The 66211-nt window shown below is 46.4% G+C and overlaps 6 protein-coding genes across 11 annotated transcripts in view; all 6 read right to left on the bottom strand.

Annotated features, from left to right (window-relative positions):
* Positions 1-7019: 7019 nt before the first annotated feature.
* On the bottom strand, positions 7020-11289 carry LOC125333991 (serine protease inhibitor Kazal-type 6-like). Its single transcript, XM_048320330.1, has 4 exons — positions 11133-11289; positions 9021-9052; positions 7936-8048; positions 7020-7180 (listed from the first exon to the last, which is right to left on the bottom strand). The coding sequence occupies exons 1-4, from the start codon at positions 11188-11190 to the stop codon at positions 7135-7137; spliced, it is 249 nt and encodes an 82-aa protein (XP_048176287.1). The 5' UTR covers positions 11191-11289; the 3' UTR covers positions 7020-7134.
* A 3104-nt stretch (positions 11290-14393) lies between these two features.
* On the bottom strand, positions 14394-18575 carry LOC125333511 (double-headed protease inhibitor, submandibular gland-like). Its single transcript, XM_048319410.1, has 8 exons — positions 18448-18575; positions 17946-17968; positions 17291-17418; positions 16990-17035; positions 15967-16094; positions 15785-15833; positions 15055-15176; positions 14394-14571 (listed from the first exon to the last, which is right to left on the bottom strand). Exons 1-8 carry the CDS (start codon positions 18503-18505, stop codon positions 14526-14528), a joined length of 600 nt encoding a protein of 199 aa, XP_048175367.1. The 5' UTR covers positions 18506-18575; the 3' UTR covers positions 14394-14525.
* A 5574-nt stretch (positions 18576-24149) lies between these two features.
* On the bottom strand, positions 24150-26287 carry LOC125333757 (ovomucoid-like). The gene is made up of 4 exons (XM_048319960.1): positions 26157-26287; positions 25318-25340; positions 24768-24892; positions 24150-24335 (listed from the first exon to the last, which is right to left on the bottom strand). Exons 1-4 carry the CDS (start codon positions 26209-26211, stop codon positions 24290-24292), a joined length of 249 nt encoding a protein of 82 aa, XP_048175917.1. The 5' UTR covers positions 26212-26287; the 3' UTR covers positions 24150-24289.
* A 1665-nt stretch (positions 26288-27952) lies between these two features.
* LOC125333792 (ovomucoid-like) lies at positions 27953-40778 on the bottom strand. Of its 2 annotated transcripts, none has more exons than XM_048320023.1 (9): positions 40503-40778; positions 33118-33242; positions 32204-32223; positions 31284-31420; positions 30716-30773; positions 30306-30442; positions 29719-29779; positions 28620-28729; positions 27953-28134 (listed from the first exon to the last, which is right to left on the bottom strand). In XM_048320023.1, exons 2-9 carry the CDS (start codon positions 33170-33172, stop codon positions 28089-28091), a joined length of 624 nt encoding a protein of 207 aa, XP_048175980.1. In that variant the 5' UTR covers positions 33173-33242; positions 40503-40778; the 3' UTR covers positions 27953-28088. The 2 variants fall into 2 exon arrangements, with proteins under 2 accessions (XP_048175980.1, XP_048175979.1); XM_048320022.1 differs by lacking the exon at positions 40503-40778 and adding an exon at positions 37714-37795.
* Positions 40779-45328: 4550 nt separating this feature from the next.
* LOC125333789 (ovoinhibitor-like) lies at positions 45329-56161 on the bottom strand. 2 transcript variants are annotated; one of them, XM_048320016.1, is made up of 16 exons: positions 56046-56161; positions 55249-55268; positions 54304-54440; positions 54061-54121; positions 53440-53573; positions 52941-52998; positions 51812-51948; positions 51349-51409; positions 50452-50588; positions 49944-50004; positions 48432-48565; positions 48293-48353; positions 46859-46995; positions 46450-46510; positions 45975-46090; positions 45329-45516 (listed from the first exon to the last, which is right to left on the bottom strand). In XM_048320016.1, the coding sequence occupies exons 1-16, from the start codon at positions 56098-56100 to the stop codon at positions 45471-45473; spliced, it is 1416 nt and encodes a 471-aa protein (XP_048175973.1). In that variant the 5' UTR covers positions 56101-56161; the 3' UTR covers positions 45329-45470. The 2 variants fall into 2 exon arrangements, with proteins under 2 accessions (XP_048175973.1, XP_048175974.1); XM_048320017.1 differs by lacking the exons at positions 50452-50588; positions 51349-51409.
* A 5829-nt stretch (positions 56162-61990) lies between these two features.
* Positions 61991-66211, bottom strand: part of LOC125333790 (serine protease inhibitor Kazal-type 5-like) — a 16028-nt gene continuing 11807 nt past the window's right edge. The window contains exons 11-14 of one of the 4 annotated variants that reach the window (XM_048320019.1): positions 66116-66211; positions 65686-65749; positions 62644-62696; positions 61991-62229 (exon numbers count right to left, since the gene is read on the bottom strand). The exon at positions 66116-66211 is cut by the window's right edge and continues 32 nt beyond it. In XM_048320019.1, the coding sequence (XP_048175976.1) occupies positions 62691-62696; positions 65686-65749; positions 66116-66211 (166 nt within the window). In that variant the 3' untranslated portion in view covers positions 61991-62229; positions 62644-62690. The remainder of the gene's footprint in view (positions 62230-62643; positions 62697-65685; positions 65750-66115) is intronic. The other 3 variants (XM_048320018.1, XM_048320021.1, XM_048320020.1) reach the window with 3 other exon arrangements.

Below are 66211 nucleotides of genomic sequence, written 5' to 3'. Positions count from 1 at the left end.
AGCACTGTTCTAAGGTCTGGAAGGAAACCAGACAGGAGCTTTTCAGCTAAAGCTCCTGCCAGAGCCAATTAGGAGGTGATGGCTGGATTGCAGCAGCTTTACAGGGGCAGGAGACAGCACGGAGTGACCTGATCTCACCTGGCAGGCACAGCACGGGCAGGGTGTCCTGCAGCCAGTGTCAAACACTCCCCAGCCCTACAAGGACCTAGCAGCAGGTGTGCTCACCGAAACCATTCCTAATCCCTGGATCAGTGCTGCTTCCCTGTTCCTAAATCACAATGAGACACGGGTACAACAGGATTTTCTCAAGACAGCACAGGTGTGCCTCAACATCAACATGGCAAGGCTGGCAGGGAATCTGCAGGTGCTGCCCTCCTGCCTCCCCCCAGCCCCTGGGCTGAGAGCTCCATACCCACCCTGTGTCCCAAAGCAGAGTACCCTGGACACCCCCCTCCCCCCACAGCCACCCCCTCTCTGCTTTCATCCCCACACCTCATGTCAGAGACCTTCTATTGCTGGAGAAAAGCCACAGCCACAGAACCACTCAGGCTGATCCTAAGGGAAGTTTTTGCTCATTTTGATTCCCAGGCTCAGTGCTGAGTGCACTCAGCTTGGCCTACCCATGACACAGAAAATTCAAGAAACCCCTTTGGGGCCAGCACTGCCCGTGAGGGCAGAAAGAGCCTCCCACTGCCCCAAGAGCCCAGTTTTCCTGCTTGCTGGCACAGCTCTACCATGAGGCTGCTCCTTTACCCCAGACATCCTCCCGTTGATCCTGTACCAGTCCCCAACCCGCACATTCTCTCATTATTCTAAACATTAATCCCCACAGGGAAAGTGTGGTTCTCATATTTCCATCACCTTGCCAGCATCCACGAAGCAACAAAGCCATGGCACAGCAGGGAAGCTCGGGTGCATTTCACTTCATCCTCATGAACAAAGCATTCTCATGAACAAAGCACCATCAGCCAAGGCCCATCCATTTGCTAAGGGCAGGGGTTAAGGCTCAGCTCTAATTACACCTTGTCCTCCTCCTGTCTCAACAGCGTGGAGCTGCTTTCCAGGGGAGGTGAGGTTTGACTGGGCAAAGCTGAGTATTTGACCAGCACACCCTGGCACAACTGGAGTAGCTGGAGGAGAAGAGCCCTGTGAAAGCAGGAGTAAGGGATGTTATCAGAGCTTGGCAAGGAGGATCATAGAGCTGTCTCAATATCTGACATCTGCCAGACTCCTGGAGCTACCAGTGCAACATTTGCAGGATGTGTCCCAGGACTAATCAGAGCTGCAAACAAAACAGGGCCTGGGGTTTAGTCCACTGGAATTGTTTGCCCCCTACCATACAACATTAGGCTGATTTTTCAAACAAGTTTGCTTTTCTGTCCCCGAGTTTTCTCAGCCTTCTTCTTGAATCATGATTTGACCTCATATTAGAACGGCTTAAACTATATAAACGCAAATACAAATATATACATCTATTTCAGGAGGTAGCAGTTTAGGTCTAACCTAATGACCGCAGCCCAGGAACTGCGGTTTTACGAGGAAAAAAAAAAAAAAACAAAACAACCCAACATTTCACGGATCACAGCCTGGTGCTAAAACTACACTGAAGAGAGGCGATAAAAGCTCCCGGTCTGTGGCAGCATCCAGTGTCCATCGGCAGTACTGCACCCTGCCCACGCCAAGGCCTGGACCATTCCAAGGGATTGTGCAGGACCTGGAAATGCTGGCGAGGCACAGCAGCAAAGAGCAGCACCCCCTCCGTAGCAGAAGGTCCTCTGAGACCCTGCTGGGGTGCAGGGGTTGCATGGATGCTGCGGCTGCGCCGTCCCGCAGCTGTTGGATACAGGAGCAGCCGCTGGCTGTGTCTCCTTTCTCGGGGGGGGGAAATCTTTGACAGAGGCAGAGTCCAAGCCTCAGATGAGTTCAGTGACAAGTGCAGCAAATGCGTCATGCTCTGAGTCCCAGCGCTGATGTTAAGTCTCAGTATTTGCACCTGGCCGAGTAACCAAAAAGCATTCCCCAAATCACAGAGATACAAAGCCAACTCACCCCAGCTGCATTTCTCTGGCCCCATACTTCTTCCTCCAGGGTCTGCAGGAGAGATGAGCAATGCCCTGTGGGAAGAGAAGGGACTGAGTTCTCTCGGGCCAAGAAAGTCATCACCTTTTACCCGTTATATGAAGGAGACTGCACCCTGTGCCTGAGCTTTTTGATGGCAGGTGATGGATCCTGCCCGAGCAGAGCCCTAGGAACACTAAAATTGCATTTTGCTCATTTTCGCAGGGCTGACTTTCTCCCAAAGGTCGGCACAAAGAGACGGCTTTAGGGCTCCTCTCCAAAACGAGCCAACCCAGCAGGACCAGAGCCCGGTCCCAGCTCCCGGCGGTCACCAGAGGGAGCCCAGTGCCCGGGAACGGCGCATCCTCCGGGCAGGGACGGCCCTGCGGGGACAGGGCAGGGGCGCAGGTGACTTCTGCAGCCTCTCCTGCCTCCTTTCTAATGGGTCATCACCACAATCAGACAAAATCGGAGCCCCCGCTGGCCTGGTGTAACTGTGCATAAGGATTTAGGAGATGTTGAGAAACAGAGGATGCGTTTACATCAGCTCCCGGGCAATAATGGCTTTATCACAGGTGACTCCCCAAAATCACCCTGCCAAAGAAAGGCACCTCATTCCTTGGGAAAGCCAGCCCCTGCTACGACAGCAACATTTCTGTTCACTCTCGATTAACTCAGCAATTTTTGCTTCAAAAGGGGAAGGGCATCCCTCTGGCCCGGCAGAAGCTCGGTTTTGACCTTATCCTTCAACTCCTGATTGAAGCTCTGCTGTCTCCAGAATCCTGAGGAGCTGACCTTCCTGAAGTCCTTGTCCCTCACTGCCCCGTGAGTGACAAAGGCAAAGAGGTGCCTTGAAGCACCACCTCATTTGGAGATTTGAAACAAGCAGCTCTTCCTGTGGCACCTGCATTTCTGTAGGGGTAAATCTTATTCCTCCCCCATCTTCCTTTCTGTATTGGGGCAATCCTCGTCTTCCACATTTTCTAAGCCTTTCACATCATTTTTAGAGTTTCTTATAAGACACCTACACCAGGCACAATTACTGCAGCTGCTTCTGTGAGAAGCTCCTAAACTACACTGTTTATTTCAGGGGAAAAAAACAAACAACCCACCCACAAAAGCAAGCAATAAACCAACAAAACCCCCACCAACTCCCAAAAAAACAAACACCAACACTGACACCACTAAGCAAACTCCTCACCTTCTCTTTGCTCTATAGTCCATGAAAACAGATAAATCCTTCCCCTGGGCTCCTATTTAAGCCCTTCAGCTGTGACAGGGATGGAGGGAACTGTTGGCTGATTCCCAACATCTGGGAGCCCTTTCACCCCAGGGCAGGCTCAGCTGTTCTCTAATCCATCAGGGACCCAATACACTCTGACATCCTCCTGCTGCTCCCCGCAAATGTCACCATCTACATCTTTTCAGTGCCCTGAAACACTCCTACAGCTCTGCCCCCTGCTCCCTGAGCAATCCTTCTCCCTGTCCCCATGGCTCAGAATCCCCTCCACTATTAATTTTTGGGCCCCTCCCCAAAATAAGAAAGGCATTGGAAAATTGAAGTGATAAACCACCAAGAGAGTTGGGGGCTGGAGCATTTGCTAAGTGAGAGGAGGTAGAGCCTGGTGAGAAGATGATTTCAGGGGGACATAAGAGCAATGACCAGTTAAAAAGCAGTTCCTGAGCAGATGGATTCAAACTCTTCATGGTGGTACACGGTTTAGAGATGAGACAGTTGAAAGAAAAGACGTTGAAATTGGATAAAAGGGAAAATTTCTTCACCAGAGTGACAGCCAGACCCTGGGACAGACAGCCCAAGGAGGTTGCACATCCACCTTTGTGGGCTTTCAGTGCTAAATTGGGTAAAGCCCTGAGCAAGCTGATAAGATCTCAACACTAACCCTGCCATGAGCAAGAGGTTGGACCAAAGTCCCTTCCAAGCTGATCCAGCCTGCTTCCCTTGAGGAAAAGAGGGTGAACCGGAATGATAACTAAGTCCGGAGCTTCCTCCCCAGCTGGGTTGTGGGAACCCTGCAGTCAGCACCACCACCCTTGGATCATCCCATGGCAGCTTGAAAAGCCTTGTCAAATGCTGCGAATGTCAAGGGAAAAAAGTAGGGCAAAGGATTCAAGTGAGTTTCGACAGTGACACGTGCCTGTGCTGGGGGAGGAGGAGGAAGCAGTTGAGCTCACAAGTTAAATGGGCCAAGAGCCTGGACACAGTAAAGGATCAGCTGCATCACCAACAGAGTGAAGCTGTGAGAGGGAAATAACATCCTTCCCTTGCCATGGGCATGGCTTGGTCACAGGCAGGTGCTCAGCTGTGAGCAATTGCTTCCTTGCAGTCAGACCATGCACAGATTTAATCCTTACTGTTTTTTAACTGGTGTGGGACTGAGTGAGATGTGGGGAGCACCTGGCCCTCATTCATGGGGCAGCTCCCACCCCAGCCTCTGCCCCTTCCTCCCCAGGGAGAGAAAGAGCTGTGAAGATGCTCGTCTTATCTGAGATCTCAGATGTATCATGACTCACTCACCTTTCAAAGCTGTCAAAAAAACCCCAAAACTCAACAAAACAACCCAAACCCAACACAACTTAAAAGGTTTAGGAAGAAAATCAAGCAAAAACAGTGGCTGAAGGTTTGATTTCTGTTTTGGTGTGTGTTTCTGGAGAGGCAGCCAGACACAGATGGGAGCTCAGGCCGGACAGCCTGTGGCCACTGCTGCCCTGTCCCAGGGATCCATCAGCCCCACTGGGAAGGTGAATCCAGCATTCCAAAACCAAGAGTGAGCAGACCTGGCACCAGCAAAGCATCCCTTTCGTCCCAGTTAACTGGAGCCATGTGCCTGCTCAGCTGGAAGGATGGATCACAAGAGTGGCTTTTGCTGGAGCGCTGCCTCTCTTGGCCTCTCCTGGGGACAACATTTTGGGAAGTTTTCCCAAGTGAGGGAAATAATTTCCTCAAAGCATATTACTCCCACTCTCCACTTCCCTGGCACAGGTGGAGGAGATAGTAGTCAGGTCTGTGAGGTATGGAGTGGTTTTATTTGCTGTTTTCTCTGACAAGCAAAATACAGAATGGTTATTAAACAGTGAACTTCTGCAAGTTCTGTTCTCTTGTGATCTGTCCTTGTTATCTCAGCCTCCAGATTAAAAAGGATTAGACATGGCAATATGCTGTGAGAATTTTGGAGTCACTGAGGGCCATCTCAGGCTTAAAGATGCCTCATTGCCCTTCTCTCATTAAAATGTTGTTTTCCATCTTAAAAATGGCGTCCTTTTGCTCCTGTCCTCTGAACATGGTTCTGGTCCAGAGCCACACAATGTAACAGGATTATCACAGGACAACTAAGGTAGGAGAAGTCGTGGAGGTCATCCTGCTCCAAGCTGGAGGATTGATGAGGAAAGGCACTTTCCCAAGGTGTTCTTCATGACCACTTGTGCATCTTGCTCCCTTCAATCCCACCCATGCTCTGGGAGTCCTGCTGTCGAGTTTAGTAACATAACACCTGAATTTAAAACCAACCAAGGCCACTGAGAGGCTTGGCCTGCTTCAAATAAGAGGTGGCAGATTTTGCAGGAATCCTGTAGGCTGGGATGGGAAAAACATCAGGATCAAAGGCAGCTGGTCCGAGAGAAGCTCCAAACCAGCTCCAACACAAAGCTTTGCCTGTGCAGCTCAACCACTGGCTGCCTGCCTGGGAAGTTACCAAATGACAAAGGATTTGCCAGAATTGGGTTATGTGGATTACCAGAGGAGAAGCTGGTATTAGGTGTGCTGAGGCCTCTCTTTTTAGGCATTGTGCCCCAGCTGAGTTCAAAGCGGGGATTGTGGCAGGAGAGGCAAACACTCAAACTCTGTCCAAACAAGGTCCAGAGGTTTAGGTGCTCAGCATTTAGGTGCTTGCAAAAGATGTTGACCCCTGAGGCTCGTGATAAAATCTAAAGCTCCCTTTTAAAGTTAAGTGTTTAACATGAAGGAGCTGCTGTCCCATTGCTCTACCACCAATGTTTTAACAAGAGGATGCCACAAGTATTTCCCTGTGACAGTTTTGCATAGTGAAAGGGGAGAGACTGTAAAATTACTTTTCTTGTGTTTGCACAAAGATGGATTTGTCAGCCAGAGTGAAGAAGAGAGAAGGCAGCAGTGTGAAAAGTGAAGAAAGGAATAAAGCCTATGTGTATTAAAAATTGTAAATAAATGCAAACGTGTGTGCCTGGGAAATCGAGGTCTGTGTATGATTCAGAGAGAATTTATCCTAGAGAAGGGGAGAGTAAGCCCACAGCTCTTCTGCTCCCTTTTTTTTTTTTTTTAATTATTGACAATTTATACAATCTGGCACTCTTCTAAATATAATTTTATTAGCATGAGAAGCCACTTGGCAGCAGGAAACTAATGCTGGTGAGTTCACAGTTTTCAAGACAAAGCGTTCTCTTAGAGAGAAGAAGGAAAAAGCCTTGCAGCTTCTGCCTAAAACCAGCCTCCACCTGCCATCTTCTGGGCGCAGGCTTAAATGGAGCAATATTCCCTACCCTCAGCTTGCTTGTCTCTGCTTTCCAAAGGAGATGAGGCATCTGCAATCATGCTGTTCATCAGCTCTCCCGTCACCCTCCCACAATAACCCCTGAGAGAGAAGGAACACGGCTATGGAGGTTGGGAAGGGAACCGAGGCTCCCGCTGTCACCCACCCCCTGGGATGGGCAGAGTCAGGCAGGAGCCCACGAGCAGGAGCAGTTTTTGGCTGCCCAGCATGTGCCAATTTGCCAGGCAGGATGGGACAGAGGAGCTGTGACTGGTAGGGACGGGAGGACACAGCCCACAGGAGCCGTGGGAATCGCCTTTCTTCCCAGGAGGAGGGTGATGCAACAGCACAAGAGAGCAAAGCCATGCATCAGGCTCCAGCACGGCTGGATCAAAGCGTTTTTCTGGGTATTACAGAAAAAAGAATCCAGCCAAGGAATCGTGCTGAGTTTTATTTTATTGAGCAGAGACAGCAGAGGGAGGACGGGCTGCTCCCGTGTCCGTGGCCGCTGCCGACGGCGGCTCAGCTCCTGCTGCTCGGTCACAGGGAGGACTCAGCATTTCCCCAGGTGCTTCAATCTTATTTTCCCTCCACTTCTCCTGTAAGAGGAGGGAGACAGACTTAGACCAAGCAGCAAATGACAGACACAGCAGTGTGGGACAGAGCCCATCCATCCCAACGGGCCTGACTCAGGCCGGTGTACGTCCCTGGTACCTCACATGGAACCTCCAACCATTTTCTCTTCTCCTCATTCTTCTCTGATTCCCCCTAGGATAAGGCAGCCTTGGCTGCACACTAAATGTAAGGATTGCTAAGGCAAAAATGTTTTGCAAGCGCATTTCACCCATCAGGGATGGCTCCTATTGCATCTCCTTTAAAAGGTGACAGAGCTCAGGGAAAGGAGAGACATCCTGTTCTTCCTCTGAGATCTTGTGTCTTGTTCCACAAAGCTCATTCAGACTTTTCAGGAATAACTTGGCATGGCTCAGCTCCCACATTCCTCCAGGCACTTCTCAGTACCCAGGAGTGTGGGCAGTGAGAGCTGCAGCCTGTGGCACACAGTGGGAATTGTGCATCAATTTAGTGTGTGAGGAAGGTACAGGCAGGATGCACTTGCCTCCCAGGCCCTGTGCTGCCTCTCAGCATGGCAACCAGCAGCCTGCAACGCCCAGAAAAGAGTTAAAATTAACTCGTAGTCACACAGCTCTGCCCCAAGGAGGGAACATTCCGCTTGGCACGGTTCAGAGGCTGGCCCAAACAGCCCTGGATACAGGGCCTCCCCTCCATGAAGAACATCATTAGATCCGTGAAAATGAAGGCAAACCTTGCTATTTCAATCCCCTGTGTCACTTACAGCACGGCCTTGCAGAAGGCACACTTGTTCCCGTACGTGACGCCATCCGTGCCGCAGTGAGGGTTGGACTCCCTCGTGCAGTACACGCTTCTGTTTACGAACTCTCTACAAATCTGCACAAGGAATAATAAAAAAACCCCAACTTTTCAGGATCCCCATATTCTTTGTTTCACTTTCCAGATTGGACACAAGGTCATTAATGTAATGCTTCTTCCAACAAGTGCTGACACTGCCTATTTTCTGACAGAAAAAGCCCTCTCAAAAATGAGCAGAAGCAGCGTTTCAGGGGAATTTTGGCCCCGTGTTTGAGGAGGGAAATTGTAGTCACCTGGGAGAAGTCCTGATCTCCCAACAACAGGAGTGGATTAGCCTAGGCATGCACGAGAAGAGTCAGCACTGATGCTCTGTCAGGCACTTGGAGCTGAGCTACCTCCCTGCTGCATGACTTCAAGCGTGTTGCGAAACCCTGCACTCAGCGTGGCGCTTGCTGAGCTCCAGCTTTCCCAGAGGAAGGAGGGGAAAACCATAGGGGAATTCCCTGGAGAATGAAAAATGATGCCCAGGAAGTGTACATGTATTTTGTCGCTCTACAAGTCCCAGTGATGAACTAAATTTGGGGGAATAGAACACTAAATAACACATTTGCTTTATGAGAAGATTGGACAAGTGAAGCCGAGTCAAAAGTGGTGCAGCACATAAACACCCCATGTGCAAGCACCCCAGGCCTAACCACGGGAAGCATTTGCTTAACCAAAAATCTGTTTCCCTGCTCTACTTGCTAACGTGGCCACACATAACAACCCCCAGGTAGCAGTGAACTCCCCAGCACTGGGAATCCTTGGAAGGACCCACCTGCTCCCAGCAGACATTAAAAACTCTTTACCCAGCACCAAGATTTTGGTTATAAAAACATTCCTCCAAAGTGAAGTGCCATGACTGGATGTGGCACTCAGTGCTATGGTTTAGTTGACAAGGTGGTGATCAGTCAAAGGTCGGACTTGATGATCTTGGAGGTCTTTTCCAACAGTAATGGTTCCGTGATTCTATTAAATGCAGATTCAGCAAGCAGAAACAGCAGCACTAACCTCTTCGATCTCTTGACCTGCTACATCTGGAACTAAAACAAAAAAACAAATAAAAACTAGACAGATTTTACATGTCAGCATTACTTTCTGATAAAGTCTGAGCTACATTCACAAACCCTTTATGCAAACCACACTGAAACATACTCTAAATTTTTCCTACTCTGTCACCCCTCGCAGGAGAAGAGGGGGCAGGAAATACTTTATCTGAATTGCTTTTCAGTATTTTCCTATTTTGAAAAATGCTACTAAAATACCATGTAATCATTCATTCAGCTGCTAACTACACCTCAGACACATAACCCAATCTGCTGGAAGGCAGCCACTCCCGGGGAAGAAAGCTGCCATATCGGATGTGGAACTGTGCTCCCAGAGATTTTAAACCTATATTGGCTTTTAAGGCATTTAGGCTCCTGCACCTCTGAACAATGGAAGTGGCTGGTGCTGCTGACAGTAGTGGACCACAGAGAAGGAAATCCCATGCTTGAGTTCACACCCATGCTCAGCACAGCCCAGAGACCCACCCAGGACAGGCTCAGCCCGGGTGAGATACAAAGAGACGTCATGGGGTGATAGAGAGCAGAACAGACAGCGCCAGTCAGAACCAGCACAAAAATCCCCTCTGTAGCCACAGGCTCTGGGCCTGGAGCGAACCAGTCCGTGCTCTTCATGTTTCTTCCCAGCAAAGCCAGCAGGCAGGCGTGTAGGTTGAGTCAGAGCTGTGAAACGGGGCGACCCTGTCATGTCTCTAAGGGGGAGCCTGGCACTCCAGGGTGGGTTGAATGCAGATTTGCAGAATCTGGGTCACAGCAGTGTGGGACAAACACGCAGCACTTGCGAGGCTGCACCTGCTGGTCAGCGGGGTCACTGCCAGCCGTGGTTCTGCTCAGGTGGCTCTGGGCAGGAGGTGGAAGGACCTTGTCCCACACTCATCCCTCCCCAGTGGAAATCCCACCCAACCCTCAGTCAGCTCAATCCTCATCCATCAACCCTTCCTACTTCTTTTGCTACTTCTGTTGTCCTTTGGTGTGTTTTCCTGGTGCTGGCACATTTATCCTGTCCTCAGGTTTGGCTAGGCTGCCTTAATGATGAAGGTACTGGTATGGCTATCTGCATATTATTTACAAAACAGCTCATTAAATATTTTTTATAAATATTACATGCAGCTACAGAGAATTTGTGATGACGCCTCTTGACAACTGTTTATTTTGAAGGAGATCACAGAGTTTGCTGCTATTCTGCCTGGCCTTGGAAGGAAGCATCAGCCTTCTGATGGAACCCAGTCCCAATTAAGACTCAATTAGAGACAGATGAATATTTCATAATGAATAATGTGTACAAAGCAATTCACCTCTTCTCCGTGCACAGCTTGCCATTTTCTCAAGTGACTTCTTTATTCAAATTATTCACAGAAAAACAAGTATAAATAATTCTTGTTCCACATATTCTTCAATAATTGTTGCCACACACCTTGCAGAGCTGGGTCAGCTGGACTCAAGAAAGTGATAACACTGACATGCTCTATAGGTTCAAAAATCATCACTCAGCTTCCCCACATCATCACAGAGATGTGTAAATCTCCAGATAAACAGTTGCTGGATCCTTTTAATTCGCCCTCTTTGTTCTGACTCCTTGAGGACATTTGAATTTAATTTTCAAGCTTTTCTCTGCAACATCAACGAAAGCTGAAACTTTCATCTAATTATGTCTCCACATCTCCAAGGAAAACACCAAATACCAAGATGCTCAGGATCAAAACAAGAGCAGATGACCCGGAGGTGAGTGAGTTTCTTCTCTAACTGGTTCAGCACAACTCTCCAGTGAACATTTGTACCAAAAATTCCTAATTACACTCTGCTTTTGTATATTTGCTGAAGAAATGCTCAAAATTTGCTCGCTCTGTCTCCCAGTGACACCTCCACTGCTTTATCCACTGCAGAGACACACGAGGAGCGGAAATATGTCACATGAGTGAGTAAGTCCTGCAGATATTTTCTACCTGCTCAGCTTTATCTTCAAGCCTGTCAGCCGGTGATCAAGACTCTCCAAAATCTGTTGTCAGGAGAGGTTTTGGTGTTTGTTTTTCTTTTCTAGGCTAGGGAAAAGATCACTTACCCAGGAAGAAAGAGAGCAGCAGGAGGCTGAGAAGCACTAAGGCACCTGTAGCCCTCATGCTGCAAGGAGCTCTTTAGTCCAAGCCAAGGTCGAAGCAGGAGGTGTTGTCTCAGTCCCAGAGCCCACAGAGTGCACACAGAGCTGCCCTTCTGTGTATTTATGTGCCTGGCCGTAGCTGTCCTCATTCCCCACCTTAATTGTGAGAACTTCTCCACTTGATTTCTAAAGCCATTATTGGTCTTGGCCGGTTTATGGTGCTTTAAGGAATGCTGCCCTGTCCACATCAAACCTAGAAAGGGATAATTATATGAGTGATAGACATGCTTGTAATATAATTAATTTTTTTTTTTTTTTAAATAGTCACAGGATTCTCACAAGGCTGAATTTTCAAAGCAGTGATTCATCAGGGAAGCTGGTAATTTTCATTCTCTGGGTCCTCTCTGAATGCCAGCACCGAGGCTCTGAGTGCAGCGTGATGACACTCACTAGACGTTACGAAATAAATCCCAGCATGAGAATGTGTTGTCTGTGAAACCAATTAAACGTTGTTCCCTGGCTATTTTTGAGGATGGTTCTAAATTTGTGGAGTTGGGGTGGAGAAGCGCTGGGCTGTGACATGCTCTCTCTGCTGTGTGCACAGTCCCAGATAGGACTGCTGAGTCTCCTCCCTGAACTATTTAAACTCTAGCTGTCAATGTTTTCCCAGTTCTTCACATTCACAAACATATGTTAGGGCTCTGCTCCCGCCGCAAGTGGCAGTGAAGGGAATTTGATGGGAAATTGGCAGATCCAAGCTCTATTTCCAGCTGAGGCTGTGCAAGGATTTGTGTTCAGCTGCACCATTCGCCAAACACCTCTCCAGACAAGAATAAGCTTGAATTTTAGTATGTTTTCATAAGGAGACAAGGCTTAAGAGAGGAATGTGTGTAGATATATCTGGGTTTTAGTTCTCCCAGTGAATTTGGAATACACAACTAGTTCCAGCCAAATTTTACACAGGAGTGGAAAAAAAAAAATTAAAATAACCATCACATTTTTATACATTTTTCTAGCAACAGAGAAAAGATTCTACCAGCATCCCCAGCCAACAAGGGAGAGAGCTCCTGCAGCAGAGCAATGCTACGGGTGCTCTACATCTGGGGAAGCATTTCAGTTTGCAGCTTGCCAGACATCTTAAAATCCACACAGTGGCAGAGAAACCGTGACTGACAGGCGAATCCTGGGCTGTCTATTAAGGGTGATCTCACGACGCAGCCTCTCATGTAATTTAGTTATCAAACCCATCAGCCACAGCGCCATTCCCAGCCACGCTCAGTTCTGCCACTCGCAGCACTCCTTGTTTGCCTTTTCTGGTTTCAGACGTCACCGCTCACGACCACAGCCTCGATGCCTCAGTCCCTTATCTGCCCCAACGTTTCGGTTCCTGCAGCTCAACTGGCTGGCTCCAGCCTCACCAAACACCAGGCAGGGAGCAACCCCTTACGGGCTGAGCAGAGGGCAAGGCTAAATTACCAACCAGGTGATTATTGTTATTGCCCATTTGCACTTCTTTATGACACCTGAACAGTCGACTTGGTGGCAAAGGTGGGAGAATTCCATCCCCCTGATAGAAGAAGGGCACCTGGACGTTGTTGTGCAGCCTAAGGGGTGGCTGGGCAGAGTCTTAACCTGTGCTGGGCCATCTTTAGACTTAAATGCTACAAACCTTTCCATCTTCTAAGAGTCCTTGCTAGAGACTTATGAGGCAGGTGGGACACAGCCGCATAATCACCATTTGCCCCCCATTTTGCTGCAGGTGAGCAGCTCTTCTTTGGGCTTTTCCAAAGCCTTCTGAGCTCCTCAGGCATGAGCTACTGCTGCAGAGGAGGCTCACCAGAAGACCTTGCCATCAAAGACAATTTTCTGCTATGGCCAGAACTCCACTAGTCTGTGGCCACTCTATAAAACTCTTGTCCAACAAGAAATTATAGCCAAACACATTCACTGGCTACTTTTACTGTTCCATAACTATTTTTTCAGTCACACAAGCAGGTAACTAGTGAGGACTCTCATGACACTCCAATTTGTCTTTTCTTAGGAGCAGGCACAAAGGTATGATGTGATTTATATTACCTGTACTAGCACCAAAAAAACCCCCTGAAAATAAGGATTTTCATCCCTCTTCCTATGACAAAGCACTGCTCTCTGTGCTGGGGAAAGACAAGCCTCTTATCTTCTGGTGGGAAGCACCTATAAAATCCTTGGTCAAGAAATTATCTACTTCAGGAAACAAGACCAAAAGAAGTGTCTTGAAAGTCACAGGATTTTGTCCTAAATATCAGCCTTAGCAGCAGGTGTTCTTTTACATAACAAGAGAATGGGAGGTGGAGAAAGGATGAGGAAGGGAGTGTGTGAGCCATGGCATTTAGGACTTTTTTTGCTTGTGCTGTTTGCATATTAACTCCTTGACTCACCCAAAAAGATGGCACATCATCATGAGCAGTCATATATGTCATTGTTCCTGCAGTGCATGCTTCAGGCTCCCACAAAGATGTTATCTTCACACCTTTTTTCCTAAGATAGGAAGCATGTTTGAGCTGCCAGAATATCTTCCGGCCCTTCTTTCCTGGAGTTAGAAAACCCAAGGCCTTTTCCTGAAGGGTTCTCTGCCTTACTTCTGCCTCAAATACCCCCAGTACAGCTTTTCAGATCTCTTCCCCAAGAAGCTGAAAGCCTGAGCCCAGTCTAATTTCTCCTCAGGTTCTCATTAGGCTCATTACAGCCTTGCACAGCTTGCTGCAATTTTCTGCTGATGGGCACAGTCTCGATGGACACACCCTTCAAGGAAGCAGCAGTTCCTAATTTTCTTCCCTATGAGATACCTCCTCCCTTTGCCATAAGCCTCCTTTTTATAACGCACCACCAGACCTTCCCCTTGCCCAGGTGTGACCAGCTAGAGATGATCAGAGCCACCCTTCACACTTCCCCAGGCCAAGGTCCCTAAAAGGTCCAGTTCCTCCAAGTTCCAGTGCTGTGACAAAGACAAATCCATTTACACTCTGCAAGACTTCAAAATTAGGACAGTTGCACTATTTTATAGCATTTTCTGATGGTTGGCTACAGAATGACATTCTCTCGTGAGGGCTTGGGCTGGTGTTTTTCTCTTCATTGTGGTTTATTTCACCACTTCTCCTGCCTGACAAATAAGTATCCAAAAGCCTGAAGACCATTACCCCTGCCTGGAAAACAAAACCAAAATCAAAAACCATTCCATGACAAAGATTGTGGCTGCATTTAATTTATTGATCAATCAAAGCAGAGACTGATGCATAACAATTGAAGGAGCAAGGAAGAGCATGTTTGATTGAAGAATTTGTGAGGGAAATGCCATGTTGAAGGGTCCAGCTCCAGCGCTTAGCATTCACCCAGGTGCCTGAAGAACAGAGCTCCAGCGCTGCGTCTGAAGAGAGAGAGGGAGACCAAAATTAGAGACATGGATCTCATTTTTATAGCCTAACTTCACCCAAATAAGCCAAGTGCCCTTGTGCTCTCCAAGCCATAAAGTACTCCACTTAATGTTCCACCTCTTTTCAGATTCCCTGAGTGACACGCTTTCATACATTGAAGAGATTTGGGACAAACCCCATAATTTTGGACACCTCCTACGGTCACACTTTCAATCACCCTGACAGGGAGGCAGTCAGCAATGCTATGAGCCTGCAAGCGGGGATCTGCTTTTAATTGCAAGGGGAGGAGGAGAAGACTCACTCAGGCTTAAGATCTGCAGCGCCTGGGGGGTGGCAGAGGAGTGAGCTTTGGGGAGAGGAACATGGGGTAGGGATGGGAGCTAACAGGAGCTCTGGGCTTCCACACCAGTTGCCACAGCTGCATGTGAGCTCCAGCTCCTCTGGTCTCATGGCCACGCAGTGAGCTCTGTACTTACGAGACAGCGTTGCAGAACTGGCACTTGTTTCCGTAAGTTCTGCTGTCGGAGCCGCAGATGGGGTTGTACTCGGAGGTGCAGATGAGGTTGCTGCCCTTCTGCTGGTTGCAGTCAATCGTTTGCTAACAGAGCAAAAATAGGGTTTAAAGCTTTTCTTCCCTGTAGTTTCCTACGTAAGTGCTTTATGTTTATTTAATATTTGTGATATGGCAAAGCACAAAAGCACTTTTCGGGAGCAGGGCGCTGTTGCTCCAGCAATTCTGCAGACTCAGAGAATGTGCTTGCCTGGAACAGCCTGAAGTAGGGACATGGCAGAGGCAAAAAAAAAAATCTAATAAATTTTATTATAAGTAGTGAAATTGCCATGCAAGCAAAGGCAAGTAGACAGAAAGGGGGTGGTCACAAGCCCCAGTGCACTAAGTTCTCCCACCTAGGGAATCACTGCTGCTAATAGTGCTCCTGCATCAATGATGCTGCATCCCTTGCTCATTCAGCTTCACAGCGAATGAAGGTCTCAGCACCCTCTGCCTGCTGTTCCCAGGTCAGAGAGGGGACCAGATACATGAGCCATGGATTTGGTTCCATACTCGTTGACCCTGGCATAACTGTTTTCCTCCAGTCCTATTTCCAGGCCAAATGCACCAGGACAGTGCAGGCGTTTCTATTATTTAGTCATGAACTTGTGTTGCAAAATGTAACAGCAGTTAAGAGTGCAGATCTCTGGCTTTACCTGTGTGTAGCACTGTCCGTAGTTCTGCAGGTCCACTTCCAGGCCGCTCCTTTGGGGGGAAAATGAGAATGCATGAGCACAGTGCAGCTGCTTCGTGAGCCAAACTGCCCCGTTATGCTCCAAATACCAAAAAGAGCAATACTGATCCAGAAAGCCTCCCCTGACCCAGGCCCTTCACTTACGCCACAGCATTACAGAACTGGCACTTGTTCCTGTAGGTGATGCTGTTGGTGCCGCAGATGGGGGAGTACTCCATGGTGCAGGGGATATTGTAACCACTGCCAGGCTTCAGGAAACCGGTACAGTCAACCTGAAACAGACACAGAGCAGCATTTGAATCTCTGCTCCCCTTTGCATCACCCCTATGTAATGGAGTGTGGTGCAAGAGACATCTCCCCCTCTTCCCAGAGCTGCAAGATGAAAGGGGCTTCCAGCCACAGTGTGGTGGGTTTGGGGGAGAACAGATAAATCCTGCCTGTGGGTACAGCATCAACATCTGTCCTGAGGTGGGCTTCATCCCTGTCATCTTCGGGATTTTCCCCCTGAATGACACCGTGAAGGATCTTTGCCTAAAATACCTTATGCAGCAGCAACTTCTGCTGTGAGGTGCCAGCACCTTTCAAAAATGGAGTTCACACTCGGCTCGCTGCTCCTGCAATTACTCTGAGTGTATTGAAATGGAAGTTGTTGTATTATGTGAAATCGCACAGTCAGAGTGTTTCTTTACTCTAAACTAAAAATAGACATTATTTGCCACTTCATGGTAGCTCCATATATTGATACTAACTTTAACTTAACTTCATGATGAGCATTCTGATAGAATCAGTGTTTTCTGTTACAAAATTATAATTTTGTTGAAATCCAAACTTCTTCTGGGAATTTCTTAGCTACAACAAGCCTCTAAGTCTAAATCTAAAGAGAAGTGTTTTCATAACACTGAACGAAACACTCTTGAAATCAAAAGTTTCCATTCTAAAGCCTGGTGTTATACAGAAGATATTTTGCATTTTAAAACTCGCTGATTTTAGCAGTTCAAACAAAATGCAAATTAAATTCCTGCAAATCTGAAATTCTTCATTTTCACTCCACTTCTGAGAGTTAGCAATTATGTGGGTTCAGTACAGAACGAATCCTAGGCAAGGTTTGTGTCTGGCTATCCCCCACCACTGCTCAGATCAGCAGAAGGAACCGATCTCTGACCGTACCCTAACGCATCTTCCGTCGTGTTTCTTGTCAAGAGCACGGTTGCGGCTAGAGGGAGAGAGGGAGAAGGAAAGCAAGGATTAATCTTTTCATGCCATGTAGTCATCTCAATCATTAAGTCTCTCCACCCGTAAAACCCCAGTAATTAATCAGATTCTGGAGCTTTGACACAGAAAATCCCGGGCATTAGGGAAGACAGAAACTTAAGAAAAATCTAGTCCGCCCCATGATTAGTCACAACCCCAAGGGCTTCTGCCTGCTGCTTGAACTGGCACTGTGGTGATTAGGGGACCTTCTACTCACAGGAAGTCCTTGCAGAGGGAGCACTCGTTGGGGTAGGTGCGGCCGTTGGTGCCACAGACCGGGTCGTAGTTGCGGGGACAGGCGATGTTCATGGTTTTTCCAGACAGCAGGTATGCGCCGCAGGAGGCCTGGGAAACAGGACTCGGAATGTCTCCAAACAGAGAGAAGGGTGTTCTTGCCCTAATCATGTTTTTGCTGCACTGGGAGGCTGCTCTGAGGAATCTCTATGGCTTTTCCATGGCGGAGAAAAAACATGTTGTGTTTCTTACAGCATACGAAAGCACCTCTCTGCTGTTAAGGCTTAAAGTACTTTTGGCAAGAATTACAGGCAAAAATGATCATTCCTTGGGGAATCAAGACAGGGAAGATATTTAGGCAGATATTCAAAAGTCATATAGATTTTCTGCTGGCACTCTGTGCCGTGCTGACTCGCACTCTACATTATTAATCGCTGTCTTTTTAATCATCACCGTGCTAAATTATCTCTCTCTGACAAAGGTATTTTCTTATGTTGGGGAAAAGAGGTGCACTTAGGGGCACTTCTTTGTTATTCATCCTTTTTTTTTTCCCTCAAGCCTTCCTTGGAATATGAGTATGAATTATTCATCTAGACTTAGAAATCAAGACTAAATGACAAAGAAGATCTACTACTCACCCGTCTTTGAGCAACAGCAAGATCTACAATAAAAACAGAAATTATAAAATTATAATTATAAAAATATAAAATTGTGTGATATCCTTCACTGAAATTCCTTTGGAATCATAAATTTCCCTACAGAGTGGCCAAATACACCTTAAGCAATTATCTTCCCAAATGTTTCATCTACTCCAAGTAAATGTGAAGTGAGAAACCAAGATTTTAAAAAAAATCACTTATTTGTGAAACCAGAAATTTTGACTCACTAAGCAAGAAATAGGACCCAAAATTTTATCCTTTTTTAGCACTATAATCCCCACTAAGGCTCAAAAGCTTAAAGCATAGATCCCATGTGTTTATCTGCACACGGGTGAAGTTCATTGAAAAGAGAGCCTGCGTATTCCTAAACCATCACATCCCCAACAGGCTGCACTCTCCTTCAGGATGCCCAGAGGCAGGCAAAGGATCAGGAGGTCTAGACCAGCACAGAATGTTACAAAAATGCCCAAAAATGCCTTACCAGAAAGGCAGCCGAGAAGGACCAGCCCCAGAAGGGCAGCACAGTTGGCCATCTTCATGTCGGCGGTGGTGGTAACGGCTGCTCCGTGTGGGTCGGTTGCCGGAGGGTGGATGGTTCTCAGCCTTCTCCTTCCCCAGTATATATATGCATCTCCTCGACCTTGTGAAGTCATCACCAGGAGGTAATTATTTGCTCTGTAAACTAATAAAATTGTATCGATTACTGAGTTGAGCTCCAAAGAGTACTTGTTTGTTAGAGAGATGCCCAGAAGAATTAAACAAAAATGTGAGCTACACCCAGCTTGTTAACAAAGGCGCCTTGCTGTACAATGAGTGATTTGTACTTTCCAAGCAGGAGCACTGTCTCAATAGTGGATGTTGTGAAATGGCATATGGAAGTTGGGGAAGGGAAAAAAGAGCCCATTTGTTGGAAGTGTTTGATTTGTGCTCACCATATCTAGAGAGGAACTGGGCTAGACAGGAATTGGGCTCCAGGAGAATTTCATGGTACAGCAGAGTTGGGGGACAGCAGCATGGGACAATCTAAGCTTTTACTGACATCAGATCTGGGGTCTGGCAGGCATCAGTGTACTTTAAAGATGCTGAAGCCTCAGTGAATCTCTCCACAATCTTCCTTTTAATTTCCTGGTACACTGGATTTCTCACCAACAGAAAGTCATCTCAGGAGAAAAGCATTACAAAAAACCCCAGAAGTTTATAAGACATTTCTGTGTAGGAGCAAGAGTTATTCATCTGTTGGCAATGAGCATGAGTCTGATTAAGAACTTAGGAGAATAAGTAGCCTTAAATCTGTACTGGGAGAATGTTTCCTATAAGTGGCAAGCAACTGGTATTCTGTGCAGGTGAAATGGGCTTGTTAACACCAAAGGCATTCCAGAAAAAATTCCAGTAACTGCAAACAGAAGGGGAGCTGTTAGGCTTCCCCCTTCTCCCTCAATTATATGGCATTAAATTTAGAGTGTCAGCTGAAAGTCATGTTTTAGGGAAGATAAGTGATAAATAATGTGCTAGGCTCTGCTAAGTGGCTCAACTCTATCGCAGGTGTACGGAAAAACAAATAAGGGATATTGCATAAAATAATAAATTTTTGATTTAAGGTAGTCACGGAAGGAAGTGACGGATGGAACTTGTTTGTGCTTCAGAAGAAGCTTGATTCATACATGTGGCTTAAAGGCAGCCTGAGTTTTAAATAGAAAATCAGAATTGGTTTTCTTATTATCCTGGGAGATGTTCAACACTTGGCACGAGCAGATAAATCACAAAAATGTAGCTGAAAGTGTAAGGGAACTGTAGTCACAGAATGGAGCTTGTGGGATTTGGCCTGTTTGTATCAATGAAATCATTTTCCTGAAAAATAAATGAATAATGCTATTTGGATGTCTTTCACAAATATCACAAGTTGAAGGGTTCCTTTGAAAGTTGTTTCTGTCGCATTCTTAGCATCCTGAGTGAGCTGACTTTCAGATTCCTTGAACTGATTGTGAGCACATTTGGAAAGGAAGCGGTAGTCGTGGAAGCATTAATACTGATTAATCTCCAGAGGCAGGAATGCCAAAGTCTGAAAACAAAGCTTCCTCAGAACTCACACCAGCCACCAGTGGAGGTGGTGCTGGCCAGCCGTGTGGCTGGGGTGGCTCCAGGAGCAGAGTCTGTCTCCTCTTCAGCCCTGCGACCCAAACTCCTCCAAACCCACCTCCAGATCTGAGATCCCCATTAGCAGAAACTGTGCTGCTTCTCCTGTTGTGTTTCCTGCCAGGCTGAAGCCTCCAGGAGTTGTTGTGGCTGGCAGGTGTCTGCCAGGGAGCGGCATCGCTCTCATGTTGGGCCAACACCTGCCCTGTCATTAGGTAGATCCACTGGGAGATCCCCTCTGCCCCACATGCTGCCCCTGAGGGTCTTGGTGGCCATCCAGGACTGCTCCAAAAGCAGCTCTTCTCCCCCAGCAGCCCCTGCCACTTCATGGGGCATCAGGGAGAAAAAGAGATACAGAGAAGGACCCTCGCTGCAGGGTCTGGGAGAAGGGATGGGAGACAAAGAGCAGTATCCAGGGCAGGGCACGAGAGCTGCTGGGACAGGTGTGACAGGGGATTGCACAAGGAGCCCCATTAATAGGAAACAGAGGGAATGGGACAGGAGTAATCACAGGGAAGCAGATGGACTGAAAACAGGCATTAGGAGCAGTGAAAAACAACAGTTCCCACGACAGTGAGCCTTGGGAAATGTCATACACCTGTTGTGAACGGGAAGGGCAAAGTGAGCCCACCTGCCCAAACCCCTCTGTGATGAGTGTGGTGGTGCCAGACTCTTCTCAGTGGTGCCCAGTGACAGCACAAGGAGCAGTGGCCATAAACTAAAACACAAGTTCCACCTCAACATGAGGAGAAACTTCTTTCCATTGAGAGTTGCAGAGACCTGGAACAGCTGCCCAGGGAGGTCATGGAGTCTCCCTGTCTGGAGTCATTCCAAACCCACCTGGCCATGTTCCTGTGTCACCTGCTCCCGGTGTCCCTGCCTTGGCAGGGGGGCTGGACTGGGTGATCTCCACAGATCACTTCCAACCCAAACTATCCCGTGATTCTGAGATTCAGGAGTGTCATGATGGAGGGCTCAGTAAATTGACTTCGGGATTATTTAAATGTTTCTACAGATATGAGATCCATACAAAAGATTAAATAAAATTCCTAAATAAAATGCTTCCTTCTATTTCAGGTGCTTAGAGGGCAAATATTCAGGAAGGTTGTGGCCACATGAATGGGATAAATGTTGGTCATCATATGATGGCTCCTCTCGTATTAAGGTAAATTTCCAATAACTCTGGAAATTCTAGACAGTTCCTAATCCAGCAGTATTTCTTCCCATAGAAGTGATAATTTCCTGGGAAGCTTTTCCTCTGCTCTTGAGACTCCCCATCTCAAGTAAGTCCACAGCCTACCACAACCTAAAAAATTCTTCATTGATGCTCCCTGCATTGGTTTAAAACTTGCCACAGGCTTCCTCTGGCTACAAAGAGCAACGATGCTCTTTTATTATTATATTATTATTAAATAAGAAGGTGGATGTGCGCATGCAAGCCGTGTTGTCATGCCAGCAGCGGTGTCATTGTCCTTGCTCAGGTCTGCTGCTGTCACAGGGTGATGGAGAACAAAGGGGCTCCGTGCTGGAGGAGGAACCGACGCAAACCGCGTTTCTCTGCGGTTCGCTGGGGATGTGGAACAACTGCAGGAGCTTCCAGCCAAGCTGCTGTTCCCAGACCTCTGCACACGGGGGCAGAGCTGGATCTTCTATGAGAACAGAAATTCAATTTACAGCCGGCAAAGCCCCTGCTCTAAGCCCCACTCTCCTATTATTTCTCCTTGTAGTTCAGCTATCTGATTGCTGCCTGCATATCTCGAGTCTTTTAAGCATAGATGATATCGCGGGCAAGGGTGTCTGGAATAATTTGACTGTCTGGGAGCTGCATGCTAACAGCATAAGGCTGAGGATCCCAATCCCTCACTGAATCTCAGCTCTGCCTCACTGCATTAGCTGTGACATAGCCAGCCCCCCAAAACACCTGCAATTAATTCACTTTTCAGATATAATTTTATTTTTCTCCACATCAAGAAAGACCGCAGTAACAAACCATTTATGCTGAATGAAGCCAGAGAGAGAAACTGCATTAACAGAAAGGTCTAGACTGGCCTGAGGTATATTTTGGCCAGCAACAAGTAGAACAATGCACAAAAACAGAAGGAATGATATAAAATAAAGCAGAACAAAATAAGTGTATGTAATGTGTTAATCAGGTTGGGGGGGTAATTGAATGGCATTTCCTAAATCCAAAACATCAGATAATGACATAAAGTGCCGAGGTACTGCTTAAAGAATTGTACCATAAAATACCTTGGCATGCAGACAACGTTTCCTGCCTTGAATTTCCTGGAGGGAGAGTTAGATTAGTAATGGTGAGAGGATTTGTGCTGTTGTGGCAGGATTTTATTGAGAAGCAATAAAAAAAATTATTTCCAACAAGGTGCTCATAAAGGAGAACTCTCCTCCTCTCCATGCTAAGGAGCATCCAGGATGAGCTGCTGGGGTGGGAGGCTGGGGGTTCCGCTAGGGTCCTGCTCTGCCCTTGGTCACTCCTGAGCAATCCTGCTCACTCTGCATCACAGAGGATTTATCATTTCTACTCACAGTTTCCCCCTAATTGCCTGCAGGATTTTCCTGTTTAGCAGACATGCCCCTGGAAGAGGCTCCCTGAGGATCACAGGGATCTCCAGCACAGTCGGGAGCTCTGCCTGTCTCCAAGGCATCGTGGTTCCTGAGGGCTGTCCTCATCCTCTCTGCTGCTGCCCAGGAAAAAAAAAATAACTGCTGGATCTGGCATTCACTTATCCCGACTCCCACACTCAGCAGAGGGGGAGAAGAAGGAGCCTGAATGTGCCCCACACCCCCAGCACCAACTCCCAGAGCCTCAATTTATCCTGGTCCTCAGAAATCACAACTGACACTGAAAAGCCTTCCTGCACACAGACCTCCCTCTCACAGGAGGGGCGTTCCAGCCCCGGGAAGGGACTTGGCACTAAATGGTTGCAGAGAGTCATGTCTTTTGGAAATAAATTGTCTCCTTTTAGAGAGCTGCTCTCTCCAGTCTCTGGGAAGTGACACATTGTCACTTAAGATCATTAACTATTTGACTGTGAGACTGCTGCCTCTACAGCACGCGGCACTGGCAGCGCCTCGCTGTTAATGAATTATAAATTAACACTATGACTCTGAGCCCTTCCTTTCATCAGCCGAGATTTCCAGAGGCCGGAGAATCTCAAAGGATCCTCTACAAGCGACAGTTGACGTAATTACCTTCCACTAGCAGCTAAGTGATGGGTGAGGTGCCCAGACAGGCTGTGGCAGTGATTGTGAGCATGACCTGGACATCAGCTCTGTTAGCACTGGCTGCCCACTGGTTTTCTGCAATGTCCCTCAGCAATGAACCAACGTGGGCAGACAGGGATCTGCCTGCCCAGAGAAAACATCATGTGTCATTTCTTTGGAGAGCAAAGCAGATTGCAAAAGGCCTTCTCTGATCTAGAGGTTGGTTTTCAACGCTGCTTGCGAAGCAGAGGCAGCTTGGAATGTGACCTTCTTCACACATTCTCCTGTAGGTGTAAGAAATTGGGGATAACCCTGGAGACTGAAACAGGGATGAGCAGCTCATGGTGCCAGCAAGACCCCTTCTGTGCAGCAGAACAGCGCCCAGAACACCCCAATTACAACAATCTTGGGACTGTCTCTAATTATGGGAATGTCGAGGTTTGCCCTGGGTCTCTTTGTGCCGCCAGGCTACAAAGAGTAACGCTGGGTGAGGCTGCAGGTGTTTCACAGCAGCAGCTGGGGAGGGAGGCAGTTTCTCTCACCCAGGCAGAGAGTGTCTGTCTGAGATACCCTCAGAGCAGTACACGGACAGGAGCACCTGGATGCACCTCCAGCCCCTGGTTCTCTTTTGGAAAGCTGGATGAAGACAGATGCCCACAAAAGCTGCCCATTGCCTTTGTGGTTGGGGTTGATATTTTTGTAGATCACAGCACTGTTCTCCCTCTCCCTGCAATTTGCCCATTAATTCCCACACCCCGGGATTGTTGCAGTGATATAATCATCCAACATATTAGGTAAAACCAGAATGAGACTAAAGCAAGACATAAATGCTGGGACTTTTTTTTATTAAGCAGAGGTTTCAGGATTGACAAGTTTTTAAGGGTCAGGCCAAGGGTTTAGGAAGTCATCTGCCACGGGGAGCATTGCCAGGGAGGGATCCTCTTTCTCAGCTGAATCCTGCCGAGAACTTAACATGCACTAATGGACCTCAAGCTAAGACCTCCACGGCTTCTCCTGCAGAGAAAGAAATCAGTATGTCAGAGATAGAACATCTGGGCTTTTACTGTTGGTCTGTCCCTCTACAGCACGGAGGGACCTCTAAACTCTATTCCACATATTTCCTTTTATTATTGACATACGAAGACAAGAAAAATTCTTCATTTAAAAGACCAAATAGTCTGTAGGAAACAGACTTTGTTTGCTGGGAGAAAGCTCTTCTTCAAATCACTTAAGAGGGAAATGGAGAACGCTATGTTCTCTCTTTATATCTGAAAGAAAGGAGTTCCCAAAAAACTCCCCCAATAAAAAATTTACCCTCCCCAGTGAGAGAACAATTAAACAAAATACAAGAACTTTACTTCTCCAACCAATCTCCAAGACTGATTAGCCAGTTTAAGCTAAGTTAATTCACCACTTAGTAGGTGAAGAGATTTATTCCATACGTACAGGAATGCATTGCAGAACATGCATTTGTTGGGGTAAGTGACACTATCAGACCCACAGTGCGGGACATACTCCATGGTACAAAAATTCCTGAGTGTCTTCTGGTTCCTGCAGTAGACGGATGCAGCCTGTACTCAAAAAAAAAAGAGCTCTCAACCAAAGCTGGGTGAGAAAGGTGACATTAGGGGGTCCCACACCCCCCCTTGATCTCCCCCCTTACTGTCCACAAGCAGATGCTGAGGAAAAGCCCAGGGACAGGGCAGGATGCAGTGGCGCATTGCCTCCAGCCAAGCAGAGCCTGTGTAACCACTGTAAATGATGCTGCAGGAACTTTGACAACAACTTGGACATGAACTGAATACTGCCCTACTTGTTGAAACTATCACCAGATGAAAACGGCAATTTCACCCGATAATATCTGCGGCAAATATTGCTCAGGCAGCTGGGTGTCTCAGGATTTCGAAAGGCTCGATCACAATGTGATTAGTAAAGATTTATACAGAAACTGCTTTAAGGATAGAAAGGAGGGAGAATAGAAAAATCTCTCCCTTACCTGCAGCGCATCAGTAGCTGGAACTAAAAAAAAAGAAGAAAAAAGGAAATACGTTACAAATGCAATTCATGGATTCTGTTAAAATCTGTGAATGCAAGCCCTGAATACATAACTTCCGACTCCCTGTGTGTTAGCAAATTATTCTTAGACAAAAGAAATTCCAGGCAAAATGTTGTGCCATGCTGTGTGCTGATTCTGTAGCATTTTTTTTTAATGAGACTTACAGTCAAAATGGAAAAAGGTGTGCAAAACGAAAAAGAGAAAAGCATTTTCCATGGTTCAAAAGATGGAGCAGGACATGTACTCAAAGCGAAGTGCATTACTGAGGTAAACAGGGACATAAAGCTGACAAGTACACAGAGGCAGCATCTTACATGCATTGCCACTATTATTCTTAAATACAAAAAGTATTTAGTGAGAGGTGAATTTATAAAGCTTCTACAGCAGTTCAGGCTCTCAAACTGCACCTCGGTTTGGGATGACTACAAGAAATGTTCGTTTTCATTCAGTAAAATTATTTGTGTTTCTGCAACATTTCAGAGGTTAAATACTGGTTGTCTCCGGGTTACACCACGTACATGTCACTTCTTTCATTATGCATAAACTAGAGCTGAGAGTAGAGCTGTTCCCACAGTTGCTCTTACCCACTCAGTTCTGTTGCTAAAATATTACCCCATAAGTGATAGTCTCTGATGTCAAGTCTTTTCAACACTATCTTTCTAGGAGTAAATAAGTCCTTGCAGAATGAAGCTCTTTCCAGTCTGAGGATGTTTTTTTGTGGTTCTGAAGACAGCCAGCGCTTACTCCGAGGCAGAGCAGGAGGCAGCGGAGTCACTCACCTGAGATGCAGAAAAGGGCCAGAGAGAGCAGCAGCAACACCCCCGTGGTCTTCATGGTGGCTGGAGCGGCTGTGAGCAGCAGAGCTTGGCTTTTGCTCAGGAAACATAACCTGTACTCTGTCCTCAGGTGACAACCACACTTATATGTGCGCCCGCTCCACAGGGAGGGTGTGTTTGTGCGTGTTCATATTTGCCTTATCCACCCTTATCCTGCAGCAACATTTCCAGCCTTTTGTCTCCGTGGCAATCTCAATAGAGGTAAGCTGTGCTGTAAGCCAAGAAGGATGTTTCTTCATCAACGGGAGTCACAAGAAGTTTAGATGTGTTAGATACACCCTCTGCGTCGTTATTTTAAGTGAAATATGTGACAGTTTCCTTCTGAAGGACCATGGAAAATTCCTGCAGGCAAAAGAGCGACTGCACAAACTGCTGTCAGGTTTTCTCTGTGTGCACCTATCAGTGCCTATTTTTGTGCAGTGCTTTTTCACGAGAAAAACTTTGAATGAAATGCTTCCATAGCAGAAAGGCCCTCCACTTTGAATGAAATGCTTCCATAGCAGAAAGGCCCTCCTTTTATTTTTGTGCTTCACCCAAGTAAAACATCACTAAGTTGTAGTGAAAGCAGGAAAGCAATGAACCAGGAAGGCAAGCAAGAGGGCATCCCAGACACTGAAAGGAGTCCTTGGAAATGACAAGGGATGGAGAATCTTTTATGGGATTATGCAAAGAAAATTTACAATTTTTATTTCCCCTAAAAGCCATTAGCTTTGCAGTAATAGACTTTTAGTATGATGATGACAGAATGATTTGAGACCCTAGTGTGGATCCTAGAAAAGTTGAACCCAATCTGGAAATCACTGCTTCATCCATCTACCCATCTCTACATCAATTCTTTGTTTTACCACCAAAGCATTGCTTTTTGGGACAACCTCCATCAAGGAGAATGGGCACCCCTCTCCCTTTGATTCCCAGAAGAAATGCATGTGGGAGATATTACATTTTAGAAGGGATAAGCCCAATTTATTTATGCTTCTCTTGTGTGGATCAAAAAAACCCCCATTTCAATACTCAAACAGAAGACAAAAGCCAAATAAATTTCATGCACAATACTCCAATGACAGGTCACACTCTCAAGAAACAGAAGGATGCTTTGTCCTTGGATTTTGAAACACTGCTGAAATACTCCTTGGGCTGGCAAAGAGCATTGTGTAATTGAAGACTGAGAGAACACAAGTAGGCAGGAGTAGGCACCACACCTAGGAAGGCATTTATCTAAAAACACTTGAAGGGTGTTAAAGGACGACTCCAAGATGAGAAAAATCTGGTAATAAGTCAGTTGGAGGACTTAGACAAATAGACAGGGACAATGCACATATTTGAGAAATATGGGGTTTGCCAGCTGAGTGCCCTTGAGAGAGCAACACTTCAGGTGAGGACAGAGCCGGGCACCAGCTCTGGGCACCGACACCAAGGTGTGACCAGGTCTTGCTGACAAGGAAAATGCACCAGGAATACCTTAGGAGAGACCCTCCTGTGTCACCAGTTCTGCCCTCTACAATGTCAAACATTTGAAGGGTCTGAGCACTAGTGCAGGGCCACTGTCATTTATGTGCAAAGACACACAGCTCTGGGGTTTGAGCATCTGTATTTAATTTTTCTGCCTTTTGAGAGGGAGGGAAGCAAGACGTTGTTCTATCCCAGAGCTTTGAGCACGTAACCTATTCTGCCTGGCATCATCATTCAACAAATCACAAGAAAATGTTTCATGAGACAACACATGAAAGAAGACAGGGAAATGTTGCTGATTTAGTTTATTGAGAAAGAAAATCAGGAGTGAGCTGAGTTCCCCAGAGGGTGAGATGAACTGAGGTGAGATCTTTAGCTGGGATTTGCCAGTGGGGATACTGTGGTGAATCCTCTCGGCACTGATACTCAGCATCTTCCAAAATGGCTTAAAGTGATAGTCCCATTGCTGTCCCTGAAAGCAAGGAGAGGAAAGAATGAATTAAACTCAGAGTCCTGCCTGCTACAATTTGTCTTTTTGATGGCTCCTAGAGAGGGTGTCAGATGGGATCCTGCCCCAGAGCCAAGGAACTTGCAGACTCATAATCCCATTTGCTCTTTGATTATTAAGAGATGAGTGAAACAATTTAACCCATTCTTAAGATTGAAAATATCTGTGGCGAAACTATAGCGGACTTTCAAAAGTCATTTCCTTTGCAACACGCAAGAAAAATTCCATTAAGGTTAAATGATCTTTGAACCATTCACACTAACAAAGCAGCCATAGATCTTTTTATGATCTAATTAAAAAAATAAATGAATGGCACAGTGGCTGGCATTCCCTCCTAAAATGCAAATCCCTAATCAACAGTGTCCAGCAAACAAAAAAGCAGCAACTGTGCAAACTTGTGCCCACAGGAGGCAAATGATAACACAAATGTCACCCAAATTTGTACATACACGACTGCGTTGCAGAAGTTACACTTATTGCTGTATGTTTTGTTGTCAGAGCCACAGAGAGGCATGTAGTCAAGTGTGCAGACAGGTCTGGGGTAGTCACTGCAGTCAACCTGCAAAGAGTAAACAAAAATGAAAGAGTCTGATGTGAAGGAGTCAGTAGCACAAGGGCTTGAACCCTGAGCTAGAGCTGCAGTGCTAATGATACCAATCTTACTGAAAGTAATTAACTTCCTTGCACATCTGATATAAACTGAGGTGCCAGTTTCTCCTGTGCCAGGAGAATTTAATAATATAAAAATAGATCATAATTTCCTGTTTGAAGAGATGTATATCATAACCCAGTCACAGCATTTCCAAGCAGCAGCAGTTCACTCGGTGAAGGTGCCGTGCTCTGTGTTCCTAAACTGGCCAGGAAATTAAATGGGAAAACACTGGTATCTGGAGAAATGTAGCGCTGATCCTCTATAAGGGTCCAGTATCCCTCCTGGAGTCTTAAAACTGGAAGATCAGCATGTAGCTAGATACTGCAAGAGTTAGATTCTGTTTCCTGGAGCAATGGGTGCTGTGCTTGTGGAGGAGCATTGTAGGGCAAAAAATGTGTCTGGGTGCTGGAAGAGGCTGAGCAATCTCAAGGCTTACTGGCTACACAGAAATCACACCTAGCTGAGGTCCTCCACCTGAAAACAGCTGGAGGCTGGAAGAGTAGAAATCACTCTTCTCTACATTCTCTACTCTCACCCTCTCCCACACAATGCTCACAGCCCCTGCCAACAGCAGGCTCTGCACCAAGTTGTCACGGGCGTGATGGACCATTGGCCTTACCCCAAAAGCCATTCTCTGCTCTTATTCTGCCCTGGTGGATTATTTCTGCTACTCTTTTACTGAGCCTTTCCTGAGCAGGCACCTGCTCCTTTCCTGGCATTCGCATGAGTAACATTTATTACGTGTAGAGAAAGCAAAATCCGCCCTGTGCTGCAGCACAGCAGCTGCTTCACTTCTGCAGAACGCTGCGGGTCTGGGGGCTGCTGCAGACACTGGCAGTGCTTCCCCTGACAGCAGCAGGACCAAAACCCAGCCCCTGATCACTCAATTCACTTACTGTAACAATTTCCTTCTTACATTCACCATCACTCTTCTTGCCAACACTGCTTCCAGCCTCTCTGGGAAGGGAAGAGACCTGCATTAGGGAGCTCTACAAGCAACCTGTTCTGCTGGAACCCCATCACCCAGGAATGCTGAGCATCCCTCAGCCTGTATGGGATACAGGAGACATTCAGCTTAGGTTGTATCCACATGGCTCCAGGCACCAGCTCAGGTGGTGTCACTGCCTGCCAGAGCGCTGTTTTATAGCAAGATGTGAGGGACAGGGGTCAGGGTGGATGAGGAGACAGGCTGTGTGACAATGTCAATGTCCCTTAGGTTAGCTGTTGTCCTCTGCATGGCAGCATCTGCCACACAGACCCTTTTAACTCAGCTGAGAGAAGCATCCTGCCCTGTGTGAGATCCCCACCCAGCCCTCTACTTCTCTGTCTAGATCAAAGGCATGGCTTTCCTTCTAATCACAGAGGAAAACAAGGTTTAGTCAGGAGGAAAAGTGGAGGGTCAAAGTCCAAGCACCTCACAGACAAGGTCTCAAAAGAGCAGTTCCAGGAGCACTGACCCCTGGTCCCTGCGCTCAGTACTCACATGTTCCGGGCACAGAGACGGCACTCGTTGTCGTAGGTGACCCAGTCGGTCCCACAGACAGGGCTGAGGTCTTTGTTGCAGAGCAGCACCACTTTGCCCTCCTCACTGGTCGTGTTGGGGTACCTGCTGCAGTCCACCTGGTGAGGGAACAAACAAAGCACTGGTGAAGGCCTTGCTTACAGCACATGAGTAGGTCTGGTGAGTGTGTCTGCCTGGCCATGCAGGACACCACCACAGCAGGAAAAAAGCTTTTCTGTGAGTAACCATGATGACAGATCACTTGGAGATGACCTGTGTGAGATTCTGACAGCTCATCTGTACTCTTGTTTAGGGTTTGAATTATTTCAATAAGCACCTTTGGCCACTCAGAAGCAGGACACACCCCTTGTTTTGCCCTTGGTTTAACTTACAGGGGCAGCTTCCTTGCATTCTCCATCGTGGTCTTTGCTGACATTGGTTCCATATTCTCTGCAGAGGCAAAGACAAATGTTAGGAAGTTCAGCAAAGATACCTTGCTACATCGAATGGTGCTAGAATCAATACGAGGGGAAACTGGCTCTTTCTCAGTCAGGCTTTTTTATACATCTATTTGAGAAGGTAGCGCCACCCTCTCTAACCAGCTGAGTGGCTGGAGGGATGTAAAACCCTGGTAAGCTTTAGAACCATTTCGGGCAGCTCTGAGCAGAGCATCTCCATCCTTTTGCTGTGATGAGATGTGCTCTCAGAGCCATCACCTGGCTGATCCTTGAGCAGAAAGGAGGCTGATCCTTGAAAGAAAAGCTGAATAAATTACACAAGCAAAAGAAAGACACGGTGTCTAAAGCGCTGCCTGAGCGCTGTGCTGTGATACCCAAGCTCATTTTGAAGGAATTGACACAGGTGACATGTGACAGATCACTGATTGGTGAGCAGTGGTGCTGCCAGGAGCTCTGAGCTGTGCTGCCTGAGGTCCCCATGCAGTCCCCATGCAGCACTCACACGTTGTAGGCACAGAGCAGGCACTCGTTGCTGTAGGTGACTCCATCAGAACCGCAGATGGGGCTGACGGCCTCGCTGCAGACCAGCACCTCTTTGCCCTCCTCATTTGTGGTGTTGGGATATGTACTGCAGTCCACCTGCCACAGGAATCACAGCAACAGGGTGAGAAGACCTGTTACGTTCACAACTCTCATTCTGCGTGGGACACCGGCCAGGTACAACCAGTTCTCACTGCCACAGCACAGGCTTCTGCTGTGGGTCCATCTGGTAACTGGTGAATCCTTCCTCCAGAGATGTCCACACACAGCAGAAGAGGAGGAGGAAGAGAGAGCCTTAACCACACAGCCCCTCAGATGGGGTAATTCAGTGGGGCTCTCTCGTGCTCTCTTGGCATCATTTTATAAAGACTCTCCATTGGTCCCTAGTTCTTCTATTCTTGTGGCCCCTCCAGTGCACTTCTGGTTTTACTTTTTCATTTTTAATACACTGATCACGTTTTTTTCAGAGGACCAAGACTAACCACCCGGTGTGTGGAAGCTGGAGCAGCTCATGGTATTTTAGTCTTTCAGTAGGTTGCCCTTAGGTAGGCTCTGATAGCACAGCCTATTGCTATAGTTTAGAACCAGTTATATATTTCCAGCTTAAAGCTTAGACCAATTAAAGTTGCTGAAAAATTAATTAATCCAAAAACTTTGTATCACTACTGCTAAAACATTATTAACATACAGCATAGATGTAGAGCCAAGAGCAGTATAATTTAGTGTTTTACACTGTAGAATCTGATTACAGTTACATGAGTGTCACACTTAGGTGAAAAACAGCTGAGCATCTACAGGCTGGAGGTTTTTCCCATTCCTTTGGTTATGTCTTTACCAGGCCACATACTTGAAAAAAGCAACAGAAAGAAATCTTCCACTCACCTCGATCCCAAAGGCAGTATCTGGAAAAGAAAAGAGAGGCAGAAAGTATGAGCCAAACCCAATATAACAAGACCTCAATTAAAGCTGGAAATATGGATGTAAAATTCCTGTGCGCAGGACCAAGATGAATGATTTCCAGTGATTGTTTTTTCAACTAAATAAACTGTGTAAGGGTTTTTTTTTTCTCTGTGTTGATAAGTATATCAGCATTGCTTATTGCTGGCTGTGATGAAACACCTTTTTGAATAGCTCTGTTATTTTTATTTTCTGAGATAGGTAGGCTTATTAATTGAAAACAAAAGAGCTTTTTCTTCCTTATCTTCTTACATATCCGTTTTGACCCTAAAGCACTGCTGTTACAAATCTGAAAATACACCTGAATCAACACAGACAAATGCAAATAGTCGCCTACAGGATAAGCAAATACATACAGCATCTGTTGTCAGAAATATGCATTTTAAAGAAGCCGAGTGTGAAAAAAATGTCTTTGGCTTTGTAATTTCATCAGTTGCGAATATGTGGTGAGAACATCAGACTCTGGCTTGTTTTCATCTCTTGCTGTTCCATTAGCAGAAAGAGCATTGCAGGAAATTTGCCAGGGTCTTGCAAAGAATTTGTTTGTGCACTTACAATATTTTCCTTACTAGTTACTGGAGGTCTGACCCCCTTCTTATGGCCTTATTTCAAGTGTTCATCCATTTGCTGTAATGGTACAAGTCTAAGCAGTGTAATGGTGTTAGAACATCAGCATACAAAGTGTAACAGCACGAGTTGCCAGCACAGAACTCCACTTGCTGTCACTTATATTTATGACAAACAATCAATTTTCTCTCTTTGAAGCCTCTGTCTTATCCTTTTAAAAACAGCCAGGACTCAGACACGGAGCCTCTGTGGGCACCTGGAGAGTCACTCACCTGGGATGCAGCAAAGCACCGAGGAGAGGAGCACCAAAAGCCCTGCTGTGGTCATGGTGGAGGTGTCTGGAGTCTGCAGGCTGCCTGCTCCCACACTGCTCACGAGATGGTCCCTGCAGGGCTGGCTGCAAATATATACAAATGCAATGTCTAAACTGTTCAGCTGTAACATAAAACAACCTGCAGAATCTGTCACCAGCACAATGAGGCCGATAATATTTATGGAAGTCTTGACTTTTCAGGTAATGGTCTGCATCTGCTAGGCAATTGATTTTGGCTGGACACCTGGCTAATAGATCAAGACAAGTATCACAAGTTCTGAGTGGTCAAAAGCAAACAAACAGCCTTTTGGACAAAAGAAACCTCTTTGGGATTCTGGTGGAAATGTAAGGAGCACAAAATACTGAGGGGTGTAAACAGCTGATTCTTCATTTGTCTCTTGCAGAGCAACATTGCCCATAATGGAGCAGCTTAGGCAGGGTGCAGAACCATCCTGTCTGCAGGCCAGGCTGAGTCTCTGCTTTCCTTTCTGGTTTTGGGTGGGTTTTCTCCCCAGATTCCCAGATAATCACCTCCGGGTACAAACACAGGTCAGGTGTGGCTTTGCCACCAGCAGCACCAGTTAAGCTTTGTCAGGTAAGTCTGGCAGGACTGTGTCTAACCTGTGAATCCAAAAGTATTTAGCACCAGTTTGATTAAAGCCAAGGCTTCCTGACAGTTTCACTGCCTGGGTATAGAAGGGCTCAGTAGAAGACTTGAAAGCAGGTTAAAAATCTGTCAAATGCCACTAAAAATGTCACTTGAACCTTAGCAACAGGGAGCACTTATTTACAGACGCAGTCCCAGTTAAACACACGGATTCAGAGTGTTCCGCCAAGCCGTCTGAGGAACAAAAGACTCTGAAGGTTTGGGAACCTATTTACATTGCACCAGCTATGCCTGAAAGTACAGTAGGTCCTTTCCTCTCGCAGATATTTTAGAAAATGATACTTAAAATATAGAATCTGTCCCCATTTCCCTGTCTGTCTCACACCACCAGCCTTTGTGCCATCCCCAAATTGCTCCTGCCTAGGAGCAGGTCTGCACCTCTGCTCTTTTAGTAGCTGTAATTTTGCAGGAGTGAGTTCTGCCTGTAACCTGTTTCTCATCCCTTTCACAGGTTCAAAAGGGCAAGAATACTTGGGGGATTTTTGGGGCGTCGTGGGAGCTAAGCATTGTCCTTAGGGTAGACTTCAGAACTGTGGGAGCTGCAGAGCAAAAGGTGCTGCTTTACAGGTGCTGCCTTTAACAAAAAAGGCACCACCCATTAGACAAATGAAATTCATCAGAAATCATCGAAATTCACCTGAAATCATCGAAATTCACCCCAAGCAAATGTGCTGTTGTCTGATCCACCACAGTAGTCTAAAGGGTATATTTTGATCCGTGAATGGATATATTGCATAGTGCATGGACTCACTTCTCCTGGCACCTCCAGAAGGCCACAGCATGGCTGTGTGGGTATGGAGGTCACATTTTTACCTACAAGAGATGAGATTCTTTACAGGGAGAAGCATCGAAATAATTATGCTGCTGTGATTGTTTCTATAAATTACAGGGAGCATGCATGAATATTTCAGACAGATCTGGCACATCTTCAGGATATATTGCCCTGATGTGTCTTGTGAACAGCATTTCTGGAAGCCAGACACTTTTCCCTGAGCATGTGCAGGTGTAATTACTGAAGCTGCTCCCCACATGTCACAGCTGCTGCTTTTGCCTGTGCAGGCTCTGCAGAGTTGGAGGGGGCTACACCTTTCTGGGTTAAATATGAACTTTGCCACTGCCTCCTCCAGCCAAGACCTCTCCAGACCATCCTCACCAGCCTTCCCAGCCCCAACCTGGCATCTTTTGACAGGTTTCCTCCTGCCTGGTGCTACATGCTGCTCCCTGCCCCAGACAGTGATGTCCTTTGGGCAGGACCAACCTCCCCTGATGAGTGGAAAGCACCTTCCCACCAAAGTCTGGCATGTGTTACACCAGAGAAAACTTTTCCACTTCAACTGCTGGGTTCAGCACTGGGTCTGGCACTGGCCCCCAGCAACCCAGATTTTCCCTGACCACCACAATGGCTGTCTGATGTCCAGCAGGTCCATTCCTTCTCTCTCGCACCTACAGACACTTCAGGGAGACTCAAGTCTGCAACAATTAAATGGTGACTGGGGAACACCTGAGCCACTCAGGTACCCCCCAGGCAAGCCACAAAAGTGACACCCAGAAATCCCCAGGTTTCAGACACTTGCACAGCCTCCAGCCATTCAGCACCCACAGCCTCCCCACCCAGGGTTACAGCTCCAGATTATCCTGCCTCTGATAACAGCATGGAAAAATCCCACAGCTGGCTAAGCTCATGCTGTGGGACAGGTTGCTCAGTCCTTAGCTACTTCTGGAAGAACAGTTAGAAAGAGGATTTGGTCTGCAATCCTGCCACTGATCTGCTGTAATCCACTTCATTATGGTCTTTTAATCTGCAAACTCAGATGCAGCATATGGCTAACAACCATTTGGCTAAAGGAAAATCCTCTGTGTGCAGCAGCAGGGCAGAGATCCTACAAGAGAGCTGGAGATGGACTTTGGACAAGAGCTTAGAGTGATAGGACAAGGGGGAATGGAAAGGCTTAAAGCAGAAGGAGGGTAGGTTTAGATTAAATATTAGGGAGAAATTTTTTAGTGTGAGGTCCTGGCACAAATTTCCCAGAGAAGCTGTGGCTGCTCCATCCCTGGAAGTGTCCAAGGCCTGGCTGTACAGTGCCTGGAGCCATAGTGGAAGATGTCTCTGCCTGTGGCAGAGGGGTTGGGCCAAAATGATTTTTAAGGTCTCTTCCAACTCCAAAAATTCTATGATTTTGTAATCTGCAGATAAGCAAAGGCAGTGCCACATCTCAGGGTGCTGCCTGTTACAGTCCTGAGCACCATAAGGTCTGTGTGCTGACACCAGGGCAGGATTTGGCCATGATACAACATCCTCTCTCACTTACTTGTGTAATTTCTTGTTTTACATTTCCCATTACTGGTTTTCCTCAGTATCGATTTCATATTCTCTGGAAGAATCAAAACTGAGGCTGGAAAATTTTCTTAGCAGATATGCTACTTCTCAGCATAAATAACACATTGATAAATGAATGGCAAATCATTTAATACACTTTTCTAAACACTCCTGGGGTTTGTCACATTATTTAATTAACAAATAACTGCTGTTAAACTGGGAAATAACGATTAGTTTTAGCTCTTCCATGAAATGCCTCTAATCACTCCAAAATGCCTGCTAGACACAATTCAGGCTGCAGTTTTCATCTCTGGCTTTCTTTTGGCCACAGTGTGGCCAATAATTATTTGCACTGAGCCACATGCCTGGAGAAACCAATGCAACACAAATGGAAGCTCTGCCTCTTACCCAGTGCCTGAAGGCCTCATTTGAACTGAGCAATAAAGCAAACAAAGCCACTGATATGATTAAAACATCTCAGTATCAAAATGTATCCATGTGTTTATGAACTTATTGAATAGAGCTTGATCCAGGTAATGCCAGTGTTTTCCTGAACTAATAAGAGCGTGTGCAGAACTTTGTACCCTGCAGGTGAAGGCTAACATGGTTTCACATTACTTATGCAATGAATTAAATGTGTTGGCCCCACTACAAGGGCAGATGTTGACACACAGGAGCAAGTCCAGCAGAGGCAGGCAGGCTGCCCAGGGACAGGGCCACAGGGCATTCCAGGAAACCTAGAGGAGCTGGGCTTCTTCACCCTGGAGAATAGATGGCTGCTGGGATCACACTGCTATCTGCAGCTCCTGATGGGGTTAGAGATAAGGGAGAGCCAGAGGCTTCTCTAAGCTGTATGGCAAAAGGATTAAATTCTGTACGGATGTGAGGAGTTGTTCCTTGCCATGATGATGATGATCAAGCGCAGAGAGCAGAGAGGCCATGCATGTCCTTCCTCAGTGCTATTGAAAACCCAGCTGAGAAAGAAAGGCCTTGGGCACTCTGACCTGCCTTTCACTTTGGCCTTCCTTTGAGCAAGGTTTGAGCCAGAGACCTCTGGAGAGCTCTTACAGCCTGAGTTATTTTACTTATATTGTACTTATATAATTCTCTCTCCTATAAGTAGTTGTTATTAATAAAAAGACCACAATATTTCTCTATGGCCCAGGAGAGTCTTCTCAGAATTTTCCTACAGCCATTATACTAAAGGGTCACAAGTAAGCTTTACAAAGAGCTCCCAGAATGTTTTTACAAGGGATGACCAGTACTATGCACAACAGAAAGAGTGGATTGCAATCATTGTTAAAACAAACCCACATGCTAAACCATCCAAATTGTAGGACGTTATTAGCTCTCAATGATATTAAAGCCTCCTCACTTCTGCAGGAGCCCAGCACTTTGCCACCACAACCCTTCCCTAGAGGAGCATCAGCATTCAAATCTCCAGAAAAGTTATCTGCACCACAGAAAATCAGCTGCCAAAACATCATCCACTTCCTGGCTGTGCTGCAGCCTGGACCAGACGTGGGTCTCAGCAGCAGTAGCAGCTCTGAGGACACCCCTCCACTCCTCACCTCCCCAGCTCATGCTGTGCTCCAGCTCTGAGAAGTTTCTGGATGATAAGGACAACAGGTCTGGGCTCCATTGCAGAAGGCAGGAGTTACTCATGAGAAAGCAGGAAAATGCTACAATGAACATCAGAAAAAGGAGGCAGCAAACAACGCAATTTGGCTGGACACTGACCCAGGTTATTGCTCTTTGAAGTGAACGTACTGCAGGGAAGGTGAGCTGGAGGTAACACAGGGGTATTAACCTGCAGCTGATCAGAGGAACAGGAAATCATTGGTTTAATCAGTTTCCCTAACACTTCAGTGATCTCAGCTCTGCATCACTGAGCACTCGTCTCATCTTTGCCACAGCCCAAGCAGGAACGACAAGGAGGTGACTGCTGGGAAGAGGCAGCTGACCCAGGATTGACACCATTCATGGCTGCCTGGCAGGACAAAGTCAGACAACTTCACTGCTAGGGCTGGGAAAGTCTCCTTCAGGAGCTGAGCTCAGGAGAAAAATCTTCCAAAGGTAGAAAAAGAAAAAGATAAAATTCAATAGATTTTTATCTGCAATGAGACATTATTTATAGTTCAACGCACAGTTAAAATAGAACGAATAAGCATGTTCAGCTATGAAAGCAAATTGCTTTGAGGTTATATAAACCAGGGGAATAGCTGAACACATTCGCAAACTACCAGTCATGTAGCAGCACTCACATCACCAGAATAGCACACAGCAGGGGGACTGTGGCTGTGTCCCTCGGATTTCAGGCAGCTCCGTGACCCACCAAGGAGTGGCACTGCCGAGAGAGGCTGAGAGGCAGAAGTAAGATATTTTAACTGACTGACAGGCAGGGCTGGGAAAAGTGATCTGGTGTGGCTGGGATGAGCACTTGCTGCATGTTGAGCAGCACAGAGGAAAGTGAAGGCCTCAAGGAAGATAGTTTGATCCTTGGACAGCTGCATTGCAGAGTTTGTTTACAGAGGCAAAACCATCCCGGATGCGAATGCAGCACAAAATCTGTGGCCAGGCTGGCTGGGGAGCCAGGTTATTGTCTCACATGAAGCACAGGGATCATCTCTTCACAGTGAGCTGCCAAGTCTCATTAATTTATCATAGGGACATGCCTCCAGTGCTCACTCCCCTCGGTTCTGTTCTGTAAGATTGACAGATATGTCTATAGATCACAAAGTGTTCTTGACAAGAGGGTAATTAACCTTCAATGTTTACATCTCCTTCCTCTTGGTAAGTAACACACAATTTGGGGATTCGGGCAGGTCTGGCTGTAAATTAGTTAGTTTCCTTTCATGCTCTTGATCAGAGCCCAGAAGGAGTGGACTTTCCTGAGCTCTACATGGAGCAGTAGGTAACCAAGGAAAAATTTCCTTGGGTAAATGGCCAAAGCCTTGGACTCAGGGCTTTTGGACCAGCACTAGCTCTGCAATCATCCATAAGTCTGTAACTCCACAGCCCTTTGGGTCTGGATCTGGGATTTGCTTCATGCAAGCTGAGGTTCTGCCAACTTGGGGGAGCCAGGGGTGAAGAAGTTTATACACAGATAGTGACATGTAGCAGAGGAATTGTTGTAAAGGGGGGTTTAAGTTAGATAAACATTTCAGAAGTATGTGCCTGTGCACAAATCCCATATTGGAGGAAGCAACCAGGAGTGCCACCGTAACCTGCAGGCATCACTCTGCCCCAAGGAAGATCGGGGTATCACATCCCCATGCAAACCTTTTTTTTCCACGTGACGTCACAGGATGAGGTGATGCAGAACAGAAGCAAGCAGAGCACCAAACAAAACATGCTCCTAGGTCTCACCTTATCAACAAACAAACCAGCAAAAATGCACAGGAAGAGCAATGTTTGGAAAAGACAAGCGAAGGTGCGTGCTTTCCTGTATAGGAATAAAACCAGGAACGCCTGGGATATGGGATGAATGAGGGTTGGGTTTTTAAGAATGATTTTGTAAATAAAACAGCAACAAGAGAGAGGTGCAGTAGGCTAAGAATGAAAATTCCGTGCTCTTCCTGGTGGGAACAGCAGGGAGCAGAGGGCGAGAGGCAGGATATATCATGGTGCTATAGCTTGAACACTTGGCTGGGAGAGGATAGACTGGATGGGAAGAATTTCTATAGCTGAGAGATTATTAGCATCATAACCACTGAACACATCTTCATTATTAACATCAAAAGAAAGGGCAACAATTTCATTTATTCTGCAGAGCTGAGCTTTAATGAGACCACTGGCTGATTCTTTGCATCTGGGCATGGGTGAAGCACAGTTGGTGCTGACAGAAAGGAGCATGATGCCAAATTACAAGATTTTACCGTTTTACAGTAAAAGTGAGGTAGGCAGCAGGAATTCTACCATCTTTGAACTATTGCAGTAGCAAAGGAACCCAGTTATTTACTTATTATGTTATACATGCATGACAACTGCTATATTATACACGATCACAGGACCCCTACGTCCCCTGGTTTGGGCACTGCCCCATTTGCAACCTGACAAAACATTCTTATCTCAGGAGAGCTGAATGCACTGATCTCTGCAAAGGCTTTGTGTGCCTCCTGCCTCCTCTTCTGGTCTTGAAATGGGTTATTCTGCACTTTCCTGCTGCTGTCAGTGGAGGTTGTTTGTGAATGCTTCCATAGCAAAGAAATATTTCTGCTACTTGTCTCATATTTTGCATCATTTTGCCATCCTTCTCTTCCTACTTTGGAATGCAGCCTGTGGAGAACAGCAATATTAGAAAGCCTGTGTTAAATCCCTGCCAAATAAAATATCAACAGAAGGTATATGCATCACTTACGTCCAATCGTGCACTGCCTGCTCAGCATCCGGCTGACACTGGTTGGGATGCTGCCACAGACAGCAATGGCAGTTCAGGCTGCTTCTTCATTTGCCTTCCTTCTTAGTCACTGGGGTGGCTGCTGTTCCCAAGGCCCTGAGTGCCCCATGTTCTCTGAGCAAGGGAAAGTCTGCCATTAGGGACTCAGTGTGACCATTTTCCCAAAGGGACACAAGTGCTGGGAATGTACATAAAAATCCCAACTGATGCAAGTGAAGGAGAGTTCATCTGAGTTAACCACCAACAATGAAGTGGTTTTACTGTCTCTGACTATTATAAACCTATCAGTCAACAAACCTCTGCCATCTGAATGTGCTGCATCATTTGAATTTCCACTCCAGATACTTTCTTCAGCTATTTTATTTTCTCTGCTAAATCTTCATGATTTACCCGCAAGCACAAATAGCAAGTGGAGAGGGAGAAAAGGAGGATAAATTGGAAAAGCACAGGGAGAGGCCAGGGGCTAGGGAACTGTCACTCAGAAAGCATGTTCTTTCCATCAGAATGACACTTTATAGGCACAGATCCCACATTCACTGGTGTAAGTGGAACCATCTGTGCCACAGATCTGCTCCAGCACTTGGTCAGGGGGCCCTGACTGGCCATCCTCAGCAATGGCCCTGGGGCACAGGCTGCAGCCCAGCTTTAAGGGGAACAGCGAGAAAGAGCTCAAAGCAATACATCCAAACATTCCTCATCCTTCAGGGGGCTTGAACAAAATTAATGCTTTACTTCTACGCATGAAAAATAGGCAGGAAGCAGCACACTGTACGAACACTCATTCTTCGCAGTTTCACGTTATGTTTAAAATCATGGGGCCTCACCTCAGCTGGTGAAAATCTGGAAACCCCTCCTGGGCTGTGTGGATGTCTGCCAGCTGGAGACAGGCTCCTTCCACTGCTGCTCTCTGCTTTTTGCCTCTCTACTCGTTGATCCGCGGAGAGCACGCAACCAGAGCCCAGGGCATGGCAAAGAATCAAATAAAACTGTATCAAACATTAAATTACAGCAAGAGAATGAACATGTCTGAGTGTGAACATATTGATGGATCAAATGGGTGCATACCAGGGCTATATATTTCTTTAAACACAGAGGCCCAAGGAAATTTTTTAAGTTCCCAAACTATTTTCTTTGCCAACTGTCAGTTAAATAGGATGGTGCAACTGATACAATAAGTTTGAATAATTATTTCTGGATTATTTTTTTTTTTTTTTGAGGAACATATGGTCATAAAAATGCTTTTAAAATCATTTAAATATTCTTCTGAAATGAATATTTAAAAATCAGTGGGATGAGCCTTGTCACTCTCCAGCATCCTTCAAGAGAGTGACAGAGTGTCTGAGCCCATCCACATGCCTCACTAACAAATCCAGTACATGAAAAAATAGCAAAACCAAGGAAAATTATCAGCAGACATAATTTTGAAAGGCACTGATTTTTTTGATAGTGTTTGAATGAAGTTTAGGTACAGCCACACTCAAGGAAAAGTTGTGGGTTTTTTTTTTTTTTCATGTTGCAGATGGGTGAGTGCTGATAAAAGGTGAAAAAAAATTCCCAGCTCAATATGAAAAGAGTAAGTATTGTTTTCTACATTCCACCTCTCAATCAAAATTTAAATGATTCGCCTCATTCTTCCCCCTCTTTGTGTTGCAAGAAAAATGACTGTAGACTCAGAAAACATTGATAACGCTATAAAGATAAGTCAGACAAACAAGGAAAGAGAGAGGACATATATATTTTTAAAACACTGCCTCTGTGATATGTTCTGGTACATTTACAGGTCACAGATCCTGAGGCTGGATTGTCATCAGTGTGAAACACGTCAAAGTCGGTCCAGCCTTGGCAGCTCTGGCCCCGCTCCTCGGAGCCGAGGGCTGAGCTGTGAGGCAGCGTCTGCAGTGGCACCAGCTGCATTTCAGCACTACATTTGAGATGCCTCGTGTTGCAGCCACAGCAGGCACTGCAAAGTCATTTCTCCCTTGGCTGCATCCTTGACTGAGGATATAAGGCCTCTTCTGTTCATGGCAAGAGTGTAGAAATAAGAGTCCAGTGAAGCAGGACTAAGTCCGTGCTTGCATCTGAGCCTTTCAGTGCCTCTTTCCAGGTTAAGAACCAAGCTTTCATAGCATGACTGCGGAATGGTTTTTGAGGCAAACTTGATGATTTTGTAGCTGCTCAGGCAACTCAAGGTGAGTAAGAAAGCCCCAGGGCTCTGCAGCATCACACACCTGAGCAGGGATGGAGCAGCAGGCTGAGCAGCACCAAAGCAGCTGTCGCCTACACAGAGATGGCTACTGAGGATATTTGCAGTTTGGCAAGCACTGAGCTCATAAGGTGATTGGGGACTCTTCTTGATCAAGGAGGTTGGACTAGATGACCTTCAGTGGTCCCTTCCAACTTTAACTATTCTGTGATCTCTCACTGTTTCCCACCACAGAAACCTCTATCCATCCATGTCTCCAGCCATTCCTCTATTTATGCCCAAGCAGTCACCCAGCTCAGTCCACTGTGCCTTGAAACCACCTTTCAAGCCTCTTATTGGCACTTGAAACCTGGTATTGTTCTACCTCTCTCCTAAGCCATGAAAATTCAATCTTCCCTCTTGAATCTGCTTGTCTTTGCCTGATCATTGCCTCCCCATCACAGAATGGTTTCGTTTGGAGAAGACCTTTAAGATCATCAAGTCCAAACATTACCACTGCCAAGGCCACCACTGAACCATGTCCTGAGGCATCACATCTACATATCTTTTAAATCCCTCTAGGGTCAGTGACTCAACCACTTCCCTAAGCAGCCTCCTCCAGTGCTTGACAACCCTTTCCATGAATAAATTTTTCCTAATAGCTGATCTAAAGCTCCCTTGATGCAACTTGAGGCCATTTCCAACACAAAGCAGAAAGAAATCATCTAAGTAACACACACTCAGTGAGTACCACGGAACAGCTGAAAAACAACTCCAAGGGACAGAAAACCACACTGTCCCTGAGAAGACTGCCCTATTTTTATAGTTATATTGCTTCATAAAACACCCCCTGAGCCTGGGGGATATTTAAACTCCAATGTCAGGATTTTCCCATTTCCTGGCCCAGTTTCAGTGATTTATTCCATTATGTACTCCTGCATGAAACCTACTGGTGAGTGCTGCATGGAAACTTCTGTCCTCTAACCCCTTTGGCTGCTTCCCTGGATGGCTCTGACAATCTCAACTTCGTGCTTCCTTGAATTCTTGTTTGCCTTTGGTGTCATCAGACAATGAGCTCCACACAGGAGGCTTTGGCTGTGCCAAGATAATGCCATTGAGTTGGCTCTTGACAGCTTTACTGCAAAGGCTTGCAAAAGCCAGCAGTCAGAGCACAGCCCAAGTGAAAGGCTGCCAAAGTCCACAAGAAAAAAAATTATTCAGGTCTTATCCCTGAGGATAACCAAGTAACACTTAAACAAGAGTAAAACAGCATGTTCTGCAAAAACACCTGAGCAGAAAGTGGCAAAAAGGTTATATAAACCAAAAGGACGTTTACTTTAGGACACAGACCCAAGGAAAGCACAATAAGCCATTGTTAGTTACAAATCATCTTGAAAATGGACACTAATGGCACAGAGGTACTATGGCCTCATTCCCTGGTACAATACCCCCAATATCTCCAAGTCAGGAACATTTGCCTTCAGCCTATTCTTCTAGCCTGACAATTCAAAGAGTGACTTTCCAAACTGATCCAAATAATTGTGTTATTCTCTGGTGAACTACAATGGGACTTTGAACCAGGGAGGCACTAACTGTAGCCCAGAAGAATCCCTGAAATATTAGACTTGCAATAGCTTTGGTGACCTCGTGTGGAGGTAGTGGCACTGGTACAGCCAACAGATGAAGGGCAGCCCCGAGGTCCCCCTGCCTCCCTGCCATCCTTGCAGACCACCAAAATGACAGTAAATATATCACCAGGTCCTGAGACTTTGGCCTCAAAAAAGTAGGCAAAATGACTCTCAGGCAGAATTGGTTTCCTATGGCTTGTTATATATTTGGTTAAAACTGGTCACAAGTGAACCTCTGCATCTTTTTCCTTCCTGAATGACTTTAGAAAACAGCTCAGTGATGCACCAGGGCTGCTCCCACCTCAGGGGTGATCGCTGCCCACAAGTCCTGGAGATACTCTGTTGCATTAATAAATTAAGATATTGCATGAGTGGACACTTCTGCTGTCTGTGACCCTGAATGGCTGAATGGAGCTCAAGATTCCCCTCCTGTAGTTTACACCATAAAACAGTACTTGACATTGTGGACAAATTCAGTGAAGGCAGACTGGGATCCCCTTTCCTGGCAGCAGCTGCTGTCTCTGCCACAGGCAGTGGGAATGAGGACAGGGCACCTCTTGCCCAGACAGCCAATTTCCCTTTCTAACCCAAACAAAAAAGTGCTCTCCTTGAGAGTAAATCACCACCTACATCCTTGGCATTTCCCCATGGAGGAGGTGGGCCATGCTCTGGAGGTAAATGTCTCCTTGCACTGACTGTAAAGAGGGAGTCTGCGATCAGGTCATACAGAGATATCATGGTCTGATAAGATTAACACTGATAAGAAGACTGAGGGCTAAGGAAAGGAGCTGAGAGCTCCAAGGGGAGCCCACGCCCTCCTCAGTGCAGGGATGGCACTGACACATGGCAGGGAAATTTTATCCGCATTATTGGGTAGTGGAGAACATCAATAGAAAAACAGACATCCCCCACTTGAAGTACCATGACAGGGAGGAGATAGGGCAAAAGGGAAGAGATGTGGCATTGGGACAGAGAAATGTTGCCAAGTCAGTTTATTGAACAAGTGTTTCAGGAGCTAAGGAAACAAGGCAGACTGAAGGGATGTTACTAGGGATGGTCAGCCCATGGGAAGTCACATGGAAGGGAGTTTGTCTTCCTGGGCTGGAGTCCAGAACAGACTTAGCATTCAGTCAAGCTCATGATGTTGAGAGTAGTCCTGCTTTCCCTGGTGAGAAAAGGAGAGAGGAGAATTAGACGTGGCTGACGCCCCTTTCCTCATTTCACTGGCCCGAGCGTTGGCTTAGGGTTGACTGGAGATAAAGAACAGTCTCAAAAACCCAAATACCCCCTTTCATTATCCTCATTTAAGGGAAGATGAATGTTTTCATTCATTTGCTACAATCCAGTTGGTTCAGTGAAGTAATTTCCACACGCCCTTGTGAGCTTGTGGAACAGATTGAGTGCTGGTGAAAATCAATGAAGTACTTCTAAAGTTCACAAACAGGAAGCCAAGTACAGATCACAGAAATGGGCACTTCTCATTTTCCCTTACAATGCAAAAAATCTAGAAATGTCCAGTATGTGCCACAAGCAGTCAGACAAAAAGGAATTATGAGAGAGCCCTGCATTCACAGCAGGCACGGGAGTTGTTCAGGAAAGGAAAGGTTTCACTCTTATACGTACAGGTAGGCGTTGCAGAAAGCACATCTGTTGCTGTAGGTTTTGCCATCAGAGCCACAGTGGGGCATATATTCCAAGGTGCAGATAGGAGAGACTTCTTTGAAATCCTTGCAAAGGGCCTGCACACAGGAAATAGATACGAATCTCTCAGGCAGAGAGCAAACTGTGACCCCCCAGCACAAGGAAAGACACACCACTGAGAAATGAAACTGCCTGTAACATCATCATAACCAAGTGTCCTCCTGATGGCAGATGTGATCTTGTACTGTTCCTGCTCACTGCCACTGTCTTTTCCTGCTTTATTACAGAGCAGTGGGATGCATGTTGGCTGTTTTATGAGCAGTGTGAAATTCCCAAGGGATCTCCTCAGGTGTCAACACCACCATTCCCCAGTTTGTAGCCCAGAGCAGAAGACAGTCCCCCCATGTGCATAACAGACACTGAACTTCACTCTTTATTCCCAACCCTTCCCACTCACTCTTGTAATATCCTCTTCACAACGTCCATTCTTTCTCTTGCCAAGGTTGGTCCGATGCTCCCTGGAGGGAGGAGAGATTGATATTAACCACAACCTTCCCTGTTGCAGCCTCAGATCAAGAGCAAACCTCACTGCCATGGAGTCACAGAGATTTCCAGATCACCCAGCTCAGCACCACCTGCCCAGCACTGACACAAACATGCCCTTAGAGACCAGACACTGTGCCCAGTTGATGCACCTCCTCTGTGGGGTTGAACACCCGTGTCAAACACCAACCAAGGCAAGCAGGAAAACAGGGGCAGACAGACAAAAACCCTGCAGTGCAAGGTTTCAGAGAGAGCCCTTGCAGATTACTTGGCTCCCACAGAGCCAAACTCGGAATCCCCCAGGGAGGAAGATGAGCACTTACAGGTTGTGGGCACACAGGGTGCACTCGCTGGCGTAGGTGACACCGTCGGTGCCGCACACGGGGTCGTAGATCATGGCGCAGGCCATCAGCTCCCCGCCATCCTTCAGCGTGGACGTGGGGTACCGGCTGCAGTTCAGCTGGGGAAATCAAGGACAGCAAAAGCTGTGCCATGGGCTCTACTCCATGCAAGGGAGCCCCAACACAACCCCCCTGCTTATGCCACTGCCTAAATCTGCCTACACCAGACCCTAAAAGGATCTGCCAGATGACAAATTATGGTTATATATTAAGTCTTTCTTCATGGAAAACTAGCAATTTCCTTTCACAGCCTTCCCTGGAGAAGACTGAATCAAGGCTGGAAGGTAGACATTACTCATTGAGCTCTGCATTTATCACGCTGCCCCTATACCTTACTGAACCCACCAGGATATTACAAAAGGCAGCTCAGAAATAATCTGTAAATCAAAACGGCACAATTTATGCACTCCCTCCAAGGGGGCTGACTATGACCAAGGTGTTTTTCATGGCCCACAAGAATGGAGGGGAGATGTGCTGACAGGTCTTTTGTTGCAATGGGACGGTTCCGAGCGTTGAAACCTGCCAGCAGGACTGACAGCAGTGGAAGCTGATTTACGTCAGCTGAGGAGCTGGCCTTGTGTTTTAGCACTCCCAGTTTCTCCAGTGTGAACTCTTCTTTCCTGATTTATGTATCTCACCCAGCCTGAGCACAGAGCGTACTCAGGAAACAAAGGAATGACATTTCATAGTTTGTTTGTATAGAAATGAAATATCTGACTCAGGATGTTGACTCTTTCAAACACATGCTAATGAGGTGGCTTTGTTCTTCTATTCCCCAGTGAGAGTAAATCGTTTAGAGCTGGCCAAATATAGGTAATCTGGTATTTTTACAAGATTCATGTTGGTATATATTAGATTACATTGCATTTACAAAAAAAAAAAAACAACACAAAACAAAAACCAGAGGTGGGTTTGAATCCCTTGATACCTTAGGTATCAGCATTCAAAACACAGGCAACTTTCTATTCTTTGCAGAACATCCTTTTGTAAAACACAAGCATCAAAAAGGCACAGGGTTCCCTGGGCTCTCTGCATCCCCTGCCCATATTGCCAAAACATTCTGCTAAGTTCCTGCAGAGTGCTGTGGGAAAAGGATTCTCTGTGCAAAGCCTTAAACCATTTATTCTGCCTGTCTCATAACTCAATCCTCACCTGTCCTCTCCTCTTTTTTTTTCTGACTGCATGCAGGAAGTGCACAATGTTCCTGCTGATGGGAGGGTGGCATTCACCCACAGAAGGAAGGGCAGCACAAGTGTGACCCCCGTGGAGGCTGCACCACCCAAACCACCCAGCATTTGCTCAGGTTGTGCAGTTGGCACCTCCTAAAACTCTTCTTTTCCTTCAGGTTTCACTTACTTGGTGAGCTTCTTCTATGCACCTTCCATCGTGCTTCTTGGCAACCTGGGTTCCGTATTCCCTGGAAGAGGAAGCAGAGTTAAAAATGCTCAACAAATAACTCTGTGGGGTTCTCAGGGGGGTGACCTGCAGGGCTCACATGTTGTGGGCACACAGGGCACAGTCGTTGCTGTAGGTGACACCGTCTGTCCCGCAGATCTCGCGCAGGATGAAGGGACAGGCTCCGATGGCCTCGCCGGCTTTGGTACCGCTCAGGTACGTGCTGCAGTCAACCTGGGGAGGTAAAACAGCAATGCTGGGTCAGTGTCCCATCTACAGTCTGCCCACTCTGATCCTCTAGATTTTTAAAGGTCTTTGGCAGGGGAAAATCAGAGGGTTTTTAAAGTTTAGACTTGCATTAGAAATTGATTATGTAATTGTGGTTTGGTATTTTCTGCTAGCAGAGGGAAGAAAGGAACAACTGGCAAAAAATATCATTTTCCTAGAGTAGAACATACACAAGTTTTAAATCAGGCATTCATAAAATCATAAAGATTGGAAAAGACCTCTAAAATCATCGAGTCCAACTGTTAACCCAGAACCACCGTGTTCACCACCAAACCATGTCCCCCAAGGGCCACATCCACGTGCCTTTTGAGCACTTCCAAGGAATACTGATTCCACCAATTCTCTGGTCAGACTATTCCAACTACTGACAAGACTTTCACAGAAGATTTTTTTTTTCCTGATGTCTAAACTAAACATCCCCTAACTCAGCCTGAGGAATCTGATTGAAAGTGTGTGACATTAAGTGCAGCTTGAGATAGTTTACTATATCCGAGACTGTTTCAGCATTTCCAAGAGCAGCAAGAACTGTTTCACCAGCTTCTGTTGCAAAAATATTTACAATATATAGAATCTAATAGTTTAAATATTTGAGGATCAATAGACAAACACCTATTGGAAATCAGTCTACATTAGCCAAGCATCACTGACACTTCACTGTCATTTTGCAGTCTCCCCAGTGCAGTGTCTCTTATTATCCATATTTCCCACGTGGTCCAAGAACAAATTAAAGCAAAGACCACATTTTAACAACGTGCCTTTTCTACAAAAAATATATTGAGTCCCTCAGGATGCATGAAATTATTTTTGGTGCTTCAGAGCTGCTCTGCATAAGCAGAATAAATGTGTTAAGATATTATCAGCACATATTGTTACTGTGCAGGATAATAAAGCTATTTCTGTACACATACCTGAGAGCAGATTTGTCCTGGCTGACCAGAGTACAAGGACTTTTTTAACCTGCCTGTCCAGTGCAATGGAAATCCTAGCACTGAATAAATACACAGATATCTGACACAGCCTTCTGCCTCCTCTCCTACTGTGCTAAAATGGGCTTCATGGTTCTTGGGCTGCTTCTGATGATTTCTGTTCAGAGATTGGCAGTACTGGGACATTTTGTTTCTCAAGGCCCAGCCTGTCCCCATCCTCTCTTGCCCTCCTGTACAGCACATTGGCAGCTGTGAGCAGCTGAGGAGAAGTAAAGCATCGGCATGAGCCCTGTGCATCACTCTCCCCCATGCCTGGGTGCACTGAGCTCAGCCAGAGTCTTCCTGGAGGTTGCAGAGAAAGTAGATGGTGCTTATTTTAGAGCAAAAAGAACACTTACAGGAGTTCTTTCTGCCTTGCATCTTCCATCATGGCTTTTCTTAACATCAGTCCCGTGTTGTCTGAAAGGGAGAGGTTGGGGTTAGCATGTTCACCATCTGAGCCCTGGGACTCCCAAATGCAACAGAAAGCAAACCAAACCCAGAGCCAATATATATGATAAAGGAGGCACCTGATTGCCTGATGAACCAGCGCCTCCCCATCATTAGAAAGTGGAATTCTAAGTGGTAACAGACCCATCAGGTCTCCCCAGTGTGTGCTATATAACAGCTCCATTCACTCTTTCCCCTGCCCAAATATTACAGCTCTCACAGAGCGCTCAGACTGAGAGCTGGCTCTCCCACAGCTCCCCCAAGGAGCAAAAAGAGCATCAGGGAACAAAATCCAGGTGACAAGGGCTTCAGGAGGTTGGAAGACGAACACAGATTTGTTAGTACCAAAAGAAAAGCCATCTGGAGCATTACCCCTGGCTTGCCACTCCAGAAGAGAGTCCTGTGTACAAGACTTACACGTTGTGGGCACAGATGCTGCAGTCGTTGTCATAAGTGAACCCATCTGTGCCACACACTGGGAGCAGGATCCTGGGGCAGCGGACCAGGTCTTTGCCACCCTTCACCTTTCTGGCTGGGAATTTACTACAATCGAGCTACAAAAAAGCAGCAGCATCAAACTCGAGGAAGATCTTGTTCTCCAACAAAAAAAATTCCATCATAATCTCCTGCCATGTCTCTAATGCTGGGATGCTGAGACAATACCAGTGCTAGGACTCAGTTCTTGCAAAACCAGGCTGAGTCAGCTCTGCCTGAACCCTCTCACATACAGGGGGAGCTGCACAGCACTACACAGTGTGTGAGGTGCCAAATCCCTGGATTAAGCACCATGGTCAATCCCAACTACAAGATACGTCAGAAAAGAAGAAAAATTTAAAACATAGCCCCTTTTTAATTGTGCAGTGAAAGGACTTGGACTTTGCATTTGAAGGGCATCATCAAAGGAAGATCAAAGCCCAATCTGAACAACTTCCACATTTGTGTGTTAGCATGTCCTACACAGCAGCTCTGGGACTTCTCAGCTGACGCACTCTGATCAAAACTTCAGGTGTGCTCCACATTTCAGAATATGTCTCCACCCCAAAGACTGCCGTAGGTGTGAATTCATCATGAGAGCTCTGTGCATAGCTCTCATCCAACCCATTTGCCAGGGCTCTTGGGCAGGGAGGGCCCAGAGGACACCTGCCTCAGGACAGGTGGGATTTGTAGGCATCCTCAACACAAGGAGCTGACAGGACTTAAAGACATGTGGAGAAAGCCAGGCTTGAGGCCAGCTCATTTTCAGAGTAGATGTCACCTCAGGGAACCCTTCAGTTGATGCAGCTACGAGGAGTAAGCCTTATGTTGAATGCTTACCTCGGCAGTCTTCTGTCTGCACTGTCCACTGTGCCTTTTGCCAACATGGGTCCTTTGCTCCCTGGAACAAAGAAGAGGGAAACAATAAAATAAATGCTTAACCTCTTGGGCACAGTCATGTGCAAAATGAAGCAAACCATGGCTTCAGACTCTATAGAAAGTGTTCAGATTGGCTACTTTACTCATTAAAAAGCTCATCCCATCTTCTCATAACATGCAATTTAAAGCAATATTCTGAATTGTTCCTTCCTCTGCCCAGCCCACAGACTCATCCAAGGAGGTGCCTTATGACTCTTCATGAGCACACAGAAGGCACCAGAAAGAAACTCAAGGTAAATCCAAAACCATCCCATTTCTAAGAGACTTGAAGAAACAGGCAGGAGCAGAAATGCAGCAGGACAGTTCTCAGGAGTGCCCAGCATGGCTGGGCACTCAGAAGGAGCTCTCTGGGTATGGCACTCACACGTTGTGGGCACAGATCGCGCACTCGTTGTCGTATGTGTTGCCATCTGTGCCGCAAACTGGATTCAGGTCCCTTGGACAGGCTACCAACGTTTTGCCGTCTTTAGTGGTTTGTGTTCGGTACCTGGTGCAGTCAACCTGGCAAAATAAGGACAAATAGCTCTGGTGGAGCCCTTGCTATGCAAGAAAAGTTGATTCAAAACCTTTTTGTTCTGTGCCTCAGCCTCCAATGTTTCTGCAACAGGACAAAGGCCTGATACACTGAAGCGAAATTTCCAATCAGAAATGAAATTTCTGAATATTTTCCTACTTCTCCAGGAGTCAAGGAAAAGAACTATTTAGGAGAAGGGAACCTTCAGGCAGAAAAACATGTACAAAATTTTGGGCCTAGTCTCATTTAAAAAAAAAAAAAAATCTTGAATTTGGTAAGAAACATTTTTCAAAAGCTGTAAATCTGAATAATATTGATTTGGTTTGTGTTGGTTTTCTCCAAACTTTACCAGCTCTGTGATTACTTCTTACTTCAGATTCCCTGTAGTTCATCACAGGATTTGAAAGGATAGGAAAGAATTGTTATCTATCAGGTGGAGAAAGGACTTCCTGCATCCAGAATTTTAGTGCTGAAATACAGAAGCTTCTCTTTCTGAGGCATCAGACTGTTGGCCTCAGACAAAGATACAATAAAGTATGCTCTATAAATATTTATGGTTAGTGCTCTTATGAGTCTCACTACATCTGTGAACACAACCAGCATGGGAGTTTTGAATCCCTGCTGCTGAGGGTGGGAACGTTTGTGGTCTCCAGAGAGAAAACTGCCGACCTGCACAGCATGTTGGCAAGAGAAATCTTGTGCCCCTCCACCTTCTCCTGGGGACACAAGTCAGCTCCTCATCCCATATCCACCTCCTTCCTTTTTGCTCAGTTTGGTGTGGTAAGCATGGGGTGACCTTCTCTCTGGAGCAGGGAGGAGACCAAATCCACCCCCACCCTGCAGAAAAGCAAATAATGGACTGGGACCCTCATACACCTTGTCCTATGGACCTCTTGCAGCTTCCTAGGGAAGTCTGCGAGGTCCTCAGGATTTTATTAGCAGCCCTAAGAGGTGGATTTTTGACTTCTATTGCACTTACAGCGACAGATTCCTTGCAGGGCCCCTCATGTATTTTGGTAACATTGGTGTCGTGTTCTCTGAAAGGAAGAAAAGCTTTGGTTAGGGAGCATTGAGAATAACTTTCCCCATGACACTGCAGGTACTGGGACAACAAAGCAGGGTCCCACCCTCCCTGTGGGACATTACAACTGCTTGAATTCTCTGAATGTGCCCTGCAGATGGCAGCTGCTAATGAACAGTATTCCCATCTCCCATGGGAATTAAGTGACAGGAGTAATTAGGTGCTACAAGCAACATTTGATCTGTTCCAGGCTCTGCTCTGGTTCTTTTTGTGATTCCCTTCACGAGCACAGACAAAAAAATGGGGAAGAGAACTCAAGCTGGCTGAAGAACCACAAGCAGCCAGCAGCAAGGAGACCTACAGGGACACCTGCCTTAAAACTGGTATTTTACAGAAGCACTTCTGAGAGCCTCAACTTGCTGACTGTCCAGAAGGACATTCCATGCACAAGACTTACGCGTTGTAGGCGCAGATCCCACAGTCGTTGTTATAAGTGAAGCTATCTGAGCCACAGACTGGTTTAAATATCCTTGGGCACGCTACTACGACATGATCGTCTACTACAGCTCTTCGGTAATTACTGCAATCAACCTGTAAAAATAGCAGGAATAGAGGAAAGAAAAACAAACCACATTTTTGATATAAAGTTATAACGCTGTTACATAGTCTTTTTACTCTCCCTCAGACTTTGGGGACAAATCCAGCATCAAACTAATTTCACTATCAAAAGTAGACACCAGAAATTCTGTGGGAATTCTCTCCCAGTGGAAAAAAATAGTATGTTAAGAAGGACTGTGATTTGGGTTTTGTGAGGTCCTTCATAGGATCCTGCTGGAGCAATCCAGGTGGTGAGATCCAACCTTCAGCCAACGTATTATTTGTGTTTTATTCCCAATTAGAGAGGCTAGAAGTCTGAGGTAGAAAATAACAGACATGGTATGAGATAACCCATAAAAATCCTCCTAGCTTTGGTTATCATCAGATTTTATTTCCTTTTGGGTTGTGCAGACCAGCTGTGCACATTCTGTCCTCTTTCTGCACAGTGTTTGAACTGTCCCCATTGCAGACTTTGTCTTACCACGATAGGTTTTGGGTCACATTCTCCATCGTGTTCCTTCTCCACGCTGGCGCTGTGCTCCCTGGAAGAAAGCAGACCTCTGTCAGGGATCATGGAACAGCATCACCTCAAGGCTGGTGGTGCTGGCACCCAGCTGCAAAGGCACATTCTCCTCTGCCCAGGCCATCCTTGGGGAACAAAGCTGCCACCCCTGCCTGACACCCCGTGCCCTGAGGCCTCAGCGGGGTTCCCAGCAATACTCACACGTTGTGGAGGCAGATCCCACAGTCGTTGCTGTACGTGTTGCCGTCAGTGCCACAGACAGGTTGCAAGTCCCTTGGGCAAGCTACCCAAGACCTCCCATCCTTGGTAATGCCACTGGAGTACTGGCTGCAATCAAGCTGTGAAGGCAGCCCAGAATCAGCCCAGATTTTGGCTCCCTCACTGAATGAAACCCCCCCAGCATCCTCCCACCACCTCCGTGCCTGCAGCTCCTGCTGGGAGGCAAATTAGAGGCATTATTGGGAATCTGCTCAGGCAGTCAGGAGGAGGGAATCTTCCCTACAGAAGTTTCTGATTATGCACTCCTGCCAGGGTCCAGGGAGGCAGGATGGCTGTGGGTGAGACAGTGCCTAATGAAGGCGGCGGTAATTGGGAGCCCCTCAGCTCCGCAGCGGATCCTTGCAGATCGTGCTGCACTCTGGTGAGTTACGGGAGGCTCGGAGCTGCGTGGGAGGAACCTGCAGACAAATCCATGGCTCAGGCCCTGCTGGTTTTCTCTCTGTGATATAGGTGTAGAAATATATGCAAGGAACACAGTTCTCTGGGTCTTGCTGTATGGAAGCAATTATCAGAGTCACAGTGTTCGATGCTTTTGAGTGTGTCATCCTAAGACAGGTTTCCTCAAGAGGAGGCAAACTGCTGCCTTTGTCTGGGAGCAACTAAATTATGTCTAAGAGTTAATATAATAAGAGTGTACAATTACTTCTTGCTTTTTCATTTCATTTAATGAACCAAAAATATGGCAAAAAATGGGGATCTTTTACTTTCTTGTGAAATTGGCAACATCATTAAACCATGCACTGGCAAATATTATTTTAACAGCAAAGATTTCACTAGATTTAACCCATGTGCTTCTCAAGTAGCTACATACTGTTTCTACCTTACCAGAAGCCTGAATAGAACATAATAAATAGATCTTTAGCTCACCTGAACTCCAAAGGCAGTACCTGAAAGAAAAAAATTGTGATGGAAAAAAAATTAATTACTGACATGCAGAGAACACATACGTAAATATTTTCATGGAATGAGTTAAATTCGGTAATTAGTCAACATCAATTCATTTTGTTTCAGAAAATATAGAGTTTTACATTATTCCAGTAAATGGCCATAGGAAGTACTAAAAGTTACTAAATAAAGTTTTATTGCATTTCTGAGGGGAGATAAAACATGTGAGAGCACATATGTTTATCCACCTCTAAAATGCTACAGGTAAGCGATACAGATACTTTCAATTCCATAGTCCTGGATTTTAACCTCTTCTAAGAGACTTTTATATTTGACTTTCAAAAGTTTGGACATGCATGTTCAAGATAATTACCGCCACCAGCACTGTCCATCTCCAAGTACATCATTCTCAGCTACCAGGAGAGCACAGTAAACTCCCAGTGCAATCCTAGAGGTTAAAGTTTGCATTCATCTTGCTCACATGGGCAATGATGCCATTTCTTACAGTTTTGTTTTGCCTTTATACACAGGATTACCATGTGCAAGCCCCTATCCTGCCCTAGAACTGCTCCTACAAACCAAGAAGGTAGCAGTTGTATGATGTTTGCTGAAACCTCAAACTTGAAACCTAATTTCTTTGCTGTGCTCTCTCAGGAAGGCTATTTCTTCATGGAACAAGATTCTCCTCCATGTTGCAAGACCCAAAGGCTTTTACTGAAATGAAAACTCAACTCCGATTCAGCCAGATGGATCTTTGCAGTACCCCAGGAAATACTCACCCAAGCAGCAGCAAAGGGCAAGAGCTGCCCTCACAAAACCTCCTGTCAGCTTCATGGCAGCCAGGAACACCCCTCCAGTGCAGCCTGCCTGCTCTCTGTGCGGGAGAGGAAGATTGCAGGGAGGAGCAGGAATATATAGCGTACCATGCTATCAAGTGGTCCCACCTCATTAGGTAATGCTCCCAGCCTGTCATCACCATTTGAAGCCAAAAACGTGTTTACCCGGCTCTGGATGTCTGGCTAATGATTGATACAAGTGTGTGTGCCAGGAAGGGGATTTCAGGTGGCTCGAGGGAGTGGGGAGCGTGCCAGGACCCCTCTCCTCCCGCACACTCTGCCCAGCCCTGGGCTCCCCCTCGCACAGCTGCAGCACATCGTAGGCTCACATCTCCCCTGTGCCTACCAAAACGCAATTAGGACTTTCTCCTCATCTATAATTTTCGACTGAGTTGTCAACTGATATCCAAATCCCCCATTATTTAGCCTCAGAGCGTGATTTTGTACTCCTCACTGCTGTATTTCAGCCCAGTTTGAGCCCAGGCAATTTCAGCCCAGAAGGTCACCCTGTGCTCTGCAGGAGGAAACCTGCTCTTCTTCTGTTTCAAAAACCCAGCAGTGCTCTGCTCCGCGTGCCAACTTTTCCTGTAATACAGCAAGGAGCAAAAATACTAAGTTTGGTCCTAAAAATCCATCTTTTTGGCTGTTCACTGATAACTCCCATGGCACCTTCTGCTCATCTGCTTCCACCTCCCCCATGGCCAAGCCCTGACCCACCATACTAAGCACAAGTGACACCAACCCCCAGGGCAGCAGGCCAAATGCCTTTAATGTCTGCACAGACTAGATGTACTGTACTTCCTTTACCTAGGAAGTCAGCCAACTTTGCAAAGATTGGTATTAGCCCACGCATGGTTTGCTTCCTGAAAATTCACTGTGTATGTTATCTCTTTATGCTTTGTATCTTTAGTGTTCTTCAAATATCTCCTTAAGGTTTGCCCACTATTCAGGTAATGGCACTTAGATTAGCCCTGAACACTTTTTTTGTCCTTTATGTAAGGAGATTTTTGGCAATTCTTTGGATTAATCTCAATTGTAGACTTCTCTGTTGGGATCCTAAATTCTCCAAATCACTCACTAACTTTTAATCTTTCAAATTCTGTATTTAGTAATCAAAATCCTTGCTTGACGATCTATTTTTGACATAATTTAAACAGAGCGAGCTTGCATTGAATCATCACAGCTTTATTTTCTAAGAGAAGGACATTTCCAACATCTTTCTCACTTGAAAAGCAAATCCACAATAATGCAATTTTAGGGATTACCTACTGGAAAAATATTTGCTTTCATATCCAGGAGCTCTGCTAATATTAGTAGTTTGCAGTGTGCATCTGCAAAACTAAAGCCTCTCCAAATGCCAACGTTTCCTGCTACGTGAGGAGCACAAGGGATCATCTCCCTATTCATATTCCTCATTTTCATTCCTTGCCCCTGATGTTCTGCCCTATGTTTCCTGACCTTTGCCTTATCTCAGTTCCACCAAGTGTCAAGGACTCCAGACCTTTGGATCGATGCAGACCTCGGCTACGAGGACCCCTTCTCACGCCGATTACAATATCCATCTCCCAGGGCTTATTCCAGCCAAGGCCAGGATCCATTAATGCTTCCTGGCAGTGGAAAATGATTCCTGACAACTTAATTGCCAGGCTCTGTAAAAGCTGTCATGGTCAAGCAAATTCCTGCCAATGTCCGCAGCGATGACACCTGAACCCTATCGGGAAGGAGATATTATTTGCAAACCAAATCTGCAGTTAAAGTGGATTCACTCAGCATGTTCCGTCAAGAGCAAAGTAATTCTCTTCCAACCAAGCTATTAAACTTGGGAAGCAGTTTGAAATAGGAGACAGAGTAAAGGGACAGGGGAGCAAACACCTGTCAAGGATCTAGAGAAGGAACTAGGGTTTAGAAAACACTGCAGCTACAGCACATGCCTGCTGTTGCCTGTGTCAGCCGAGGCCCACAGAGCTCAGATTTGGGCTCCTGTCCTGTGCACAAGGAAGATCCATGCTGTGACCCTCCTACTTCACACAGAGTTGTTCAGCAAAGCTTTTTCCACCAGGAACTTGTCCCTCAGAACAGAGCCTTTCAGGAGCAGAGAAGCAGGTGCAGCACATTCCGTGCACGCCAGACAGGGAGACCTTTGGTTGTGTTTACACCTTTCTGCTTGTGCAATTCCCACTTGCAGTGATGTTGTCTTGACGTCTGCCTGTTTATTTTCCTTTGCTGCAAATCCCACCTGGCTGAGCAGCCCTGGACATGAGCACTCCACCCCTTTCTTCCACTGCCTCTCCAGGTTACCTCTGGTCCCAGCTGTGAATCATCTGTCTCCATCTCTGCAGAATTTCACTGAAAAAGGCCAAGAAAGGAAGCAACCCCTTGGAGGCAAGAAGGCAACAAAGCTAACTCATCTGTTTTTCAGAAATACATGGAGAAATTTTCCATGCTTCCCACCCTCACACCACAGGGATGGTTGTTATTAACCCAGCACTAAGGTATTTCTTTTGGGACCTTCTGCATCAAGGGTCTGGATTTCTAACTTGCAAGCAGCTGCATCTTGTTTTTAGTGAATGACTTGAGTGGAGCTGCTCATACCTTCACGCAGAGGAAAGCATTGGAAGTTTTTGTGTTGCAGTTCCAGAGGAAGAGCTGGGCAGCAGGAGAGATCTTGCAGCAGAATAGAGCAGAAAGCTCCCTGTAGTAGGGAGCTCCCTGTAGTAGGGAGAGCCTTGCAGGGAAAGACAGATGTTCTAACAGATGCCAAACAGAAGCCCTAAAGAGAGGAAAGAGAGAGGCCCATTCATGAATCCCCAAGGTGAAAGCAGATGGGCCACGGAGCAGAAATTGTGATAATCAAGACAAATAACCCTGAAATCCCCAGGTACCCCTACGCAGAAATTGTGTGTTGGGGCTGAGCATCACAGGGATGTAGGGAGAGCCAGAAAAGAGAGCTCTGCAGCAGAGCCAGAGGGGCTTCCCTGTACAAACAGCATCAAGCTCTCCATGTCACAATTCACCAAGTTCTTAAAGGAACAAATGCCCCTAAACTGCAAGATTTCCAGCACTGTCTGCTGTGGCAGCCTGCAAGAGGTGCCCTGGGGCAGAGGACACCATGGGGCCGTGCCAGGGCTCTCCCTCGGTGTGGCTGAAGAGCAGCTGGGAGCTCCAGGCAGAGCTCCCAGGCTTCAAATGGACAGAGGACTGAAAAACACCACAGGGAGTTCAAAGTCTGCTGAGGTATCTGCCAGAGTCAACAGTCCTCACTCTCTACCAAGAGCAGCACTCGTATGCTCTGAAGAGTTGCATACATTCCTGACACCTTCTATGAAAAAAAAATACTGAAACACTTAAGGTCCCTGCAGAGGGCATTTTAGCTCAAAACCCAATCACATTGAAAGGCTGGAGACCAAAGGGTCACTTCATAATGCCAGTTCTGCAAAACCTCAGGAACTGCAATGAACCACATGGGGTCTGTGGTTATTGGCAAGCAACACCGTTAATAAAGTGTAATTTACAGCAAACCGAAGCGTCCCCAGAGCACTGGTACCTTTCCAGTTTCACAGAGGACTGGCTTGGCCTCATTACCATTTTAAAGGGCAACACAAAGGGCAACCAAGAGCAAACATAAAAGAAAAAAATGGTAAATCTCCAGCACCTCATCAGCCTTTGCCTCCTTCTCCCCAGGAGTAACAACATGTGGTATCCCCTCCAGAGCTCTGCTGTGCCACTAGGGACATTCCTCACCAGCCAGCCCTCAGAATAACCTGCAAAAGGAGGTTGAAAGCAAGAGCAGAGCGAGCAGGCAGGCTGCTGGGAGCAGGATGGAGCCAGCACTGCTGCTAACAGCAGCACAGGCAGCTTTAGCAAGTCCCTGTCCTGCGCCTCCTCAGCAGATGGGCTTGGAATCTGATTAACGATCCCTTATCACCAGCTGCAATTTTTGTGGATGATAATTTCTGCTGGCAGCAGGAGAAATTTAGAAGGTGCTCAAACACTGACAGAAGAGGCTACTGGGGCAGTCTTCATCAGTTTGTTGCTTTTCAAGCACAGTTAATGAAGGTTTTAGGGGTCATTATTTGAAAACTTAAATACTTAAAATCACTACAAATCATAGTATCTTTTAAGTGCACTGATTTTCATTTGCAAGAATTTATTTTAAGCCACAAATTGTGCACTGCTTTTATGAAATCATGTAGATGTCCCTGCACACGATGTTAGCTGGAATCAGTGAGCAGACATCATCAGAGAACATTTTTACTGTCTGACATTCCTCACTCTCAGGCTGCATAAATAACATTCGAGAGTGTACTTGTTTCATCTCAGCTCAAACTCTGCATCCCCCAAAACAGCTAACCAGCCCCAAACTGGTGACTCTCACCCTACATGACTCTTACTTGGTGAGGGGATTTTCCATGCAGAAAGAGGCAGTCATAATTTATTTCTAAATCATGGTGTTTGCTCACGTTAGAAATAAGCATACAAACTATTAACAACCACTTAGGGCAGAGTTTACTCATAATAAAATCAGGTTTTTTTATTATCAGCTGCAATAAAACATGATGCATGCGTAAGCATTTTGAGAGTTTAAAAATCAATTCTCATTAACTGCAGTAGAAAAAGAGGATTTGATAACTATTGAAAGAATTCTACATCTTTGGTGGGAGTGAAATTAATTGGTATGAGGTAAAATCCTGTCAAAATCTGAAAGTCACTTCAGCCTTATCTGCAAGAGAAAATTGTTTACAGATCAGGTCACAGCTCAAACGGACTCAAACACTGCAAATGTTCATTCAAGGTCTTCTGGAAACATCCTGCAATAAAGTTTATACAAATAAAGAACCTATTTGCTTTAAGTATCAGCTATAAAAGAAAGTACAGGAAGTACGTGCAAACCAGCAGCAGATTTCTGTTACCTCACCATCAGTGTCTCCTGTTCTGCAAAGCCTACCCCATCTGCAGATCCACTGACCCCAAAAAAACAGGGCTAACCTTGGCTCAGAGGCCTGGCTTTATCTGAACATAGTTTCAGAATATAAATGAATTAGAATCATCTGTAGGTCAGTTACACCTCAAAACAACACTTTTCCTAAAAAAGCTTAAGCCATTCCATACCATGGAACTTCTCACTTCTCCATCTACCCCAGCACAAGAACCCCAAAGGAAGGGCCCTTCTCTCCTTCTCAGGACATGGTTCCTGAGACAGGCATGGGCTTGAGCCTACAGGGAAGTTCAGGCCAAGGCAGAGGGTGACCCAGCAGCCGGTGGTCCACGGGCCACCACAATGGCTGAGCTTCCTGTGCTGCCTTGAGGGTGCCATCTCTGCTTCTGCCCTCTCACAGCAAGAGATACCGGCCAAATTCACACCTCCCCTCCAAATCCCAGAGACCTTTCTGGGCTCAGTGCATCTTCTAACATGACCACTGAACACGTATCTACATCCCAGCATTGCTCCAAACTGTGGTCTGGATTTCCCAGTGCCTCACAGAAGAAGCCTGGAAGAGAACACTTAGTGCATCATCTAAAGTGCCAGCTCAAGACACTGGGTGCTTTAAAAGCAATTTTTCTCTGTAGATTTCCAAATGTAAACCAAACAAATCAACAACCCTCTGAGGTAGGTAAGTATCTTTTAATGTTTGTTTTACAGGCAGGAGAAAAGGGCTGATAGGGCAAGTGAAGTGATTGACCCAAGATCCCATAATGAGCCAGAGAGAACCTGACCCCTCCTCACAAAACCCCAGACCATACTCTGCCCCCTTGGGTCCAACATCTTCACCAGGTATTTACAGCATCTGGTGCACCTCAGGGTGCTCACTGCCTAAGGAGCACATGGTGCAAGGCCAGAGTGGAGACTCGTGTGTCCCTCCCCTGAGGCTGAGTGAGGACAAGTGACATGAAGCTGAGGAGTTATCTTTATTGAAGAAGCACGTTAAGACACAGCGAGGCGGCAGCGACTGCAGCCACATGCACGGGGCAGATCTGGGAAGACACCACTGAGTCCCCACAGCCTTTCGCCCTCCACCTGAGCAAGGACGGGCCCCGTTTGCTGCAGAAGGGGATGAAGGCAGCTCTGGCACTCCTGAGGACTCGGCAGCTCCCCCGATGCTCGACATCGACTCTTCCTTTACTTGCTCTGCAGAGACAGAGGTCAGACTGTTTATTACTGTAGTCCCAGAAGGCAAAGGCACCTGAAAGGACCATGGGGAAACCTTAAAGCTGTGATGTTCCCATGCTCTGCAAGGGCTCTGGGCCATTCCTGCCTCACTGGGATGTGGGACAGCTCTGCCAGCATCATCCCTGCTCTGCAGGGACAGCTTGGCTGAACAAACAGAGGTGGAGGAAAGGAGTGGGCAGAGCCCACTACTGCAAGTCCCCACAGGCTCAGCCCCACTATCCCAGGGTCGCAGTGAGAGGAAAAGTCTTCAGAACCCTCTGTCCCAGCCCTGCCGCTTGTCTGAGCAAGGTGGGACACTCCAACCCTTGTGAAACACAACCCCAAAGGACAGGCTGGCCAAGCAGGGCTAAGTCACTGCCTCTCTCTCTGTACCTTTGGTCACAGCTGATCTCTGGTGTTTGCTGGCAGTCTGAATTCCATTACTCCTGGAAAGGAAGAGCAAAAAAATAAGCCCATTCCCAAGCTTGAACACTGCTGTGTGACCCTGGTATTGCTGTGACAGCCCCTCAGGCCAGCTCACTGTCACGTAAGACAACTGCAGCAGCATCTGGCACAAGGGCAGGCAGGCTGGGGCACTGCCAGCTGAGGAAAACAAGACTAATTTCAACCTCCAGCTAGCTGCTTTCCACACCTATTTTCTAATCTGGGAAAGGTCCCGCTTTTCTTCTTTCCCTCCTTTCACTGCATTTAAAAGTAGCGTGGCAAAACAGAGAGCATTGTAAGGAAACTGGGACTTGCCCATTGCAAACCTGGGAGCTCTGTTTGTTGAGAAACAGGTTAAAAAAAAAAAAAAAAAAAAAGGAGAAACAAGATAAACCCTTTTTTCCCCTGATCTATTGACCAGGGTGGGCAGGCTGGTGACTACTGCCCAGGTGATTAGTGGGAAAAACCTTTGAACAAGTAAAGGAACTGCAAGATATGCGGCATGAAAAGTCAAATGTGTTGGAAAGACCCACAATCAATTCATCCACGTGACACAGCCCTGCAGGACCTACCAGCCAGTTAACTTACCAAAAAAAAAAATATCTAAACCCAGGATGCCGACCTATGTTTGTCATCAGTAAAGCAGAACAGGATCAAAGGAATTCAGTTATGGCAGGGACCTCCCAGGGAAGGTGGTGAGACCCAACGCTGGCCAGTGGGGACAGGCTCTCTCTGCAGCAAGGTTTTGCACCCCAGCCATACCCAGATACACCCTTTAGTGTCAGATCTCTCTCAAACGACACTGCTCCCAACCCTTCCCACAAGCATCCTTCCCTGATGGCCATCAGGTCACCAGAGCTGCCAGAAACACCTGGAAATCCAGCTGGAGCTTTGCAGGCAGGAGTGGATGCAGGCACTGGGCTGCAAAGGGATGAGGCAGCTTTAACACACATTTTCGCAGGCAACCCTGCACTCTCCATGGATAATTTAAAAATACAACTCAAGGAAATACTACAATTTTTGGGTAACAATTTCTTATCTTCCTCCAAAGCATTTCACATTCTGCACATTGGAACTCTCTAAACCCATTTCTGATGCCAAAAGCACTGCTGGAGCTGCTTTCCTCCAGGTTTTAGTAGCATATATTGAGTGCCTGAATCTTCAGCAGTGAGAAAAATTAATTATACTGCAAGGGAGTATGAATTTCAGTGCTGAAAATAACATTGCTTTGTACATTGTTTATAAACTGCCATAAATTTCCAGCCTGATTCTTCAGGTGACATAATAAACATAAAGAATAAATCATTGTACAGGGGGGAGGGGGGCTTTTGTTTGGCTTTTCTTGCATCAAGAAAAAAAAGCTTATCACCTTAACTTTTAATTGCATCCGTCTCTCCTTGGAATACTTAACACAGCTACAAGCTCTCTGACTTTCAGTAAATGGCATCCCCCTCTTATTGCAAGGGCTCAAGAGCTGTAACAGCTCAGTGAAACATGAAGCAGTAAAGGAATTCCAGACCAGGCAGAGATTTGTGGGAATCCTCTCTATTTTTCAGTTGCCATGGTGTATTCATTCTCATTCTGTCTTGGACACAGTCACTACCAGACTCACATAGTGCCTCATCTCCCTGTACCCACAGGCCAACAGCAGCTCCATCTCCCTGAAGACTGAGGCACAAAGGCCCCCAGTACCATCACAGGCAAAATTATTTCTCTCTGCACTGCAATTTCTTCAACTTTAAGCAAAGTTTAGAGCGCTCTGCTGTTTTAGAGAAGACAGGAAAAGGAGCCAGGATGTTTAGTGTGTTTTGGGGATCTGCTGGTGTCCTGGTACTGAGCAGAGGAAGGCATGGAATGATACTATGGCATGATGGCTCTCTCATACCCCACAGCTCTCTGTGCCTACAAACACACAGATACCACATCCACACTCAGAAGCCAATGTTCCCATTCAAAACTTCCCAGAAATCTCTTTGGTAGGTTCAATATTTGGATTCTGTATTGGTTTAGAGTGGGAACCAATCTATTTCCCTGGGGATGAAGATTCAGTTTCTCAAGAGTTCATGCCAACGAGGACAATCCTCCCCAGGTGCCACAGGACATCCTGTGCACAGAGTCACAAACTGGGAGACACTGGCTGCAAATCCAAGAGCTGGAGGCTGTCCAGCTTCCACTGGTAGAAAGACAAAGCACAACTGAGAAATATTTAACTCATCTGCTACGTGATTGCACAAGATGTCAAGGCTCAAAACCTTTCCTGAAAGTATGCTACCTAGTGGATAATCTTCATTTCCCATCCATCTCCCTGGATTTTATTTAGGGAACAAGCCCTTTATGGTTTATATAATTCTGGTCTTTCTAGCTCCATCAAAGTTCCGGGAAGAAAGTCAGCTGTTTTCCCAGACACATCACACTCTTATCACACAGCCTAGGCAAAGCATGGAGACTATGCCCAGGTTATGTATTAAATCCAAGTCTCAACCTGTATTTAAACACCTGGACCATGAGCATCCATTCCTGGGGCTCTAATGATCCTGTCACAGGTGCAGGGGCCAGGCTGGCTCCTCAGCAGACACTTGGAGTGAAGTGGGATGCTACGCGCAGCCAAGAGACACTTTCTTTTCTCCACATCTTGGCAACATTCCACTCCAGGAAAAAAACAAAATAGAAATAGGGGCTTCAATACCTCTCTTCCCTCCCAACCAATGTGGCTGAAGAGCAGCTGCAGAGCATGCCTTTAATTAGCCCACTGCTAGCTGAAGGAACAAGCTAACTCTGTTAACCTGCCAGTGGGATCACGGTGTGGACGCCCAGCTCCTGCTGGAGGGCACAGTGGGCAGCTGCTGACTGCCAGCCACGCCTCATTCCTCACTCCCTATTGTGGCTGCCTGGATCGGGTCACCATCAGCTGAGACAGTGCCAACAGGGAATTTCCATCAGGGGAAAGGGAGAGATTGATGTTTGGCAGCCCAGCTGTGGTTTGCCGCTTACCACTTCAGGGGCAGGCTCTTGGCACTCGCCTCGATAGTTTACCGTGATGAAGTTTGAAGCTCTCCTGCAAAGGGAGGACAAGACATTGCTTATTATTCACTTGCAATGCCACAGCTCCCAGCTGCCGGCATGACAGTCCTCTGTGGGCTCCTTAATGCTTTGATGCTACTTCCAATGCGATGGCATTTGTTACTCCCCAAACAATCTCATGATTGGGTGGAGAGGGAATAGGGGACCCTGGCAACTTGTGTATCTTAATTAGCTGTCATCAGATTAATCTCAGGCATTTTGATCTATGTTTGCTTAACAGCAAAGCACCAAGGACACACTTGATAGTGAGTCATGATGTATCAAAACAAACACTGTTCTGCAAAAGACACTCGGGAATGGTGGATGGCCCTGTATTACTGAAATCTCTCCGCCTACTCACATGGCAGCTGAACACAAGTCACATTCATTTTTGTATGTTTTCCCATCAGTGCCACAGACTGGTTGTGAGGATTCGCTGCAGAAAATCCTTCCACCC

Source organism: Corvus hawaiiensis, chromosome 15 (assembly GCF_020740725.1).
Source record: "Corvus hawaiiensis isolate bCorHaw1 chromosome 15, bCorHaw1.pri.cur, whole genome shotgun sequence".
In the NCBI taxonomy this organism is placed as follows: Eukaryota; Metazoa; Chordata; class Aves; order Passeriformes; family Corvidae; genus Corvus; species Corvus hawaiiensis.
Note: the sequence above shows the minus strand (reverse complement) of the source record. Positions and strands in the feature narration are given on the sequence as shown.

Bases quoted from the DNA above. Each gene is read 5' to 3' on its own strand.
- LOC125333792 (XM_048320022.1), bottom strand. From the start codon at position 37,784: ATGGAGCCCAGACCTGTTGTCCTTATCATCCAGAAACTTCTCAGAGCT. The intron at 33,243-37,713 runs GTGAGGAGTGGA...ATATATTTGCAG, and splicing joins GCACAGCATGAGCTGGGGAG to CCAGCCCTGCAGGGACCATC. The intron at 30,443-30,715 runs GTAAGTTAAACC...TTCCCTCACCAG, and splicing joins AATGCAAGGAAGCTGCCCCT to GTGGACTGCAGCAGGTACCC.
- LOC125333757 (XM_048319960.1), bottom strand. From the start codon at position 26,211: ATGAAGACCACGGGGGTGTTGCTGCTGCTCTCTCTGGCCCTTTTCTGC. The intron at 24,893-25,317 runs GTAAGGGAGAGA...TTTTGAGTACAG, and splicing joins CAGCTACTGATGCGCTGCAG to GCTGCATCCGTCTACTGCAG. The intron at 24,336-24,767 runs GTACGTATGGAA...CTTTCTCTGCAG, and splicing joins ATGTTCTGCAATGCATTCCT to GAGAAGCCGTGGAGGTCTTA.
- LOC125333991 (XM_048320330.1), bottom strand. From the start codon at position 11,190: ATGAGGGCTACAGGTGCCTTAGTGCTTCTCAGCCTCCTGCTGCTCTCT. The intron at 9,053-11,132 runs GTAAGTGATCTT...TTTTTGTTTTAG, and splicing joins GCTGCTCTCTTTCTTCCTGG to TTCCAGATGTAGCAGGTCAA. The intron at 7,181-7,935 runs GTAAGTGACACA...CTCCTCTTACAG, and splicing joins GCCTTCTGCAAGGCCGTGCT to GAGAAGTGGAGGGAAAATAA.
- LOC125333511 (XM_048319410.1), bottom strand. From the start codon at position 18,505: ATGAAGATGGCCAACTGTGCTGCCCTTCTGGGGCTGGTCCTTCTCGGC. The intron at 16,095-16,989 runs GTACGGTCAGAG...TGTCTGTTTCAG, and splicing joins ACGACGGAAGATGCGTTAGG to GTTGACTGTACCGGTTTCCT. The intron at 15,177-15,784 runs GTAAAGCCAGAG...TTGCTCTGTTAG, and splicing joins ACGGACAGTGCTACACACAG to CAAACGATTGACTGCAACCA.
- LOC125333789 (XM_048320016.1), bottom strand. From the start codon at position 56,100: ATGAAGCTGACAGGAGGTTTTGTGAGGGCAGCTCTTGCCCTTTGCTGC. The intron at 55,269-56,045 runs GTGAGTATTTCC...TTTTTCTTTCAG, and splicing joins TGCCCTTTGCTGCTGCTTGG to GTACTGCCTTTGGAGTTCAG. The intron at 50,005-50,451 runs GTAAGTCTTGTA...TCTCCCTTTCAG, and splicing joins AGCATCTGTGCCCACAACGT to ACAACACGGGACTGATGTTA.